The following is a 66,153-nucleotide window of genomic DNA, read 5'->3' as shown; positions in this document are numbered from 1 at the left end:
TATCATATGTGATTCCAATACATATATGTTGACTATTGGCCTGGTTAGCTTTTTGTCGGAATTTCTCATTAAAAGTACGAATAAAATAACGGGAACACGTTAAATTATTATTTCAAAATACAAATACAACACGATAAATCAATGTCCAATTCATATTCATTGAATAGTAAAGTATTTGTATTTCAACAGGTTTTTATCTCTTCATTTCACCGTTTTTTATTCAATATTATATTACTTACGTATTCATATGCTGACAAAATATACAAAAATACGTATGTTTGTATATAATATTTGTCATGTGATCTTTGTCGTTTAGAAACAGGCGGTTTTCTTCTTCACCTAATCCACGAAGCTCGAAACAATCACTGCATATTACATACTCACAAAAGCAAATCCTCCCAATCTATATCAGAGACAGTTTAGATAATCCAGACAAAAACTTACGTATGCGTGCAACATTTATTCGATATTGTTTTATTAAAAATTTAAGTTTAAATACCTATTGCCAAATTTGAAGAAAAGTATATCTCCGAAATAAAATGTCTATGATTATTGTAAATTATTGTTTAACTAAATATTATAGTTATAATAATAATATACGTTGTATACTTGTATACTAATAGTATAAATAACAAACCAAAAAACGCTGTAACTACTTAATTCTTCGTTAAATAGTATATATTTAATAAAAGGACATAACGTTAACTGTAAAACCTTTTAATTTTTAAATTTTAGGTTTTAAACTTTAGTATTTACTTAAATACCACAAATTAAATTTTGCGGTATAAAATTTGGCCATATTACTCGTTAGATAGCCGAAGACTAAATTTGTGGATATAAGCATTGATTTTAAAATATACATATATATTTTAAAATAAATAGTGAGAGTATAAAGTATCTTTTTTTATTTTTTTAAATTATACAATATGATAAGATAGGTACATAATATACTGCATGTCGTATGTGCTAGTTAAATTCTGATTCGGATATTTTTAGTGCTGCGGTAACGTTACCATATTTACTAGTGCTAACGTAAACAGGCTTCATATATAGTATTATCAAAACAATTTGACTATAAATCTCATACATGTAGATGTAGAGTATATATAGACAAGCTCAACATCTATACGTATACGGCAGTATATTGAACGGTTTTGATAATATAATAATTAATAAGCAATAACTGTGATTTAGTGCACCAAATTATATGCAAGCGCCGAACTAGATATTCTGTTACAAAATAAATTATACAAATTAATAACACATTTACTTGATCCACACGCGACTTATGGTCCCCGGGGTCTCGGATTACCGCAGCAGAACAATGTATATATTATATACATAGTGTTGGTGTTACACACAATAATATTGTCATAATAACAAACCACCGGGTTAATTTAAAAAAAAATATTCAACAATTATCTCGTGAATTAAGAAAATGTTATGCAGGAATTCGTATTACACACGCAAAGTGATTTTTTATCATATAATATATTGTATAAAAAATGTTTATATACTTAGTAAATAAAATCGTTCACATCGCAATTTATACCGTATATGACACAGTTGTATTATAAATAAAGACAAGTAGTTACGATAGCAGAAAACAATGTATATACTTAAGTTCAGACGATGTGTAGGATAAATGTGTTGGTATGGCCCCGCATCGTCTCAACATTGTTATGATGTATCATTGTGTGTCAGATACTCAAACTTTGGCGTGAACTTCCGTAAAAAGGTCATCGTCGTAAGAAAATAACAACGCTCATAAAATAAAATAATAATTGAAGAAAACTTATTAAATATTAAACACGCGTTCTTAAAAGGTCACATAATACAAACCATATATACAACATTAGTGACGGGAGTCAACGATCTGTGACTCCTAAACGCTTTTTTTCAAAAAATATGTATTTTTAATAACTAAAAGATGCTCGATCGTCATATTATTTCAAACCGCGATAAGACTAACGAAATAGCTACGGAATTTGAAGTTTTTGTAATGTATGTACTTCTATAATCAAATCAATTTTAAAGAGCCATACTTATTTTGCCATTAAAACTACAGTAGTGATAAAATTATATATTAGTATTATCAAGACAAAAATAAATACTGTTGTATAAAAAAAATACTAAAGAGCAACTTATTATTATAAAATATATTATGGTGTATATTATACTCCAACACGAATTTTTTGTTTTTCATTTGAAAAACGATGACGTTAAGCGTTAATAGTTTACACAAACAAATCCCCAAACCGAGATTTATGTGTAGTCATTTAAAACTAATGATTATTTTCCAATATGCGTGGCATTGTCATTGAAACAGAACTTAATTAAAAACGACACGACCTGCACTGCTGCAGAATTTAAAACACGTATTTTAAATTAATTTCGTTTTCCTCTCCTTGTCTTAAATAAATTAGGACGTCCCTATATAATAGTATATTTAATAATGATCTCAATCGTTCGGTGTAAGCAACGCGATTATATTATATGAGTTTGACTGGCAAGTGCCTACACGTAGAATCTACGTCGTGAATAGAAAACACTGTATTTTTTTATATAATACGATTTATACAACATTATTTAAAATATTTCCGATTGTGTTTTTTACAGAATGTTAATTCTGCAAGATTAGATTAGGAATGGTATAATACACGAATAACATTTGAATACTTCTTTAATTATTGACATTTACTGGAATTTTACAAAGTAAGATGACACAAAACAATAAAATTCTGATTTCAGATCTGATAAAAATATTATTACTCGAGTCTCTAAGCCAATATTAAATAGGAATATTTATTCGCGGGATTGGTATTGATCAGGACAATGTTATCAAGGACTGTATTTTTCGGAAATCAATTATAAATAGGAATTTTATTTTACCAAAAAATACAGTCCTACGTAATATTGTCTCGATCAATACCCATCGTGTAATTATTTTTCTGATTTATATGTAGCCCATACGAGTTAGGTCTTGCAAATAATATGATTTGTGTAGAAATGCACAAACACGAATATACTGCGTGAGGTCTAATGCCGCGCGATCAATTTAACGTAGAAAATTGAACCCATCGGATCCCTGTTAGAATTAATGGTATTCCCCACGTTCGTATAATTCTGCAGAGCAAATCAAAGTCTCGATATCGTTCCTGCTACACAGTACACACGCACATACACACATGAATATATATATATATAATATATTATTAGAGATTATTCGACTACAGATTGCATTTCACACGATGGCCCGGACGAATAATCTATCGAGCGTATATTTCTGGAAGATGATCCAAAAATTCCGCATATGACGCTGAATAAGGTACACCAATAATGATATTGTATATAATATATTATGTATCATTTATGTGATAAATCTGTGATAAATAATTGATTTATAGTTTCTATTCATAAATGGTTTATTTTGTTTATCACAGTCATCATTCATCATAATAACTTAGTAACACATTTATAAGTATAATAATTTCAGACCATAGATTATGATATTAATTAATAATTTACAAATGATTGTAACATTCGAAGATAATGTCTCAAAATTTCGTTTGGTGTTAAAATGTTTAATACAGACAATTTTTATTGTAGACGAAGGTTATATCAAACATCAAACTCAGCTCTTGACGTCCTACATTATTTACTAACAATCTGTTTTCGCTAAGTTCTCAGCATGGATAACATAATTATCTACGTTTGCCAGCCATCTCAATTTCCCAGAAAATGTTTTTTTTTTCAAATGTTCACTATTGTTTGAAAAAAAAAATGCATGAGTGCTTATGAACAAGAGAGTCATAAAAAAATAGATAATGATGAGTAGATATAGTTGCAAAACTAAAAAAAAATCCTATGTCCACTTTTCCAGTATAAAAAAAATACAAAAAATACGACACTGATTGTTTGACATAACATATTATTTTATCATTGCTACGACCTACGTATGTAATATATCAGTCATGTAGGTATATTCCTATATGTTATCAAACATAAATAATATAATAAGCTATTATTTTATAATAGCAGCTATTGGTATTGTGCGTTTCTAAAACATTATATTTCAACAGTATAATTGCAGTATAATATAAATAATAATTAATTAAATATGGTCAAAATTCTATAATATACTGGCTATATCATATGTGATATAATATAACAGTAGCAATTTCTTAATTACAAAACAACTATATTTAAATAAGTACGTTATAATATATGTACATTATGTACAATACATACTTATACGTACTCGTATGTAAGTGAAATTGGCCAACCCTATTTGGCATAGCGGCTCAAAATGTCATCAGTATTTTGAGATTTAATTGCGAGAATTTACAAATGAACTTTTTAGAATTTTAAAGTCACTATTTTTCTCGCCAAAGCCATTTCCATAATTATTTATCATATAAATTGTGCTTTTATATTTGTCGATTATTTTTTACGTACAAAAAACTTTATTTTGAGGTATTACCTAGTCTTTGATATTTTTAATTTCTTTTGCAAAAATTTAAGCTTTTACACTTGGTCGATTAGACAAATATACTGTGTACAAAACTTAATGAAAAAGCAGCAACAAATGTTTACTCCAAAAGTTGTTCACATCATTCACATCATCATTTGCAGCAGTAAATCATCACACATTCGTCATTCTGTAAACTAAAAAACCAAAAATAAAGTTTTATTTTTCATGTTCGACATAATATTTTAAATTAGGTAAGGTTTGATTACTACAAATCCTGCTAAATCACTAATAGCAGCTCATTCAGACAAGATACTCTAATTACCGTTACTTATTAGATTTTATTTTTATTATTATTATCTTTTTTTAAAACCAATTCGTGCCATGATTGTCTTTGCTGGATTTTTCACGTAGTTCATACAAATTTATTTAGTTTATATTATATACATTATACACATCACTGATTTTCTTTTTGCTAGATTATTTGAAAGCCAAACTTAAATTGTTAGATACTTATCAATTTAATCTTCAGCAATGTCGGTAAATGATCGGTACACCCGTACACCCAACGACGTATGAAAATATAAATCATATTTTTCTAACATATTTTAAGATCAAGACTTTTAATATAATGTGTATAATGTGAAAGCTAATTTGAGTAAAAAAATCACCTACCTAGAATCAAAAAAAAATATAAAACAGCAAAAATATGAAATACTAAACCGAAACTTTTAGTATATGAGATTTAGATTATAAATTTATAATGTAACGAATAGCTAGTAAGATACTTAAAATAAAGTCAACTGAACTAGAGAAAGTATATGGACATAGCGGACTACAGACCGATAAAAGACATAAACGCCAAAATTAGACAAGAAAAAAATCATATAGTATAAAAGTACCAAAATCCTAGGTACCCGTTTGCCATGCTAAATTTTACATTTTATCGATTATTAACAATTTCAAATATTTTGAAATAGTTATACAATATATTAATATTGGTGCAAATAATATTTCTTTATTATATACTTGGTATATAATATTAGACTATTGGGCTTATATCCTATACATTTTGATGCAAATGATGTCATTTTTGCACTTTTGGCGCTTATATCATGTATAACCAAACAGACGAGGTTCTATATGATCGTATTGTAAATGTATATTATGGCGACGTGCCATTATTAATGTATTTTATACTTTTATCCCGTTGTCATGAAACAGTACCGTTTTTGTATAAAACGTGTCCTAACTCATAGTTATAATTAATCTCTTTATTAAATGAAAAAAAAATTTAATTAATATAAGAATACCTACTGTTCTAAAATTAATTGTTTTCAGTTTACACAAAACATAATCTTTATTCATTAGTAAGTAACAAACATACGCGTAAGAAATAAAACATTTATAGTTATAGGTAAGTATAGGTACTATTGAAAATTATCATAAATATATTATGATAATACGAAAAATTAATTATAAATTCTTTCAGAAAACCGACAAGTTTTTTTTTATTCATCATATGCATAGAGGGATGAAAAATTACAAAATCTCTTCTTAAAATATTCAAAAATAAATTAAAAAATTAAAATAAATCCTTATTCAAGCATCAACCTATATAGCATTTATTTTCTTCACATTATTTCTACAGTTTTCTTTACTAATATACGCCTAAATATATTACATATAATATTGATAATTTATATGTGTATGACAGAGATTTAAATGCTTTATATTATTTTCGATACGAATTTTCCTTCTAGAAACTGTTATTCATAATATTCATAATACTCAGCTTATATTCAAAATAATAGTGTTTACCAATGACGACGTCAGATTTTTTTTTACTGGAGGATTAATGTTTTATTACACTAGTTATTGGCGGAGGTATGTAGCTACGATATATCAATAACAGATTATTCCTCCACTTAATTTTTATAAACATATTTTGTCATAAAAAAAAACGTAAAAAATATAAATTACTGTAGATTAATAAAATATAATTACCTTATAAATATCTTGATTATGTACCTCGATTTAAGGAAATAAAAAACAATAGGTATCCTAAGTCATGCGTTGTATACAAATATAAAGTATATTATTATAATATACGATTATACTTCAAAATTTTAAACATTTTAATTTAATTTATATTCGACAATAATATACAGATGTAGAATTTTAGAAGAAAAACAAAATATAAGTAAAATATATAAATGATCAATATATCAATTACCACTTTGAAATCAAAAGAATATTCTTCTTTTGGCTGCTTTCTTTAGTCGTGGATTATTTAAACATATCTAGTTCTAACGTCGTGGAAGTCCTCATGTACATAGTATAATTATTATTATCATATCATGGCTATTAAAAGCGGCCCGTTTTTAAGGGGTTGAATATAGGCAATAGTCTAATAAATTTATAAAGTAAAACAACGGCATTTGCATGTTAAACGTTAAACTTATGGAAGAATCTAGGTAAACCACAGCTGTGTAAAAATTGAACAGTCCCCCTCCTCAAAGAAAAATTCTAGCTACACCATTCTTTGTAATACAGGGTGTAACAGATAGACTTGACCATAAAAAAAAAATTATGCAACTAACCACTAACGCATAACAAAAATTGATGAGTAAATAATTTAAGAAATATACTCATGTCAGAAAAATTTTCAAAAATCATATTTTTTTAAAACTTATTACGTTCCAAATTAATTTCATCAAAAAATATTGATATTTTAAAAAAATTCTAAAAAAATAAACTACTTGTCTTAGATAAATCTTTTTACCATCACAATTGTTCTTATAATCAGATTTGCAAATTGGCTATTTTAAATTTATCCAAAAAAATTTAAATCAAATTTAAATTTTTTAATTTTCAGCACTTACAAAAAAATAACCATAAAATAAATTTAATTATACATGTAGCGCTAGGGTCTCTTAATGATGAATAAAAAAAATATTAAAAACATCAATTAGGTATAACAAAAATTATTCCTGAAAGCTAAGCCTTAATTCAACGAAAAGTGCAGCAAAAATATTTTCCTAAAAACGATCCCCAATCTATTCACATTGATAACCAACCAATACAATGGAATAACAAAGACGACTCAGTCAAGTACCTAGGAGTGTTTCTAGACGAATAACTGACTTGGAAAATTCATATTGATAAAAAACTTGCACAAGGCTATGCAAGAATGAACACTCTCTACCCATTAATTAACTACAAATCAACCCTCCAAATGAAATCAACCATCTTACTGTACACATCCATAATTCGGCCATTGATTACCTACTCCTACCCAATCTGGGCATCAGCTTCTTCAACTAAAATCAACAAAATACAAATACTCCAAAGAATTAGTAAGCCCCGTGGTTTATGAGGAATAGACAAATTCACGATACTGGAATCCCTCTACTCCGAGACTGGATAAATCCAGTTCAAAAACTTAATTTATCCGAAGGCACACGATTCTACAACCTGGGAAACAAAACAAAAAATCGACGACTAAAACCTCGTTTACCGCCAGATCTCCTTCTTTCAGACTCAGATTCAAGCGAAAACGAAGATCAATAACTAACTAAATAAATAATACCGTTATGTAACTTGTATGTAAACAAACTTGCAATAGCATGTAATTATGCTGAAAATTTTTAATTATAATAAATAAAAAAAAAAAGTTATTCCAAAAGTCAGTTCTATCTGTTACACTCTGTATTGTACTAGACTATAGTTAATAATTGTATTACACAAACATAATTTATTATAACATCAATTTATTATATTATAAACAATTATTGTGTAAATTGTTAATTATGATTAATTAGTAGATAAAAATTAACAAAATATCAATGCAAAATCGATGTTACATTTATAAACAAATTATGTCCATGCATTTTGAATGTTTTTTACACATGTATAAGAACAGCTAATGTGGGATTTCGAATGAAATCTTTAAACATTTTTACTCGGCGAATAATTTTTTTATCAACATTTATAAAATAAAACTGAAAAACAAATGAATAATTTCAAATATTTAGAAATATCTCAGAAATATAATTTAAGGCACTAACAACAATAAATAATAATAATTTATATTTTATGAATTGACATTTGACGTAGGCCACACATACCGGCCAGCGCATATCATACAGGTAGGTATTGAAATTCTTATTTTTTACAGATGAAATGTCTATATGAACAATAGAACGGGAAAGCCGCAGTAGTAACCTTGTAGGTATTCCCTATTCAAATCCGATTATGTTTTTTACCACCGTGGCCCCGTCTATCACAATTTTTATGATAATATCTCAGAATAAAATATTCAATAAATTATGATTATAAATGAATATATTTTTTATAATATCGGTTACCTACATTGGCACAAGCTAAAATCGTAATAACAATTATTTAGTATTCATAGATAAAGGAAATTTTTCCTAAAAAAATATTAATAAAATAAAATTTTTACCCATATTATTGTTCTGTGCACGGACGACGAATTAAAATCTTAAATCGTGGCACGGACTAATATCTCAGTTCGCGGTTCGGTACTATCCATATACCGTGATCATACCGCGGTATTTAGTTACCATACACCACGACTATGGCTCGTACGCGTGCAGATAACAATCGATGTTATCACGACACCGTTATCAATATCAATACGTAATACAAACACTTTTGAATTCACTACAATATTTTTTTTAATGTAAAATACAAAATGAGCGATATAATGTATTCTACGTATTGCACCGTTTTACATAAATCATTTCGCCTGTAATTCATTTTGTGGTTGGTTTGATTTGTTAATCAAACAACAAGCTTATTATTTTTACCGCGTAACGTTCTAACGTGTAATATCGCGCGCCCCACACACATGACGACGACACGTCAATACTGTTTTCGTTGTTATTGCATTTGTTGCTTTTGCTGTTGACGTTATCTGTGCGATTGAATAAGAGAACCGATCGTCACTGACATCATGTTATCACCTGACGCGGTCAATGAGACGAGATCTGATGTCCAAGTCCCGGATCATGATGTAAGTCAACTTGTAAGCAACAGAGTTATACTCGATCTGTATGAATTCGCCTCCATCGGTCTACCATTTGCATCGTAGGCGTATTGCATAATATATATTACCAATACCTGAACAGCTACTAATAAAAAATTAGTATGCGTCAGACATTGATTTTTAGGTATACACTATGCGTCTTCAGATGCCACCGAATTTATTTTACAAAACTGTAAAGTTATAGTTATTTCCTACATTTTAATTAAACCAAGATTCAGATTTAATTTTAAAAATAATTACACACTATAATTTCTCTTCACTGGTCTATGTTCAAGTTTATTTTTATATTTTGTTTTTAAATTAAAGGTTGAACATTCTCCTTTTATGGAATTACATGATCAGTTCATGCAGACTTTGGATAATCTAGACAATAACCAATCAAATACCCAGCTGACGTCTCATGCCCTACCTTTGGGTTCCAAGACGTTTTGTGATATTCTGGCATCGTTACAAGTATGTTTTTAAGAATATATTAATTTTCTATTGAATGAGTTATTATTTAACAATTGTTTATCATTGTGGTAGACTCTGGTGTTAACTCAAAACAAAAAGGAAAATGGAGAAGGCTATGAAGAAAGTGCTCTTCCTGTTCTTCAAGACCTGGACAAATTCAGTTTGACATCATATTCTCTAAGCTATTACATAAGTCACTGTCTTCCAAATGAACAGACTGTGCCTGTTTTGTCTTTGGTCAATAAGTCTACAACTATATGGATATCAAGATTATTTCAGTCAGTATAATAAACACTTATTACATTTTTTTAATCGTTTATAGATTTTTATAAACATTTTTCATTTTAAATTTAGATTTTCAAACTGTGGAGCATTTTATACAGAAAATATGATATTAAGCTATGAAAGAGTGGTACTGCTTGCTTTGCACCGCATGTTTGGTCCAGAATACCTTAATCTATCCGAATTTCCAATAGTTTATTGTACCCCAGATCCAGTATTGGTTGGTACAATAAAAAGAACTGCCTTGCAAGTAATTCAAATTAGTTAAAAGCTAGATTCATTTCAATTGCAATAGTTAATAATACATTTATAATAGATCGGAATGAATGAAAAATGTGTTCAAATCATACCATGCCTATCAAATGTGCTAAGCCCATACAAAGCAGACTTAGGAGCATTAGAAACTAACATCAAAACTGATATTGAAAACCATAGAAAACCTCTTATTGTTTTTGCAAGAGCGGGTAATAAATTAGATTTTATATTTGTCTTACATTAATGCTTATATTCTTATATCAGGTGCGCACGTTACTGGTCAGATGGATGATATTGTAAACCTTAAAGAATTATGCAATAAATACAATATTTGGTTACACTTATCTGGTGATAATTTATCAGGACTGGCCTTGGCAACATTTAAAACAAAAGTATTTTAAATAATTATAGTCATATGATGTTATTAAGAGTTATTATTAACTGATTATTTTTTCATTTTTAGAGTTCTAATCTATCTGATAGTATGACATTAACGCCAAGCATTTGGTTGAATATTTCTGCGCTGCCTGTTATTGTATCCTTTTTAAGATGGAAATAATCATATTTAATAAAGTTATTATCAATATCCTTGCAACTTTAAATAACAATTAATATAATTAAAATATTTCTTAAAGAAAAATAAGAAAAGTTCTCCATTTTTCATGAGTGTATTGAGTTAAAAAATGCAGTACAATTACTTTTTCTAATGCATAGACATATTTAATCAGATTTTCCTTAAACATAGTAATTAGACTTTATTTGATAAACAATATACAAGTACAGAAATATTGAATATTTACAAAAGTAAATGTTTACCTATTTGGACATGTTTTCAAGTTAGTATCAATAACTTAGTACTTGTTTATAAAATACTAAGACAAATATATTTTTTAGGCTTTAGGACATGATGCGCTAGTGCTAAGAATACAACAAAAATTTGAAATTTGTCACCGTATTCATAGTTTGGTTAAACGTTATGATTGTTTGAGGATTTTGGTAATAGAAGCAATTTTTATTTATTGACAATGAATAAACTGTTTTATTTTTTTTTTTTTTTTTTTTTTTTTTATCATTATTCAGTGTGAAACTAATGATCATAACAGTGAATCTAATGATGAAACAGTTGCTGACATTATTGCTAATCAAGAGAATATTCCAGTTTAGTTGATATTACTATTTTTTGTGCTTATTCAAACAAAATGTATTAATAATTAATATCAGTTATTTTTTCCAATCAGGATCTATTACACAACTTATCGAGTTGTCTTGTCATCCAATTTGCACCAAAAGACTGTAACCAAAGAGTTTCTCCTTATTATGATAAACTAAATTCTTGGGTAAGAAATATTTCTACATACTCAGATTTTGTATTGATATATTAATTTGTTCCTTCAGTTAGGTCAAGTGTTGGAGCGAGAAATTCCTGAAGCACCTTTAGAATTGTGTGAAATTGAAACCCTTGGTGTTGTAGTAGCGTTTTCTCCTTTTACTGTTTTGAATTCACTAGTAACTGAAGATGATTGGGAAACGTTTAGCATTTGTTTGGATCAACATATTGTTAGTATAATATGTTAATATTTATCTATAAACAACTTACAAATCAAAATATTAGTTACTTGTTTCATATGTTTTTAATAGGAAATTTTACTAGCTACAGTTGATTATAAAGAAAAACTGACAGGACTTATAGCCAATCTGCCATCACTTGAATACGTTGAAATCGATGACTGGGCAGGACTTGGTGCTGTAAGGTATGTGCCACAACTGTGGAAATCATCTGACCAACAATTGGCCACTGATCAGGATAAACAAGATTTAAATCGACTAAATGTAAGAATTGTGCAGCAGCTCCGTTCAATTGATGCTGCATTTTCATTAGGTAAGCCAACTAGTAAATAAATGGTCTGCAACTGCGGTGATACTTTGAACCAATTTGTCTTGTTTATTCAGGCGAAGGAAGTGACGGATTAGCCTGTGTTCGTTTTGGTATGGTCACAGCTGATACAGATGTAGCTGAATTATTGTCTCTGGTCCAAAGTACTGGGCGTAAAGAAGAAGAATCAACCAAATACATTGATTCAATGGCCAAACTTGTAAAAAAAGGTATGAAAAAAAACAAGTAGTTATTAATTACTTGTCTAATCATTTGTATCATATTTTTTAGGCATAGAAACTGCAACTGTAGACTTAAAAAAAGAAACTGAAGAAAAAATATGGCAAGAAGGTATTTTAAGACATGTACCAGTTTTTGGGAACTTAGTTAACTGGTGGTCTCCACCGGCCAAAAATGCAGTGAAAGGTCGATGGTTAGATTTGGAGGCAGGCGTGGTTCGTTCTACTGAAGTAATATATGAAAAGAAGGCACAAATAGAAGAGTCAGATGGCAATGAGAATGTAACTGTTGCGGCTGATGATGTGCCAATGGAGTAAAATCAGATTACACATGTATTATTAAGTTTTCTTTTCTTTTATTTTAATTTTTGAGTATTTATTATCTTTAATCGAGTTTTTGCTCGTAAGAATTTATTAGTTACTAAAATATATTTATTTCATCTTAAACTTTAAAAAAATATTTATTCATATTTTGGTAGCATTTTTAGTTTGTTAGACATTTTAAACTGTTCTTTTTTAATATGTTTATTATTATATATTTATTTTACTAAAAATGTTCAATCATAATAAAGTACAGTTGTATTTATTATGGTATTTTATACTTGACTGATGGTTTAAATTAAATAATTGGCATCACGTTCTATGAAAAGATTATTAATGGTTCCATACGAGTACTTCCACTTAAGTAATGCAACCAAGTGGTATCATAATGCGTTTTATCAACTGTTAGCCACAAAATTAACATCAATTTAATAGTCCACATTATTATTTAACTAAATTAAATTAAATTTTCATACACATACACGTGTGTGTAAATTGTATCACAAAATTGTGATAGTTAAAAATTTTCAGACTCAAAATTTAATATTTCCATATATTGACTAAGACTCAACCTACCATAATTGCTGTTATTATTATCTACAAATGTAAAAAATGAGTGGTGTTTTCATATTATTGACCACTTGGTAGTTGGCATCCTGTGCATTGTATTATTTCACAAACTTTTGCTCTTTTTTTACTTAAATAATTATTCACATCACCGCCATTTTTGTGATAATTTTATAATTATAGTATAGTAACAAATCATTAATTTTTATATAATTGATCGTTGGTATTTTATTTGAAAAAAAAATGAATAAAATTCTCTGAATGTTTAAAAAAAAATTACAATATTTGATAGATAAAGCTAATGCTGCTTAACAATGTGATTCATTACAATACATTTAGAACCAACAAAATACACACCCGATGTTGGTGAATTTTTTTAAAACCTTGATGATTCCCAGAAAAAAATATTTATAGGAACATAAACATTTTATTGGCATGTGAAATTTTTTTAAATCTGATTACAAAATATTGTGGCAAAAGAGGTTAGCTATTGATGTATATCATATCAAATGTGTATTAGTTTTAAAATCTATTCATACAAATTTATGTAGTCATCGACACTATGACATACATGTTTAATATTAAAAATTATTAATAGCAACAAATTCATTTTTAACACAACAATACAACACAAATAACTGATTTATTTCAGACTGATGTTAATAATTTGAACATCATCGTGTGGCTTATCGGTTTTAGGATGAGTTTTTGCATTGCAAATTGTTTGTACTACTTCCATTCCTTTAGTAACCCGTCCAAATACAGTGTGTTTATTATCCAGCCAAGGCTAAAAACAAAATAATTTAAATACAGCATATAACAAGTATAATTGAAGGTAAAAAATAGTAACTTACAGTGGGTATAAGTGTGATGAAAAATTGACTACCATTAGTATTTGGACCCGCATTAGCCATGCTTAATGTATAAGGTCGGTCATGTTTCAAATGCGAACGAATTTCATCTTCGAACTCACCACCCCATATGCTTTCACCACCTAATCCAGTACCTAAAATGGTTTTATAAATGTTAGTAGTGACATACTAAAATATTTAAATTATCAACTGAATACCTGTAGGATCTCCAGTTTGAATCATAAATCCTTTGATAACTCTATGAAATATGTTGCCATTATAATATCCGTTTTTACTATGGACACAGAAATTCTCAACTGTTTTTTGGCATTCTTTAAACAATGCAACTTGAATATCACCAAAAACAGTATGCAAAGTAGCTGTATCGTATAATCGTTGAATACCTAAACAAAATGTATGTAATTAAAATATTTTAGTCTTACAATTAAAAATTTTAAGTTAAATGACCATTCATAAAATGTGAGACATACTGGATGTTATATTAATGATAATGAATTTCTCTTCTTATTTTGTTTTATTTTACAAAGAAAAAATGTTTTCATATAATTTTAGTAAGTAGGTCAATAAATTTATTGAATTTTTTAGTAAAACTTGAATTTCTTAACAATAAATATGTAACAACAAATAAATTTTAAATTTTTATTCCGCATTCTTTAAATTACTTTTTTTAGTTTAATATTAAATTTTTAAGATCTATAAAAGCTTTTATTAAGATTTTATAGTGCATTAAATTCATATCCATAGTCATTAGTCACATTATATTAATAATAAATGTTTCATTGGACACTTCATAAAATAAAAAGTACATAAATATAATTTTAAGTTAAACGTACAAGCAGCTTCAGTAGAAGATATAATATCTTCTTTCGAAGGTCTTTCATTAAATACGTCACGATCGGCATCAATACTTTTAATATCTTCAGGTTCTCGTCTATAAAAAAAAAGTAGTTAATACTAGCTTAAATAATAATAAGATATTATAAGTACTAAAACTATGTGCATCTATTTTTTTAAATATTCTTTTCTAATACTTATATATTTTTTATTATATTAAAAAATAAAAACTAACTTGGTAAACATATAAAATCTATTCTTTTTATATGCTGTGCAAAACAGTGTAGGATCACTTATAGAAGCTTCCAATGCAGGATTTGTTGCTGCTTCCATTTCTAATGTAACTGCTGCTTTTAGTTTTTTAGCCTTACCCTACATATATGTATGGAATTAACATTTAAAAAATCATACTCTTTGAATAAAACAGACATTTTACGTTGTGTACTGACTTGAAATAAGGCGACTCTCAATGCTCTTAAGTTTTCAGGTTTTCCAATAATTTTGACCAATGTGTTATTAAATATGTTAACAACTTTCACACCTAACATAGTTGGATAAAACAAATAATGTCCACTTTCATCAAAACATAAATTAGCTGTATGAGAAATTTCTGTTTTTTCCAATTCTCGTTCAATTGCCATTCTGAAATATAGAAATACAAAATATTGATTACTAAAATAAAAAATAATAAATAAATTTTCAAATAGTTTACCTTCGAATGAATTCAATGTTTGGTATTTGTTGCTTTTTTTGCTGAAGTTCAGTAAAACGTAATAAAGATTCGTCATATACCCTACTTAGTTTACCAGTCAAAAAGTTAAAAACTCTGACCTGAAAAATAAGAATAATTATTAAATTATTTCGTATTGTACATTCTATATAAAAGTGTATAATAGCAATCAATAACATAATATATTTGTATATTATTAATATAATTATAATTATATATTTATTTTGTCTTTTACCTTTCTATCTGGTGACATGGTAGCAAATTTCAAACCATCATTTGAAAAACATAAGCTGGTTGCATGTGTTTTATGTCTAACAAATTCAAAGAGATCAGTGTCCAGTTTAGAATCAAACTGTACACACTTTGGAAATGTATAATCTGTTTTAGCTCCAGACCAATATTCAATTATGCCACTCTTATCTGCTGATATGGCCACATCAAACATTGAATTAAACTGAAACCATTTAAATTTTAAATTATATTCAAATGTTTAAAAGTATAATAATTAGTTAAATCACAAGTTATCAAATTTTTGTATTATATTTGCCTTAATAAATACAATTGGTTTTGTATGCATTTTGTCAATAACATGAAGTGGTATATTTATTCCTTTTCCGTCATAAATAAATATTTTAGGTTCAGCTACACTGCTACTGTATTATAAACATTTTTATTATTAATTAATATAACATTTAACATCAAAACTTTAGTTTAAGCATTTTATTCAAATTGCATTTTACACAAATTTAAATTAAAAAAAAAAAAATACAAAAATTACTTAACACTTACATAGCAACTGTATGAATTGGATCTCCTTTAGAATGCACCCAACACGCACTAAGTGGTATGTAATCTAATTTTATCATGTTGATCATATCTGTAAAAAGAAAATCAATTACAATACTTACATAAACAAGTACTTGGAGTAAACAAATCTACAAAAGATCATAATAGTATAATTGTTCTTTTTAAAACTGAACAGTCACACAACAGTTACAAATATGTATTAGGTAGGTAAAGCAAATAACTTTAAAATACCAAAATTAATAACATCAAAAACTTTGACTGTCTGATCTGATGATATTGTACACATTAGAGTTCCATTATAATTATCTGTTATATCAGTAATTGGAGTAAGATGACTACGAAAATGTTTTACAAATTCAATTAACTCTTCAGTTTTTTTCCAGAATTTCACATGCCCGTCACAGCTTGCTGTAATTAAAAAATCAGTTCTGAAATAAAAATAATAAATTTAATTTGATATTCCAATTTTAAATAACAATATTGAAGTAAATACTTGGTAATTATTATATGCGTAATAACATCCCGATGCATGTAGCTTTTTTCATAAGTATCACATGTTGGTAAGTTCTCCAAGTACAAATGTTCATATTTTAAAACTAAATTAAAAAAAGAAATAATAATTAAAATATCAATACCTATGACTTGTTTTAAATTATATTGAGGCATTGATTATAAACATGATAACTTAGATATGCTTATAGAATATTAAATGATCATAATATAATCATTTTCAGAAGATATGGTAGTATTAAATTATTCAATAAAAAATTAATTTTTCATTTATACACAGAATTTTAAAGAATATTGAAATTAAATAAATTACATTATGTACCTAACTAAAATATACTTTATATAATATATTTTACTGCAACTAAAATGTTAAAAACTAATCATATTTAATTCAAAATATTGGATTGAATATTCCACATCAGCGAAGAATTTAAATAATTATTAATTTTTACACTACCGTCTACCTATGTATAAACATTTTGTAAAAGATTTAGTTTTTGTTGAACAATAAGATATTAACAACATAGTATAAATACTGTATATCAATTTAGTCGTTATTTGTATGAAAATAATTATTTACTTTTTCTTTTCTTTTTCTCAACTGTGTTCGTCAATTCGGACAAACTGGGACCTACGCATTCATCATCGTCTTCGTCGGACACATTGCTATTCTCCTCGTCTTCGCGTTCTCTTTTTTCCGACATACTTTCGGTCCGATATTTGTAAAAGATAAATAAAATATTATAAAAACGATTTCAAACAATACACAAACGACAAGTGTGAAAAGAAAACACTATTTAGACGTTATTTCAATTATCGGCGCCAATAGCATGTTGCGTGCATTAATCAAAAGCAAACTGCTCCTGGCGAATGGTCACTAGGCACTCACGATTCGCGTCTAAAAATGATACGATTGCGATAATATGATAATCCAAGTACGAATTGTACACAACCATGAACTTTTCTTGTTTACAAATTTTACTAATTAAGTATTATCAGAACGTATCACGAATAATATGTTTATATCTATTCTGTGATAATATCTTAATTCGTGATTCGTGGTATAAGATCTATGGTGATAACAAGTAAAAACGAAGGGACCGCATTGGCGCATTATAATATGATCTATAATGTACGGTTACAATATAAATAATAATTATATTTCAAATTTCAACTTCAGTAATCATAGGCGTAACTACGGAACCTTTAAGTTGGGGAAGCTTCAGCCCTAGAATTTTTATAATAAGTAAATTAAGTGAAGGCTAACCTAACCCACACCCCCAAACACGTTACATTCATTGATTTTAATTATAAATGTAATATAAATGCAAATTGATACTTTATTTTATTATTATAGCATTATTAATTATTATATTATTATAAAACAAATAATAAACAAAGTAGTAGTGGTATTGAGGTTAAACATTAAAATATTAACATATAATATAACTCATATAAGTGAAACTATGATAGTTAAAGTATTTTTATACATAACTATTACAATTCACATGCTTAAGTCTCCGCTCAGTATTGGCAAATTTATTTAAAATGCCTTCTCTGTTAAGAACATTTGACAAATCTTTAACAATTGCTATGATAGATAACTTTGAAAATCGATTTGGTAACATGGTAAGTGTTTATTCGATGCATTGCTGAGAATGTTCTTTCACAAGATGCGGAACACATTGGAACTGAAAGCGCTAAGTGTAGCATTTCGTATAAATTTGGGAAAACAGATTTTTCCACAATACTCTTTATCCGCTTGCCCGCTTTAAATGTTCCCGAGGATTGTTAATCTTTTCCAAGTGATCGTCATAACAATTTTATTAATAATCGTACGAATTTTATGACTGTTTTTATGTTTGGTTTATTGACAACTTCTAAGTAGGTAGTATTTATGTAGTAAAAATTACACAACATTATATGACTTACACAGTAACACACGGTCATTACATACAATTATATAGTTTAATAACTCTAATAACTGAACTATAGAGTTCAGTAGTAGTCTAGATTTTATATAAATCATTTATAGTATTGAGATTTTAAAACTAATTAAAAAATGTATTTGTATACCTGTTTATGAATATGCATCCAATGATTAATAAACGAATAAGTCAGGTCGAGTGCCTTTTAATTTTTATAACGCTGTGTAAATTATTATTACAGTAAGGTGAAAACATTTTAAACAAAACCAGAATATCGTATATTATAAAATTTATTTTGGTACCTAGATATTATTTATAATTGTTCACAAACGTATCTTATAGATATAGATACCTATACAGTATAAACTATTAGGTATGTATTTGAATTTATTAGTTTACACGAAAAAATTAAAAATTAAACGAATAGATTATGAGATGGCAAAAAAATATGATTTGCTCATAAGTCATAATCATTAAAGTTTAGATTAATTAGTAGTTACTGAAGTTGAAACATAATTTTCTATTATATATTGTATCATACTAAAGTGAGTTATAGCCATGTGCCTATGTAAAATATTACAACTTTAAAATATTCATAACTCACTTTAAAATGACAATATTAATAAAAGCATATGACATTTTTTGGATAATATTTTTACCTTTAAATTTGATAATAGGTAAATTGTGTTCTGCTAAACAAAAATTTGCTATGATCTACATTAGTAAGACAGAGACAACACAATACACATGCGGGTATAACATCGTCTTAAGTGAGATATGAGCATTTTTATTTTGTTAGGCGGGAACAGCCGGGACAGAGCTGGGCAAGATACCTCAAAAAAAGTATCTAAATACAAGATACAAAATGCTATAATATTTTTTAAAGATACTAGATACAAGATAAGTAGTATTAAATAGCCGATTCAGAAACCTCAACCCTCAACCCCCCTCGACCTCAACCCTCAACCCGCCAACATGGAATGTACACATTAATGCTAAAGTCTAGCATTTATACCACCGAAAATGTAAAGAATGTATTAGATTTAATGTATTGATACTTAATAGCATGAATATTATATATAATGCCCCAATTTAAGAGCCTGACCGAAAGAGCCGACAGCTCTTCAGTGTTTCTCCAGTCTTATAGCTCCGCACACCACAACGTTTTTAAATATAAGCATTAGTTCTTCATAGCGTACCTCTGATTATATATCACCGAGTGTAGCTGAATCGGTTTAGTCTGCCCCGAGACATTTATCGTTGATGATTTATGCGTAGAAGTTTTAAAAAATGTTGAAGATGCCGGACTAAGCGAACCATTGAATCAAATTCATACTACAAATATTACCCCCAACGAACATTTTCACGAAGATAGGTATGATGAAATGTGTATGGAAGTGTTGAAACATGCTGAAAATACTGGATTATGCGATGTGACCGGTAAGATTTTTTCTATATACGTGTATATGTGGGATTGATTAATTTTTTTTATATACGTTAGGAGGTAAACGTGTACATGTAAAAAACGTCAGGTCACATATAAAATCGAAAAAGGCTCGTATGGATATGATTAACTCATCGGGTTTTATTGAGGTTAAATCGGCACATAATCGAAAAATCGTATGGTATTATACTAAAAATCTGAATAATATTGAAAATCATATTTTTTTTCTAGGATCTTTAAAACCAGAACTTATTAATTTGTTAAGAACAATAGTTAAAATGCATCCAATTAAATTTAATTTGAAACTAGAAGCTACTTACAACCAACCACATGTAGATAACTCATCGCAAAATAGGTCTTTTAAGACCAAGCAATTTTCATGGATTCCGATATAAATGTATTAATAGAGCAGGCTTTTACGACATTACTTAGTGAGGAAGAAGATTATGCAGCGAAGGGCAGTAGGTATTCATTAGAAAGTATTGATGGACTGCTATTATCAGTATATAAATACGCCCCCAAAGGCAATACTCCAAATATATAACTACCCACAATAAATTTTGATTCGCATAACGACAAAGAGGACGATAACAATAACAATCTTAATCAGCAAAATAATATTAATAATCCCCAAAATTTTAACGAACAAAATGATTATTGTACAGATGGGTTTAACGCCGTAGCTGGCTCATCTTACATTTAGCTCCCACCTCATAGAAATAATTAGCGGGCAACGATCAATCCTCAAAATAATGATAATTATTGTTTTAAATGGGCTGTTCTGGCAAAGCATGTAACCGGATCAAATAAACACCGCGTAGGAGAAAATTATTACCGACATGAAAATAAATATAATTTTTCTGGGCTAGCATTCCCAACACCATGGAGTGAGGTTAAAATTTTCGAAAAAAATAACCCGTCAGTTTTTGTTAATATCTACGGAGTTAAAAACACCGTATTCGTTTGTATGAAACATTATATTTTTTATATTCTAGGAAAAAATAAAGTTAATACATAATACAAATATGTTTATATGCACATACATTTATAAAAAAATTCTGAGGGGGGGCTGTAGCCCGATGCGTAGTATCTACCTACAGTTTTGTATTAATTATCGACTTATTAAATCAAATATTATGTACATTATGATATATATTTATTCTACTTGGATAATTTAAGAATTTGTATTGCAATCACGATGTAGAGAATATATATATTCTCTGACTGATTTTACGATCCATTAAAATCACTAATGAAGTAATGAATAATGACTATCACATCTATATGCGTCGCCAGCTGGAGCGTGGTGGATCAGACTACCGTTTGCGGCGGTGTTGACCAGGGTTCGAACACGACAACTTAGGTTGATTTTCTTATATAACAACAAGTTGCCATCACTAGACTAAATAGTAAATTATAGTGATATGAATTATTAATATTTAGATATTCATTTAATTGGTTATTAATAATTGTTTCAGTTGTTCGACTAAAATTTTTTATTTATATGGAAAATGATAATAGAAATCTAGAAAAAAATTCACATAAGGACATGCAAGTGCTGTGTAACCATCGGCTGTAACTTAGTGTGTCATCCGAACAACAGATGTCGTTATCCTCGGGACAAATACCGGAAAACGACAGCTATTGTCCTATCCAATTGTATAAGAACAGTGTTTTTCCGTAAAATTCGTGAAAGTGTATGCCAATCTTTGTTTACGGGGGGGGGGGGAATACCATGTGCATTCGTAATTTATTGGCTACCAAACACAGACATCCTAAAATTTGCCTGTGTGACAGTCTACGGGGGCCATGGCCCATTGCCCCCCCCCCCTTGGATCCGCGCCTGAAAGTGGGCACCAGAATGTTCTGGTCCCAATACAAATAATTAATATAACTAGTTTTGGTTTTAATGAGCAACCGCTTGATGTGGGCAAACAAGGCTGGTCCCGACGTGCCCACATTACGGAATCCACTGTATTTTATATTTTTACGCCACCGCCGAAGTCGTCCCAAACGGTCGCCGTCCTGTGTCCTATCCCGTCGCGCCAGTGTTCATAACAATACCGGTATTATTATACATGTGTCTAAGCCAGAGGACGTGAAAAACAAGTGCAAGCGAATGACGACGATGGCCTATAAAAGTACTAACCAACAAGTGCAGTAAGCACTGCAGCAGTATGCTGCCGTAGTGGCCGTCCGTCGGAAATGCATCGTTATATACTTATATAACACAACTGTCGGCGTACGCGATGTCGGACTCGATGGCCTGCGACGAGAACGGCAGCGGCGATGAATCCGCCGTCGAACGCCGAACGGCGGGTGGTGATAATAGCATTAAAAATTACGATAGTGATCACCCACCATTGCCACTATCATCCAGCGTTTTTCGTGTCGTATTCATCGTGTGGTGTACGGTGTACCCTTCGGTGTTGCTGTCGGCCGTCGTTTGAGTGATGTGTGGAGCTACAATAAATGCTAATATCTCATTCGGCAGATTGATAACCAACGCCGCCGCACTTCACCTGTTGTAGTTCGGGTGGGGTGACCTTTTACTTGTCGAGTTCATGCACACGCGGGCACGGCGGAGCCTCGACTGTGGACATAGAAAATAATAGAACCGACAGTCAAATAGCTGATTGATTTATCATTTTAATTTTGCTGGAGACTCGGCAGCATCATAGAACATGTTTTGATACAGATTTAAAATGACATTACGATTACATCATACCGAGCATACAGCAAAATTTCAAGGTCGACTAAAATATTTATCAGTGAATAATATGGATATTTATGACTATCACTTTTATTATGTTCTATGCTGTGGACACGGTGATTAGCTATTTTGGGTACTCGCGGTCGCCGTCAGGACAGTCGGGAAGAGACGTATACGTTTGCATAGAACCATTGATTATAGAATAATCTATAATCAATGATAGAGCGTACCATTTTCACCTGTTGCGCAATACAATGGGCCAATGCGTAGGCGTGATGACAAAAGGTCCGCACGAGCTGTGCCTGTACAGTGATTGTTTTTTCGTCACTCGTTCGACCTCCCGTGATTGGCGGGTGGGTGTGTACCGGCATTTAAGTATGACATCACTACATCAGACTGAAACATTTCTTTTGTCGCTGTTTTTTTTCCGTCCACGTTCTTCCAACAGTTTCAACCGTGGTCCGTGGTGTAAGTGCTACGATTTCACAGATATAGTATAAGGATAGTGTCCACTGGTCCGGAACCTATGGAGAGGATGAGGAAGATAAAATACGTTCTTAGTTTTATCGTGTTTAGTATAATATTATTACATCGTGTAAGTGTACGGTTTTAATCATGTTAAATTAATAAAAATGGGGGGTCCACGGTGTCTGGACACCACTAAACCAAAAAAAAAATTCAATATTTAATTTTAATAAATTTTGAATTTGGCAAACCACCAAGCCTCCCCCTAGTTACGCCTATACTTACACATTTAATGATAATCAAAATTAAGATGGTTACACAATGTATCCATTTTTTTATATCATTAGTTTGAAAAAATCTTGTATACATCATGCATCGAACACAAACTCCCAATGTGTCATCAGCCCTGACAGCCCTTATTCGTATGCATAAAATGTATTTTTGTTAACATTTATTATTTAATACACAATTTGTAATTATTATTTTACAATAAGTGTACCTATGTCATGGAGGCAAGATGAAAACAGATTGATCAGCTGTTTAACTGTCGCTTCTATTATATGTTCATAGGCGCAATGTACATGGGTGCCCACTGCCCGGGGGCTCAGGTACCCATTGAAAATATTGTGGGGTATTGGGCATCCATTAGAATTTTGGATCTTACGGGGACATTATATTGACCAAGGCTAAGCCTCGTCCCTCAAATTTTACATTTATGCCTATGATACCAAGGTACCCATTAAGTTTTTTAAAATGTATGTTAAATCTTATAAGAATAAGAATATAAGCACTAATGGGTATAATGTGTTTAGGGTGAGGCAGTGAGACGGCGTTTCACCCTAAATTTTGTAGTAAATAATACTCAAAATCTGAACTACTTGATTCACTAATAGCACATATTTCGCTAAAAATTTTTAACGTGTTTAATAATTATGATTTTATTTGAGAAAAAATTCTTCTTTAATTCACTTTGATATTAATTAATATTTATAATAATATTATTGTATAATGTATATTATTCCGTGTTTATTACCAAAAATATCGATAAACCAATAAGAAATTCACTAAATAATTACGAACGCCGGTATTTCAGCAGGTGGCGATGTTTCAATAACGTCTGAGAGAGGCACTGTTGAACGTCGCTTCCGAGTTTTTATTTGTATACAAAAATTACACACACGCGCGTATGTACGCGAATGCATAAGTAGAATTACGCATGCGCAATGATCATCGTAAGGTTAGTTTTTCTTTATCACATCTGTGTTCTAAAAATAGATAAAATAGCGGCACGTTCAACAAAACAAATAATCAATTGTTATTGTCATGTATGATATACATTGTATATGTTATATTATATTTATATGTAATTATAATTATTTTTATGTTTTTAAATTCCATTCGTACTGTTTAATTTTTGTTAACTTAATTCGCTTTATTAAAAAAATACAACCAAAACCGCCACGAATGAGTACACCAAACTATTAATATTAAAAAATTAAATAACTGAGGAAATAACAGAATAATAATAATAATTATTATTATTATTACTTACTAGTTACTATTAAGTATTATAATAACAGTAACAAAAATTGATAACAAATTGCCATTCGGGAATTCGGGATTAAAGAAAATTAATAAAACAAAATATAACAATAATTTTTATTTATTCTTCCAAGTAACAGCCTGTTATTGTTACTTCAGTAGTAATTTACTGTTACTGTTAATTTAATTTAGTCTACGATTATAATATGGCCGTATCCGCTACTTTGCAGGTAATTAATAATATTATATAATATGCGATTATCAAAATCGAGATGGATATGAAATTTAAATCCAACAACCTACAAGTTTTATTCTCAAGTAGATATTGTAGTTGTAAATTTTTAATTTTGATAGGGTAGGTGGTTCTAATAATTTTATTATTTAAAAACTAAGAAAGAATATAATTTACAAGGTAATTTACCATGAAATCTTTTCATTTTAATAACAATACTTTATTTTCATTTCGATTTTCTATTAAATTTAAATTTAATATTTATTTTAAATTTATTTTGTTCTAGAAAGCAATTGATTTAGTAACCAAAGCAACTGAAGAAGACCGTAATAAAAATTATGAAGAAGCTTTAAAATTATATGAAAGTGGGATTGAATATTTTTTACACACTCTAAAATGTAAGTTTAATATACATATACACAAAAATATAAATATATCTTTTTTGAAGCATTTTTACTATAAATATACAGATGAAACCCAAGGAGAAAAAGCTAAGGATAGCATACGAAGTCGCTGTACACAATATTTAGAAAGAGCTGAAAAACTTAAAGATTACTTGAAAAATGGAAAAAATAAAAAGAAACCAGTTAAGACTGGAGAGTCAAACTCTAAGTAAGTTTTTCTATAGAAAATATGAATATGAAAAAAAAAATTATGTACTATGGTTATTTAAAGAAATAACAAGAAAAATGATAGCGATGATGATGGAGACGACCCTGAAGCAAAAAAACTACAAAATAAATTGGAAGGAGCTATTGTTGTTGAAAAACCTTGTGTAAAATGGTCAGACATTGCTGGCTTAGAAGGAGCAAAAGAAGCGCTTAAAGAAGCTGTCATACTTCCTATAAAATTCCCTCACTTATTCACTGGAAAAAGAATCCCTTGGAAAGGAATATTATTGTTTGGCGTAAATATACTCAATATTTTTAAAAATTATTACATTCATGAAGTATGAAAATTTATTGCTATAGCCACCAGGAACTGGTAAATCATATCTAGCGAAAGCAGTTGCAACAGAAGCCAATAATTCTACATTCTTTTCTGTCTCATCTTCTGATCTTGTATCTAAATGGTTAGGTGAATCTGAAAAACTTGTCAAGAATCTTTTTGAATTAGCTAGACAACATAAACCCAGCATTATATTCATTGATGAGGTAGATTCACTTTGTTCATCACGTTCAGATAATGAATCCGAATCAGCTCGTCGGATAAAGACTGAGTTTTTAGTTCAAATGCAAGGTAATAATGACATATTTATTTGTTTGTTTGATTTTCATATTATTGAATATTTATTTTTGAGGTGTTGGTACTGATAATGAAGGTATTCTTGTATTGGGAGCCACAAACATACCTTGGGTACTTGATGCAGCTATACGTAGACGTTTTGAAAAACGCATTTACATACCTTTACCAGAAGATCATGCTCGGTTAATAATGTTAAAACAAAATTTAGGCAACACCTATCATTTACTAACTGAAGCTGACCTAAAGACATTGGCAACTAAAACTGAAGGGTATTCATACTAAAATGTTCTTATAAAATTAAATTTATAAAATAAAAAATGCATTATTTTAATTAGCTATTCAGGAGCAGATATCAGTATTGTTGTAAGAGATGCATTAATGCAACCAGTACGTAAAGTACAAACAGCTACACATTTTAAACGAATAGCTGGTCCTAGTCGAGCAGATCCAATTGTAATTGTGAATGATTTGTTAACACCGTGTTCTCCAGGTAGCCCTGGTGCCATTGAAATGTCATTTATGGATGTCCCCAGTGATAAACTTCTTGAACCTGCTGTTTCTATGGTAAATAACTGATATTTTTTAACTTTTTTAAATATATACTATATCATACACTGTTATTTATAGAGTGATATGTTACGTTCATTGGCTACATCTAAACCTACAGTGAATGATGATGATATGAAGAAATTGGATAAGTTTACTATGGATTTTGGTCAAGAAGGATGAATCAGCTCTAAATGTTTAAATGAATTGTTTTTTAACCAGTTCTGTTTCTCCAGTGGATCAAGACATGTTTTTTTTTTAGAAATAAAATTATTTTTCCCAACTTTGTATCTAATTATTATGTTATCCTAGTCAACTATACATATTATTTATAATCTTTTTATTTTTCATATTTTGTCTAGATATTATATAATAATAAATAATTTAATTTTTAATCAATTTTCATAAATATTTTATTGCTCTTCTACAAAATTTGGTTACTTAATAATTTATTAATCTTTTTCTATAACAGACAATTTAAGATGACCTTATGACATGTTATAATATTTATTCAATATTTCTTTATAACATGTTCAATAAGCATATACTATGCTTTAACTGTACATCTCGTTTTATAGAATTTTTAAATTTTGTCAACATACAACATAATTTATCTGGTAGCGTCATGGTAATACATCACTGGTGTTTAATATAATTGTAATCATCATAGATAATATCAATGATAAAACTAAATTTTAACATCAATGTACAATAACTACAATATATTGCATGGATAATACTGTATCATAATATATTATATATTTTATAGTATTCTAATATTAAACATTTTATAAATATTTCAAAACTTAAAACGACACTACACCTGCACGTGTTGTCTTGTCTCCATCTTACAAAAAATTTAAAAGGTAGCAAAATCTGTTTTGCGTGTGATAGAACCACTCAAGCTGTAGTTCAGACACCAAATTGATATGCAATATAGTTGAGAACATTATCTGTGAATATCATTTTTATTTTTATGATATGACTTAAAACATTTTTTTTGTTTCTAAATCCATTATTTTTGAACTTAATTAATTTTTTTGTTAATATCAAAGAAATAACTATAATTCACAGTCAAAGTTCTCCACTCCTTTTTATGTTGTGAAAATTTTGTTTTTTAGTTATAAGTTATGACTGTACCCTCCTCGGTTCTTTTCTGCGCAAAATAGTTTTTGTTATGTTTTACATTTGAAAGATGGAGAAAACATATGCGGGTGTACCGTCCTCTTAATGCCATCCACCCAAAATATAATCCAGAACCACTTGACCTATGGTTTGAGAACTTCTAGTACATTATATACTGGAATTCTTATAAATAGATTTCCTTAGTAATATTGTGTACTCATACCACTTATATCTATACACCATTGAGTATAGAATATATTTCCTTTAAAAATATTGTCAGTTACTATATTAATTATTAAGTAACTTTTATTATTAACTAACTTACATGTTACAAATAATTTACTTTTTAGAAGATTCAAATGGTATTTGTGACATTTTACACATAAATGTATTCTTTGTTCTATTATTATTTTTCTGACCAATTTTCACAAGTCTAATTTTCATAACTCTCCATGTATGTTTTTATCACATTGATTACTTGCAAGAAATTACTGTTAAAAAAAAAACATTTTTATGATTCATGGATTTTATCTGCTGGTGAAAAATTTAAAGAAGCATTATAGCTACATTTTTTTGTCAAATTCTCTACAATTTCTACTGTGCAACGAAAAAATTCATGTTCTAAATTTAAATACTTTAAAAACACTGAACTGAATATTTAGTTAAATACTAAAAAATATTATTTTTATTTTCCCTGATGCAAGCTATGAAATTGCATGCATTATTATTGCACCGATAAATTCAATAGTAGTACAATGATGACTAATAAAGTTTGCAAATTTTAAATAGGAGGGTGGCTTGTTTACGAGTTTTTTTCTCTGTCACGGCAACTTGTCTTGCAATGTGCATAAAGTTTCAGAGTCGAAAAATAAATCCTTCACCTTGAAAACTTGTGTACGAGTTTTTTTCAAAATAGTGGTCTTAGCGTACTTAGGGGCTTGATATTTTGATTTTCGACATTTTTTTGGTATAGAAAAATAGTATAAGGGTCCCTTATTCACGGTACAACGTTTTCAGGGGCATCGGGAGTACGCTTCCATCTTAAAAATACGTATAATTATAGTTTTAGGTGAAAAAAGACAAAAAACGACAGGGGACCGTGCCCGGGCGTAAGTTAAATACCCACGTTATTCGGCCACTCAAAGTCTCTGCCGGCATGGTGGTTAGCTGTAAAAGTGCGGTTAATGACGCCGCTCGACATTGCCATACCATACTACCGCAGGTGTTAGTGGCATGTTACGACGGCGGCGGTAATTTTCCACAGGTCAGCGTTGCGGTGGTTAACGGCAATCTCAATTAAATTGCCGTACGGCGAGCCAAGCGCCTGGCGGTTGACGTGTATAATGTGTATACAGCATTCCCAGCGCATGCTGATGCCGATGCAAATTAACGTGCCCCGTTTAGTTCGTGACACGATGTCAGTGATGTAATTTTATGTCACTACAATATTTTGATTTATAATAAATAAATAAATATCGTCATCACTGCCACAGTTATGAATTTATGATATATCATAATACATACAATATACACGGATCTCGTCTAGTACAGTATCGTCACTGCAACACTCAAAAACGTGCTTACCATTGATTTGGTTGTGAGTACCCGGAATCCCATACAACACGATATTTGATTTTTTTTTGATTTTTTTACTTGTGCACCAATGTGCGATTCCGATCGTCTTCTTTATCGGCCGCCGTATTATCTGCGTCCACGGTGGCGTTCGGACATTCGTCAGCGTTATACGTCCGTACACCGGCCCGTTTTTATTTATTATTTTGACGTGCGTCCGAGTGTGCCACCACTTCATGGCACCTACTCGGTGTTGAACGCTCCAGTACACTTATCATTGTTGTCCGGCTTCTTCGCCGGTTGTTCCATCACGTTTCGTGAGCCATCGTAAGCAGTCGGTCATATTGTTCCGTTACGGATTAATTGTCGAATTCTCGTAAATCAGTATAGTGTCGGTAGTGTCGTCTCCGGTACCGCTCGCCACAGGGCCACGCGATTGTAAACGGCGGGCGTCGTTCGGCTGGCCCTCGTGCAAGGGAGGGAGGCGTGAGGCGTTCACAATCGAGCGTGCGACACCCGTGTGAACTCGTTACAGGACGGGGTGCCGGAGAACGCGCGTTGGTGATTTACCGCCAAACTCCGTAGCGCCTCATTTTTTTCGTACTCATCCCGCATCGCTGCAGTCGTACCATGCGACGGCTTCACGTGCAAGAACCACAATTGTACGTACGTCGTTTGTTCGTCAACTACTGTATCGCCGACAGCGACATATTGCGTCTTTGTAAAAAAGAAAAATACCATAATTTACACTTCGGATGATGTATACTATACTCGTCTAGACGTCTTCATCTTTGTATACATTCGACGTGTCAACGGTCTCGTATTCATTAGACCATCATCCAGAGCCGTTGCGATGTTTTTTGTAATACCGATTACCATTTGATTGAGATTGCTGTTGGCCGCCGTCCCCGTTAGTACACGGACCATCGCCAATAAACGTTCGGAAACGACTCGTAAACGTATTCCGTTCCTGCTGTTTCTCATATGTACCGCGGTGTCTCGTAAACTAATCATTTTTAAAGTTATCACGCGACAAAGTTTGTTGTAAATTCATCACGATGTCAACTATTTATCATGGTTGAGCTTACCACCACCGACCTTGTTCATATACCTAGTCAATTTATTAAATCAGGTTGATTTAACATTTTAACCCCAATAACTAGCATCAAACTCATAGGTACGAATATTATTATCTAGAATATTTTGTATTCATTAGACTTTGATTTTTATTAAAATTTTTACACGAATCATGACCATTATAATTATATTCCCTTTTGGCTAAATTAGTAGCTCATTCTATCCGTTTAAAAAAGGTATTTTAATTAAGGTAAGCAAAATTGGTTCCTATTTAAGTTGGCGATGTATTTCACTACTGGCCAAGACGGTTCCTGCTTTTTGGAATAAGATCTACGAGCAAGTATACTTACGCACGTTACGTATATTAATTAATAATAACAATACTTTTATAGTAATAAATTATTTAAAGTAATATGATAGCATAACTCTCTTTTTCGTCGCTAGGCGAACTGAAGCCGGCCGGGTCGCTTTCATCTGGTGGCCCGTAACACATAGCATTTTGGCACCGAATCGCCATCTCGTATCCTCTCCCTCGTCTAGTTTCTTGTCGTTCTGCTGATGTATTTTTTCCTTTTTTGTTATTCTTGTTCAAATTTTAATTTCTCTTCATTTATAAAATGTATTGTTATACCAAATTGTTAGCCCAGGTGCAAATTTTTTCCGCAAATAATTTTTTAATTCATTCATTTCACTTTGCAACTTATCAAAATTGTTAATACCATTTTATACACTGTTTTATTTATTAAAATGTATTATGTTTACTGTTAGCCTATATGGAAAAATTTTTTTCTCAAAATAATTTTTTATTTCATACATTTACACCGTTTTTTCTTATTAAAATGTGTTACATTATTGATAGCTCTTACGGCAAATTTGATTTTTTTTATTTATATCAATTACATATACCTTGATTTTTTATTGAAATATTTGTAAATTTAAAATCATATTTACACAATGAATTACTGTTTTATTTTTTATTAATGAGTATATAAATCAATTATTAAAAATTTACGACTTATAAAATCATTAAAAATCTTTCAAAGCTTATTGCTAGAGATATTTAAAAGAATATGCAGCAAACTAGGTTCAACAATTAGTAGTTAGAACCATCTAGAAGATTACTACTTGTAAGAATACACCGGAAAGACTGAGAAAAATAAGCAAAATAATAGTATGTAGGTACCAAAGAGTGATACCAGAAACTTAAAAATGTTATCAAGGCTAAACCTAGTGAATATAGATTGGATGCTATTCACCTGATTGTAAGTTGGAATAAGTTAACATTATCCGGGCATTATATACGCTGCCCAATTAAATTTGAGCACTGTAGGTTAAATATTGGTTATATTAAAAATTAAATAAAAAATCTTACAGGGTAATTAAATAATCGTAAAAAAATTTAAAATAGACGCTTCAAATATTAGTTTTTAAATCTATTAGATATCCAGTTAGGTTCATACAACTGACGAGTTGATATAATTATCTAAAAATAGATGGACATGATTAAAATGATTATTTTTTAGTATCAAAATATAATCATTATAGTTAATTATTACAAAGAAATAATGTTAAGCACATAGAGATAGCATTATTTTACTTAATTTATTATTATACATACATCACTATTGAGGTATTTTGAGTTGCAAAGTCGACCGGATTTTTTACATTTACACCACCAGTTGGTGGTATATGTATTGAAGGTACACCTAGCAGACTCTTGAGTCGTGACTACCCAATTTAGAACTTTTCTAGTCACTTCATCTTTAAAGAAATTTATTCTGATGGTACCTCATTAGCCTGGATAAACACCTCTTTGCATATCGTGAATAGCATTAGTGTTCGCGCAATATAGTATTATGTGTTCATATTATTGTTAAGATTACGGATCGGTTTATATTATTATCGGTTACGAGTGTCTCATACGAATAAAATATCCAAGTATAGTTTTCTAATATTATCGTTATGTATAAATGGTATTCGATATAAATGTGTGCAGCGCTCTGTATTTAATTTATTTTGCCCACTTGAACGCGGGAAAGGTACACTTTTCCCGGGCAATCTTGTACAATTCCAATATTAATATTCTAAAATTATTTGTATCATACAATATTTTATATAGTTGTTGTAGTGACTTCTATTTTTCTTTTTTTAGCTGTAATAACTGATTCAAAATATTAATCACTGTTAAGTTTGAATAAAAAATATTTAGGTGGACATACCTACAAAATGATATCCCCCATGCGCAATTATTTACGTATATATGTTTCGGGCAGAGTAAGAAATGGACAATGTCCGATTTTCAAGGTCAAAGTTGGAATAAGTTAACATTGTCCGGGTATTGTATACAATGCCCAAAATTCGATTTGAGCACTGTAGATTAAAAATGAATATATTAAAAAATCTTACAGGGTACTTAAATAATCATAAAAAAATCTAAAATAGACGCTATATAAAATATTTTCATGAAAGTTTAATTAAAATTATTACGAGTATTATATTCTACAATAATTATGTACTATAAAATACGAAATTGACGCTGTCTAGTCTAGGCACACGCTCCCCGTATTGGACAGGGACGACGGGTGGTGATAGCTCGAACGTTTACTGCCGCATCGTCTACTGACGAGTGACGACTATGTCGATCGAGGACAGACGGCGGTGATCACGTGGTTGGATGACATATATACAATGTGAGCTTCAACGGAAACTGTCGCAAATATTCACGAACAAACTCATCTCGAGCTCAACGAGTTCGAGTACTGCGACAACTACAGCCACGGCCACCGCCGAGGAACCATCTTCACTGTTCTCATAGTAACGGCTGCGTCTCGCTCCGTCGTCGTCACGCTCAACGGGTAAAGATCTTTGCGCTTCTCCGTAGCTGACCAACCGGCTTCAGAGCGGAAACCAAATACATTCACGCCGGAAATACCAGACCATCCGGAATACAACCAGCGATTGGAACTGCGGCGTCTACGATTGCGCTGTTCTACGCGCCGCTGTCCAGTTCAGACATATATTATTGACTATTAGCTGGATGACCTGTCTCGTCGATGTACACCGATTACCGTTTTAATCCTGTTCCTCCCGCGACAGCGTATGTTTACATCCACCGTATACAACTGAATTATAGGTCACATCGTGGTTGAAATCAGTAACGGTTCGGACAGTGCTTCTACACCGAGTTTGGTACCAGGTTCTTATAAGACATGTGATAAATGTTGTGTGTTCATGCCTAACATTTTTAAATTTATTATTGGTACACATTATAATTAATTAAAAATAAAATACAAATAATAATAATAATAACATTATATTTAATTTATTTTAATTGTATCTATAAATATCGATGAAACAGATTTGTATGGGGGGCAACCCGGTGTGACGAGCTGTGGGAGGTCGATGGCGTAATAGTTTATGTCTCCATGTAATATTGTCCGCTCGTGGCCGATCGATTGTGGCTATAGTGGTTACTGCTCGTCTTGAATCAGTTTTGACACTAGCAGTGCGGTGATAGTAGACTGTAATTCATACAGTTTTTATGAGAGACAGAACGGAAGGAGAATACGGAGTACAGAAAATATTATAAATAGTATACCGAAATAAGAATTGTATCGAGAATACTAACAATTCCGACAGTAAAATCAAAATAATAATAAGTAGTCATGATACGATGTATTTATAATGAATAATGAAAATTATTCAAAACTAAATGATAATAACAATTTACAATGTTATGTTAATATACTTAAAAGGTTAGGTTAGTGATTATCTTATATCAATATTATATTATTATTTGTAAGGTCGATTTGCACTCATTTTAGTTTGATTGCGCTCAAGCAAGACTCAAAGGGTAGGCCCACGCATAGGGCGGCATTTAAAATTTTATGAAGTATTTACATGTAAGGTGCGGCAAAACTAAAGTTTGATAGGTGTGTTTAAGCACTTGAGCTGGGCCTGATTAAAATTAGGTTAATAAAAGTAATGGTTGAATTGCACCCTTTAAAAAAAAAAAGATAAAGATCGAACTACACTCGGGTTTAAAAAGCCGTGCAGTTCTATATAATATTATGTCATAATACAGTTTTTTATAATTTTATTAAATAATATATACTAGTAACATACATTATATTATAGAAAATTATAAAGTATAAAAAATAATAATTATTATGCCAATGATTTTATTTTAAGCGGAAGGGAAAATAATTAAAATAATCTTAATTTGAAAATTAAAAAATCAAATGACTGCGCAAACTTCTTCTTCTTTTGTGCAACTAAAATATTGGTATTCCATATTTATATTTACGCCGCTGACGAAACGCTAAATTAAAATAGTCATGACACTTATAGAATATGTTGTTTGTTACATATATTAGAAATTTTAGAAATTTTCATCCGATATTTTCGATTGCTAACGTTAGATAAACCTTTGTACTTTATTAATAGGACAGCCTAATACGTATATGTATAAAAATATTTTTTTCTTAGATTTGATTAAAAGATTTTTACACCAATAGCGTTGTAAGTGCCTTGGAGGATTACCAGATATAACTTTTGTTGAAAGAGCTTTAATTAGGGAGTTAGAGTGAGATGATAGACAATTGTGGAATCTTTTAAAATATGATATTGCTTCTTCATTAACTATATGTAAAACGTATAAAAAAATATTATTTAAAAATTTTACATTAAATATAACAAAATAACCTGTATATAGTTTAACTAATTATAAAATAAATACTAAAAATGTTTGAAAAATATTTTTTGAATGAAATAAAAAAAAATAATAAAGTAGTTAATTAGTTTCTTATATATATTAAAAGAATATTAATAACAAACATAATTTAGCCAGAAAAATATTCTATTTATTATATAGTATAATAAAAGACATGAATAAATATATTTTAAGTTTTAAATTATGTCTATAGCCAATATACAATAATAATAAATAATACTAACCACTAAAGCACTATAAGTATTAAATAGGTATATAGCTAGAGGCGTAGTAATGGTATTGCGAAATTAGCCTACAAAAGTAGTATTTTAATTCTATTGTCAAGATGACAATTTTGTTAGTATACATGCATTTTTAAATATTTTTTTATTTATACACATTAGTACACATATGTGGATTTAATAATGTAATTACTAAAATGCCTAACTGGGACATCAGTGTTTCATTAATTATTATTATTAACGCATACATTACGTTAATTTGTCAATTTTTTTAATTGGTAAAAAGCGCTTTTTCCAAGATTCCCAGTGGCACTAAAGAATTTATTTCCGCTATTAAAAAAACTCTCTTAAAAATACATAAAATTAGTTTTTTTTTTAAACCGTCAACAGGTGTCCATGGTAATGAATTCATTACTAATGAATGATTAACAAATAATTTGTATTGTTCAGTAACTATCTATAGCTAAAATGATCAAATAAATATAAATATAATAGTAATACATTATGTGGATCACATTACTCGTCTTGTCCGGGCGTAATGTACAGACAATTTGACTACATTTATGCGCAAAGCAACATATAATTGAGAATACTATAATACCTATTATAATGTCTAATCGACATTATATTGTATCTTCAAAAAGACATTGTTTTTTCATTAAACATTTTGAAATGTGTATGAATTTGTTTATTGATACACACTACGTATTAACTTACAACCGAATAATAAATCTAGGAATACGGTTGTCAGCAGCTCTGGATTCACGAAAACGCTCAACGACACAGGACACATAGATTTAAACAACCTGGTGCCATATAGAGTATTTGAACCACAGTAGGAACCATTGTCAGCAGCAATCACAATCAAATTGTTAGTGTGTAATTGGCCGGTGACGGCATCCAGTTGATTTGTATACAGGCATTATATCAGAACAATAAAAAGTTACGAAAAAAAAATTGTAACCCACGCGACGTAACATTGTAGGATGGCGGTATCAAAACCACACGTATATTCACTTCAATCAGTAGTTCATAACCGGTTTTCCGTGGACTTGGTATAAATGTTCCGCCAAAATTTTAAAATCAGTCAGAAAAAACACTAGTATTTATAATCAATGGTATTACTCATTCACCTTTTTTTTGCAAATAAAAAATTACCTATGTTAGTAAGTTATAAATAAGTAATAATATAAACAACATAATATATAATGAGATTCATATAGTTCATTTTTTACTTTTAAATTTAAGTATAGATTATGATCAACATAGGTACACGACATATTTATTTTAACAATTAATATTATTATTATTATAAAATTTAATTATCATTATATATTTTTTAATTTTTATACAATAACTATTTTGTATAATATAATCAGTTATACGTATCAGTATACGTATATATGGTGACTGATAAAGCAACGACCAGCATCCTAAGCGTAAAACATTACTATCTTGGCGGCGTTAACGTAAACAGCGTGGAATCACAAACAGATACAATGTCGCTGTTGACGAACCGACAACGTACGTAAAGTTGTGGTACTCAGGTGAAACCTTCGCATATGGTGACTGCAGCGATGCAGGATCAGGAGTACGAAAAAGAGGAGGCACTACGGAGTTTGGCGACAAATCACCAACGTACGTTCTCCGGCACCCCGTCGTGTGACGAGTTCACGGGTGTCGCACGCTCGGGTATAGACGCGTTGACCCCCTCTGCGTGGCGAACAGCCGAACGACACCCGCCTTTTACAATCGCGTGGTCCAGCGGCGACAACGACACGGTGGCCAGCGGTACCGGAGTGGATAGCGATGCTGCTTCGATGACACCAATACAGCAGTTATGGCAATCGTTACCGATTTACGACAACTCGACAATTAATCGTTACGTTACAATGCGACCGACTGCTTGATGAAGACGAAACGTCGCATTGCGCGTAAAAAGGTAACGACAAGCGGTAGAGAAATTGACGTGCGGCGATGGAACAACCGGCGAAAATACCGGAAAACAATGATAAAAATATTAAAAACGTACGCAATCGAGGACGTATTAAAATTCAATTCAGTATAATAGAAGGTGTCTCACCAAGATATATTGTAAAAGTAAAAAAAATAAAAATAAATCAATAATATGGGATTACGGAAACACGACTAATCGTAAGCAGGTTTTTGTGTGTAATTTGATGATTGTGAGTGCCGTTGACCACCGCAACGCTGACCTGTAAAAAATGAACTCTGCCGTCGTAACATGCCACTATCACTGTAATATTTGGTACTTTAGTCGGGCGGCATCAAAACCGCGCTTTCACAGCTATAACCACCATGCTGCCAAAGTCTTTGGGTGGCCGAATAAAGTGCGTAGTTAACTTATAACGACATAATAAACTTACTTATTGCAGTGGAGTCATTTGTACCGCGCAGGGTATACAACTGCTTATTTGAAATCCAATGTTGTAGTAATAAGTGTAGACCCACTTTATAAATTGATAATAATTTGCACTTAAAGAAGCCTACTTTATACGCCATGCGTAGTTTCACGACTACGCTTCCATCAAAACATACGTATATTTATAATTTTAGGTGTAAAACGGCAAAAAACGTCAGAGGCAGTGGCCATCTGTACCATACTTATATAAAATAAAAATTTTTATTATTTCGTATTTTTTTGAGCAATAACTATTAGTGCAACCATTTTTGGAATGTGTGTAAAGTTGCAGAATCGAAAAATAAATTCTTCATCACGAAAACTTGCGTACGAGTTTTTTTCAAAAAAGTGGTTTTAGCTTATTTAGGTGTTTGATATATTGATTTGTGATAAATTTCTGTTATAGATAGATAGTGTAAGAGCCCCTTATTCACGGTATATTGTTTCCAAAGGCTTCACGGGTACGTTTCCATCTTAAATAAATATATATTTATAATTTTAGGTGAAAAACGACAGGGGCCGTGGCCAGCCGTACTATACTTACATAAAATAGTATTCTTGATTATATCATGTTTTTTTGTGCGATAACTATTAGGGCAACCTGTCTTGAAATGTGTGTAATCTTTCAAAATCGAAAATTATAAAAGTATGATGTAACGGTCGCACACTCTATTGTAATATGGAGTTTTTGATATGAACTTGCTCTGGATATACATTTATACATTTCGTTTAGTGGTGCTCTCGTGGGTAATGAGTGTTATACGTCGTATACCAGCCTATTTTTATATATTATTATGACGTTCGCCCGACTATGTCACTACTTCAAGGCACCTATTTCGCTTCAGTATTTTTATCATAGTTGTCCGGTTTCTTCGCTGGTTCCACCGCATTCCATTTTCCCTACTGTTTGTCGTTATCTATGTACGCGCAATGCAGTCTTGCATGTACTATAGCTTTGTATATGAACCATCATAAGGTATACCGTGACCATCATAATCAGTCGGTCGAAGCGTTCCGTAACGGATTATTTGTCGAATTCTCGTAATTCAGTAAAAATTGCCATAACTGGTATTGGTGTCGTTGCTGCAAGCATTGTCGTCCACTCCGGTGCTGCTCAGCGCCGGGACACACGATTATAAATTGAGTGTGTCGCAGGGTGGGGAGGTGTATGGCGACCATAATCCAGCGTGCGACACCCGTGATCTCGTTACAGGACGGGGTGCCGGAGAACGCGCGTTGGTGATTTATCGCCAAACTCCGTAGTGCCTCCTTTTTCACGTACTCCCGATGCCGCATCGCTGCAGTCGTACTACGCGACGGCTTCACGTTTAAGAACCACAATATTACGTACGTCGTTCGTTTGTCAACTACTGTCTCAGCGACAGCCACATATTGCGTCTTTGTAAAAAAAAAAAAAAATACCATAATTTACACTTCGGATGATGCTTGCCGGTATATATATTATACCTGTATAGATGTCTTCAGCTTTGTATGCGTGTGTCTATGGTCTCGTATTCATTAGACTATCATCCGGAGCCGTTGTGATAATTTTTGTATTAGCGATTACCATTTGATTGAGATTATTGTTGGCCGCCGTCCCTTTTAGTACACGAACCATCGCCAATAAATGTGTGTAAGTGACTTGTAATCATAATCCGTTCCTGCTGTTTCTCATATATAGTGTGGTGTCTCCTAAACTAATCATTTCAAAGTAATCGTGCGACAAAGTTCATTGTAAATTCATCACGATGTTAACTTTACTATTTATCAAGGCTAAGTTTACCACCACCGACCTTGTTCATATTTTGTGACACACAATAAAAAAGAATAATACCTATTAGTTTTTTTAAATATAGAGGAACAAGGTTCGTATATTTTGTGCAACCCGACTGATGTCCGGTTTTTAAACTCTTCTTTCATATTATAATATTGTTTTCCATAGTTCGGCATTCTAATATTTACATATTTTTGACATATTAATTTAAAGAGGTTGTATTTGTGGCTAGTGATCCAAAATCCACGTTAGTACTTAGTAGAACGAAAATTAGGGAAAGAAAATTTTAAATATTTAAAATACTTTTTCTAGCGCTTTCAATAATAAGTAATTTTGATTTATTATGGAGTTTTTGTTCTTTTAAAATTATAACTTGAAATGACTTTTCTAGTTACTGTATAATATTGATGAAACAGCATTAGAGATGTTTATTAATTTCCCCCTACTTACAGATTTTTTAAAATAAATACGTCACTAATTCACTCTCATTTACAGTGTTGGCTGGTTCAATTATTAAGCTAAGCTTTTCTAAACGAAATTCTATAATATCTCCTTCTGGGAGATCCAAGTTAGAACAATTACTACTTTCTACAGTAATATTATTTGTGAACAATAACTGCTTCAGATAGTATTCTTAAACTGAACTGAGTTAAGATTGTTGTTAGAGCCACTTCTAGCTCGTATACAACCAAAAAAAAGCTCCAAGTGGCCCTGCGACATTTTGTTGGTATGAACAAATTTCAGTGGACTTTGTGACTTATTAAGTAACTGGTACGATACACACGAGGTATTTTTCATAGTTATTATTATTACTTATTATAAAGCCAATAGCTAGGTAATATAGGTATTTCATGGATTTTTAATTTTTTAAATAGTTAATTGTCTATAATCGTAGTTTATTAAGTGTTAAAATGTATAAATGTTTGACATTTGTAGGTATTTACAAAATCTATAAATTACTAACCAATGAAATTTTATAGTATTTCCTTTAAATTGCCTACTAGTACAACCAAATGCAGCACATGAAATAACCATATTATTATCAATAAAAATATAATATTATAAATATTTAGTGACCTACACAAGGTGAAAATTAAATAAATTAAAAGTAAAAATATAAAAAAAAATTACAGCCACAGTCACATAGGTCTAAATAAAAACGAAAATAGGTATAAAGGTATACTGTGTATAAACGTATGATGTATTACGTATGCCTTGTTATTTTTTTTTGCCGTACGGTAGTGGGGGCAACATCTTAACCAACTGACCGTTTTTTGGTGTCTAGTACGCACCACGATTTAAGATACTATCTTAAATCCCCGCAACATTCCTTGTCTACTGACGTCACCCGAAGTATAAAATTTACGGCGACGTATTAAAAATACATGTGAACGCATGTATTTTTATTTTTTATGCTATTATTTTTTATTTTACTTAACTAATTTACTGCTTATTATTAAATATCGATGAATTATTATTGAATAATGTATTTTATTACTTAATGATACACTATATGTGTAATTCATTACCTGAAGGAGGATCCGCAGGGTTCGGACTCTCCCCCTCCCCCGAAATTTTTAAAAGTAGAAATATTTTAATGGTGAGTATAGTTTATTGACTAAACATTTTCAGCAATTAAAATTTAAAAAAATGTTGGCCATCAATAAAAAAGACATGTATAAAAAGACAGATTTATTTCTGTATTAAAAAAATTTACTAAAATATATTATTATTTATTTTTAAATTTAATACAATTAATAAAATTTAAAAAAGATTATACCTAAAAATTATTTTGGAAATTAAATTATGTGAAGAAAATACCAAAATACGTCTTTTTAATTTTTAATAAAATTTTGTTTTGTTTTAATTAAATTTTAAATCTCCCTAATAGTATTAGTAGATTATTATACTAAATAAACTATATCGCCTGATAATTTTTTACTAATAAATAGACTAATTTATACATAAAAAAAAACCTACGAAAACATTCAAGACAAATTATATAAAGTTATAGTGGTGACTTAACTCAACGGACACTAGATGAATATTTGACAGCTATTGCTCACACAATAAAACTATTTTAATTATTTCTTTTTAACTTTTTTAAATTGTATTACCTGCATTACATTTGTAATGAATTTTTTTTAACATTGAAAACGTTATTCAATATACAAAAATAAATCCATGTCTTTTTAATGTTTTTGATTATTACGCTTTTGATCAAGGTTTTCAAAAACATTATTTTTCTATATTGTTTTCAAATATTCAATTTTAATTTTTTTTTCTAACAAAAGTCTTATTACAAACTAGTCCAAACATTATTTAAAAATATTCATAATCTGATTTTTTAAGAACGAATTTATTTTTTAGTGTTAAAACAAGAGCGACTTGAAACATACAAAAACATGTATAATTTTTTTTATGATTATAATGTTTAAATGTTGTTAAAGAAGATGTTCTATAATTTTTTTTATGTTTATATATTGTTAAAGCGATTGCTACAAATTTTTGTTCTATGTTTAACTACTTAACTTTATAAGAGAAAGTAAAAGAATTATGTTACAATAACGAGAATGTAAGTATTTTATTATTTAATATTTAGGTTACCTATTAACTTCTTTAGGTTATCATATATACTAAGACGTTTTTAAAAACCTTATTTGAGTTCTAAATAAAACGTATGGTAGGTTAAATGCTCGAAAACATTAAAAAAAACTTACTGTTCTATGTCACCCGAAACTCAATGTGATCAACTTGGATCATCCACTTTTTATATTTTTTTTAACCAAGTTATGGTTAAATTTCTTTTTTTTTTATGCAAATATATTCATTTATACTAGATTTTTTTCAAATTAAAAAAAATTATATTGAAGCTGTAGGAACCTGGGAAAGTGTTCATTTTACCCGTGTTACATGACAATAACGAAACAGTTTATACTTCAGGTGACGTCACAGTGTGGCTTCTCCCACTCCCAAAATTTCGATAATGTGAAATAAGGCAACCTGTATAATCTATAAGCCTTGGGTACACTCCAGTATTGTTATCTATCTCGACGGTATCAGGATTATTTATTATTCTTATCTCAGATTCTTAACCACATAAATGAAGTTAGCCACGTCTTCGTTTGTTTTGAACGTTTCTGAAACGAAAAAACCGCTCAATCATTTTATCTTTATACAACAGCAATAGTACATAATATCATACGTTTTAGACCTAAACCTTCTAGTAATAAAGTATATTAAATTCAAATACTGTGTTGTAAAGCAGATTAAAGTTATTAATTATTACCCGACTGCTACAAAATGGAAACCGTTATTGGGATAAAGTTCAATGATTTTGTACTCATCGCCACAGACATGACTGCTGCGCACAGTATTATGGTCATGAAAGACGGTAAGACATTTATAAAACTAGTGTTTTACCTGCCTGACAGTGCCTATACCTTTGTACTAAGATGAAACTATTTTTTTATGTAGATGAAGACAAAACGTACAACATCACCAACCATGTAGTGATGGGTGTTACTGGTGAAGCGGGTGACGTACCCAGATTTGCAGAATACATCACTCAAAATGTCAAACTTTACCGCATGCGTAATGGATACGATTTGTCCATTCCTGCTATTGCGACTTTCACTCGTAAAACTGTTGCCGAACACCTTAGAAGCCAAGTAATTGTTTGATTGAGTTACTATAATTAAATTTTTATTTGTTTAGTTATTATTGAGGAAAATTACAAGCTTTCAAATTTAATTATACCTCATATTCTACAAGTTCTTAACTTAATAATTATTTGCATATTATTACTTTAATAATTCATTGTATTAAAAATATATTTTTTTTTGTGCACAGAGTCCTTATCAAGTTAACTTCATGCTCGGAGGATATAATCCAACTGAGAAAAAATCACATTTATACTTCATTGATTATTTGGGAGCTCAAGTTGAGGTTCCTTACGGTGCTCATGGATATGGTGGTATGATGACAATTACAGTTATGGACCGTTATTACAAACCAGGTAATTCTAATAAATTTAAAACAATCTTTATTTTTGGACTAATTTTAAGTAACTATTAAACATTTAATTTAGTTTTTAAATTATATTTTTATAATTGGATTGTAAATATTAACCTTTACTATAAAACAGATGACAGATTATTTAAATATGGCAAATATAGTTTTATTAATTTTAAAACTGATCTGGTGTCACAGTAAGGAATACATTAAGAAAATGCTACAACACTGTTGAGTATGATATTATAAATATTCGAAAAGACGTGTGTTATATGTACAATATTTTTTTCTTTGAGTTAAACAATAAACAATTTTTAAATAATACATTTAGATGAGTCCATTATGTTTATCTTGGTGTCTAGAGAGGAAAAACAGCCCACTTTAAACTTCTGATGTGTAAACTAAGAATCCTGTCAAATAGACAAAAGATTGAGACCTTTTGCTTTTTAATCTTTTAGGAGGTTTACCTGGCATTAATCCAGTTATATATTTTAGTAAAATTATATTAATTAGCTAATTGGAAATTTCTTTTCTGTAATTCATATCACACATATAATATATGTCATGTATGAGTATTACTGTTTCTTATTCTGATTATATTTTATTAATAAGTTGAGTTCATATTATGTGTCTGAAAAACAAAATATTATAATTAATTTTTGACGAGTCAAATCTATAAATCAATATTTAAACAGTATAAATTATTAAAGATTTTTAAATAAAAAAACATAATATTATGTAATAGTATCTACTTTGTAATAGGTATATCAGTATGCTTAACAGTTGGTATTTACTAATATAAGCAGTACTTATAGTACAATGAATGATTTCTTAAATTGAAATAATAACTATTGATTTTATTTTTAGATGCAAATTATCAAGAAGCATATGATCTCCTAAAAAAATGCATATTAGAAGTACAAAAACGTTGTATTATCAACATGCCCAAGTTTAAAGTTAAAATGTCTTATGCTGGAGGTCTACAGGAATTGCCGACAATTACCAAGGATAATATTGAACAAAATATCATTGTTAATGTAAAAGAGTAAAGTTTATATTTCTAATGTATATTTATTTTTACACTTTTTTTTTTTGAAAAAACATCATTATAAATTTAATTAATGGAAATATAAACAATATGAAATGCTACTAATGTTCAGTTGATTCTTTTATAAATATTTAGTTAAAGCTATTATTAAATAAACTGTTCACATCTTCACAATGATATCATTATAAAAAAAACAAGTGAAATAAATAATTTTTAATATCAGATAATTTGAATTTGAATATATTTTATAGAAAATCTAACTTGTTAACTTTTTAAGATATGATATCCTTGCAGCATCCACTGTCAAGAAACAACTATTAGTCTGAACATTTTTGATATCTAGACACTAGATATAGAATGTAAATGGATGTGGTGTTTGCCATGTCTTTATGCTGCAGGGAATACATTTCCCTTTTACTTTTTTACCTTTTATTAATTTTTTTTTTTTCATGTAAGTTCCTAAGATTTTTATTGTTTTACGTTTTTATCACATAGGTACCAAAAAAAAAAAAAATAAAAAAAAATATTTTCAACAATTCTATTTATAAATATTTATATATATTTAAATAGATTCAACCAATTTAATCTGATTATATCCCAATCAGAAAATGTGTCAATAAATATTACTAAATATTTTTAATTCTTATAGATACTTCAATATTATTCCAAAATACTCATATTTTATTTTATACCACTTCAGTAATAACTAATAATATCGTATAAAGTATAATATTTTTTATCGAGTGTAAACAATAAAAATTAGTAAAAGTGGTTATTAGAGGATGTTTAATATTATACTCGTAATAAATAACATTAATTTTTAAATTCTTATTCCATAAAAACAATTAACTTTGTGTAATTTGATTTTCTTGTATAGTAAACAACAAAACAATTTTTTTTCACAATTTTGTTTTTTTCTTTTATTTGGTTTACTTAAAATCATTAATAAAAAAAATATATTTACTCTATAATCAGCTAAAAAATGTCAATATTCGTTTTTTATACAAAAAGAATGTTTAAAAACTATGCTTATTTGTTGTTATGCTAAATAAGGCTATTGCTTCTTTTTATGTGTATAATGTTAGCACATAGTTTTTTAAAGTTTTATTTGGTGAAAAAAAATTAGTACCCAATTTCTGTGCATATATCATGATTCATGTTACTATTGTTCACAATGTAATATTTTATTGTTGTTAATTCAAAAAAAAAAAAAAAATGTAAATCATTTTTTGTGTACTGTATGTAGGTATTTAGTGATTGTGTCGATATAATATTACATAGGACAAAAAACATAATAATATTATTTAAAATGCATAGTGCATAGATATATTATAGGTAACTAGCTTATATAGTTATGTATGCATTATATGAACGGTTGTCAAATTTTTAGGCATCTTGCAATAAGGAACCATTTAGGAATCAACCTATCCTAAATGAGTTAAACATAACCCTATATATCTTTATTTTTATAGAAAACAAAATTATTTTAGTGAGTTGCCTATCACATTTATTTCACATTTTAGGACTTATCATAATTATAATTGATTTTCGAAAAAATTTAAAATGAGTTTTTGATGTTTTATATTGATAGCCTGATTCAAATAGATATACCGTTAAAAAGGGTAAGATAAAGGAAGGTATGTCCAGGAACAATAGACTGTATATCTGCAGTCTGTATCTGTATAAGCAAACGATAGTAGAGTTAACGCTCTGCTCTATACATATTTATCAACGTATGCCATACGCCAATGAGTATATCATCTGATTTATTACAACTTACAAGTAAGTAATCATACACTCATACATAATATGGGAACCTATAATTATAATAAATAAGTTCTGAAGTTTCTTTAAAATAATTGAACCATTTTTCCTGTTTTCAACCGACGGCGCCGCGGGACAGCTTTTGCATTACTCCCGCGTAAAAAAAAATTAACCTTTATAATATTATATATTTGACATGGAAAACAAAAAAAGGCCAAGAATCAGGGGAAATATTATATTTTTTCAAATAATGTGTAAGTAGAAAATTCAAAAAGTATTTATAAAATCATTTCAATTTTTTATGTAACGAAAAGAAACAGGGGGGTTTATATTCTCCCTTCACTCGTTTGTATGTTACTGTATACTATACTCATAGCCGATACTACAATAATATGATTATATATATACTAAATGTTAAAATGTACTTTAAACAAATTAAAAAAATAAAAATATTTTAACATTATTAGGCATATAAATTACAATAATAAAAATATAATATACCTATTAAATTATATGTTTATATGTCACAAACTAACAACTAATAACCACCATTTATATTTTTTACCCAATAGCCCATTATTGTAGCCCACGATATAATTTGAAAATTGAATGCCTTTTAAATTATTATACTAAAATTATTTTATTTTATATATTTCAAATCGTATCTACATTTTAATTGTAAATACAAAACGTCATACCTAGTATATTATAGTAGGTATGTATTATAAACAAGGCTGTACAAGTTAACTTATTATTTTAACTTGTTAAGTTCAGTTAATACAGAAAAATGTTAGTTAAGTTTAAAGTTAAAAGTTCCTTTTTTTAACTTTATTTAACTCGTATATTATTATTTTAATCTGAAAAAATACAAATTATATTATATGTACCAATTAATAATTATATGAGTAAAAAAAATGAATTATTTTCTAATATTTTATATTTTTATCTATATTTTTTGCATTTTCTAGTCTCTTAAAGTTTTCGAAATTTTGTATATTTAAATTGGTTGAAAGCTGCATAGCCTGCATACCAACTTTATAATAATGGTTAGTTTTTTGTGTCTCTTTAAGATATGTGGAAAAATATCTAAATGCATCTTATTACTGTTAACATCATTCTCATATCAATTTCGTTAACATTGTTGTCACCTATCGACTGTTAAAGGTTAATAAAACAGTATATTTATTGACAAGCTGCAGACGTCGGCAAAATGAGATTATTTTCAAAACATTAAGACCTTAAACCAGTATATTTGTCGGCGAACTAGAATATTGGGCAATTGAGATTCGGCATGGGTATTAACTTGTTCCAGAAGTCCCGTATTACCCTTTTTTAGTTTATCTCCGTGATAAAACAATATATTTAAGTGTTATACCTATTAGTTACTACAAAAATTAGTAAGAAAATCCCAATTGAATTATAGTATACATTTTAAAAATAAAATTATGACTTAAGTTTTTTAAATTTTCACGAAAGTAATTATTTTTTGTCATATGTTTTAAAACAGTTTAAATAAAAAAAAATGTTAATTGAATGAAAGGTAAGGCAAGATTTAATTAATCTAGATTGGAATGCAGTTTTATTTTTAAAGTAGATTCGTCAGTAAAAATTAATTTATCTCCAAATATTATATTCTGATTTAACCTATGTAATGCCTAATCACAAAATTGTAAATGCCTTTTTTTATCAACTGCATGAAACTGTTGAACAAATTTCTTTTTCTATATTGTTTTATTTTCTTTTTTTGTAACATCCCGTAAACGAACGATTTGCTTATATACTCCAACAGTCCAACCTCTAAACAGTATGCACAAATAACGTACGGATAATTTTGAAGATACAATTATACACTTCTAACTTCTAAGAATGTTAAAGGTGTGGTCGACATTTGTTGCGCTCTTATATGATCTACCTGGCCTATTTCTCTCATTAATATATACATAAGAGTTAAAATTAAGTTTTTAATAAAATTAGAAAATCAATAAAATAACTCAATGATTAAGAATACGATGATGTCAAAAATCATACGCTACCTAATTTTAACATGATCGGTCGATTTTCATTAAATTTAAATGTGTATATTATATATATTTTAAACTTTCAATAAATTTAAAGCTAATATATTATGTCATTCAATTAAAATCTTCAATCTTCTTATTTATTGCTGTAAAAAACACATTTATATATAATTTTTACCACGAAGATACTAAAGGGTAGGTAAAACAAGACTTCTGGGACACAATCTATTATAGTTGTATAAATATTTACAAATACATATTGGTAATTGTTTCGTTTTCTGCATTATTATTTTTTACAGTTGTCAAAAAATAATCAATGTGAATTATTCTTAATTATTTTTAATGCATGTTTGATATTTTCCATAGGTTCCTATAAATAGAGAACATAAATCTAACCCTAAAAGTAGGTTACTATGGTCATTGTATATAGTAATATAGACTACATATTGTCCCGCATAACCATAAATACTTATTAGCTATAATATAGCTATATAGCTATTATATTAACTAGTTTTTACCTAAGTATTAACCATTTTACAATAACTGATTTGGGATCGACAAAAAAGGTATATGTATTTATGTATGCATACGCGTTATTATCACTCATTCGATCCTTTTCAACTATATCAGCCCCTATACTTCATATAGTTATTAATAAAGGTCAATTGTTAAAAAATATTAAATATTTTTTTAATAGATGATAAAAAATTTACAATCCAACTCTTTAATACATATACATACTTATATAGATAAATGGGATACTAATTGTCAGCAATCACTCATAAACTCCATAGGTTACTGCTCTATTTACGTCTATCTTACATAATACAAATATCTACCTATTCTATGTTTTTATAAAACTACCACCATTAGGTATGCTACATATAATAAATATTCAAAAATTATTCGTTCAAATTTTGAAGTCAATAAATCATAAAATCGTCTATTAGAGAATAGTCAATACACAGTAGAACAAAGTTAGTTAAAGGTCAAACTTGAAAAATGTTTATTATTTCATTATTTGTATCACCACAAGACACTCTTTATAAATGGTATAAAAATCCAACAAATGTATAAGAATATGGGTAGGTAATTTAAAATTACTAAAAATTGAATTGAATTTATTATTGAAGTGAAACTAATTATGGTACAAACGATTATAGGTCAATAGTTCAAATAATATAGTATATTTCTTAAAAATTGAGAAATCAAAAAAAAAAAAAATCACAACATTTTTACGTAAAACCAGTTTTTGGAAATTTTTTTTTTTATTTTGATTCAAAAATTATCACCGTGAATCATCCTTAACGTTTTCACAAATTATAAGCAATTTCTACAAATGGTATAATTTTTAAAATAATTTTGATATCTTTAGACATTGTCATTCAATCGCTTACAATTTATTCCATACATATCGATAAAAAAAGTAAAAAAGATTGAAAATGTAATATACTTATACAATAAGTTTTTCATAAATTTGTATTAGCTATTTAAGAATATTCAAAATACATAAACTATTTTTTTATCTATTACGTTTATTAGTTTATTACTTATTTTTACAGTGATAATTTCATACATTTAAATTTATTTTATCTTATTTAAATCATGAATATAAAGTGAACAGGTCATTGCACTGTCTGCACTGTTCTACGTTAAGTCGGTACTCGGTAGTTATTGACTCAAAAGTTGATATCAATAACAACGTATTATATAAATTATAAATATTATAAATACAAAATACACACTAATTTATTATCGAAAGAAAATTCTAACACGTAGAAATGTATAGTTTGAAACATTCCGATTACAAAGAAGTTATGACCTGATTTATTTTTGCTTTTCCGCCAAAGCTGTTTTCCATCAACAAATCATTTTTTGCTAATTTTTCACTAAAATTTCTCCCATTTCTATAATTTTATTATATTACATTTTTATATTAAAGCCAAAAATAACTAATCGGTACCCAAGTTAAATCGTCGAAATATAATATAAATGATTGATAAAATAATTATCGGAAAACAAAATTTTATAGTTTTATCAAAAGTGGTACCTATAAATTATAGTAAATATCGATAACATTTATTTTGGCACTGCAGTAGAGCATTAAATACATATCTAAACTATGGATAATCTTTACTAGTATACAGTGGATTGAGAAAAAAATCAAAAATTATGCATGGGAAAAAATAATTTTATGTACTTATTTATTGATGATTAGGCCTAGGATTTCAATGCCCTAGAACGAGTAGAACGACTAAAACTATCAAAAATATTCTAAAAATAACCAGTTGCCCTAAATTGTACGTATTTTTTTGTTAGGTAATAGGTATGCAGCAACCGAAAAAAAAACGATGGTTTAACATTTGTTTTTCGGAATTGTTAACACTTCTTTATCGTAACTAAGCTAACAACAGGCAATACAAAAATCAATTACTTAACTAAGGCACGCTACCTAATATTAAATAATTTTAATGTTTCCGTCGTATTGCTTTATTTTAGATACAATGTCTTAATAAGGTTTCTAATATATAATTCATTATATTTTTTTATTAGTACTTTTATACTTAATTTATGTGATATTATTATAATATAATTTATTATATTAGACAATATTAATATTATTCTTATAAATTATTCGTATTTAAGTGCTAAGTGTCTAAGTTGATATATAGCAACAAATCCGTTTTTAATTTTAATATAATAATTGCATTTTTTTGTTCCAACCTATCTTATAGAACTTTTTAAGCTTAAATTGGATAAATATTTTTTTTGGTTAACATGGTAATGGCACTTAATTACCTAAACCCTTTTTTTAATCATTTATTTTGTTACATAATGTTTAATGTATAAGTATTGAAGTTCAATAAGTACGTAAATATGATTAAAGCGAAGAGTTCAAGAGTACGGAAGAATATGGACCATGCATTTGAAATTATTGTGAATAATATTATGATTTTCAGATTTCATCACGATCAAAGTATCCGAAATCCGTTTTGGTTGTCGACGAATTCACTCGACACGAACGCGTTATCGGCTGGCGGGTATCGCGTAACCGCTAAGGCGCTAAACCGCCGACGCTCTATGCCCATTATCCGTCTCGATCCGTGTTGGCGGCGGCGGCGGCGGGATAAGTGCTTCGACGATTCCGCGTCCACTATGTGTCGACACTGTCGACCGTCTAGCCAATGGGAACACCGGGAAATGACGTACTTTACTACTTTCCGAAAATAACGCGATGACTCATTGCCGACCACATCGGGGGGGCCCGAACGGTCTGCCGTCCGACGTTCATTCATTCGCGTACCGTGTGCCATTCCGTCGTGTCGTTCGTGCTCAGTTTGCCGCCGCGATTAATCACTTGATCGTTTGTTTTTTATACGCACCGTGTTATCACACCGCACATATTTATTATAATATTGTTGTTACGTTTTATTATTTTTTTTATATACTTTAATATACACCCTTTGGGTGGATTTTTATATCTAGTTTATAAAAATATTAATAATAATACATCACACGGTTCTCCATAAACCGTGTGCGGAATAGGTGAAAAGGTCTGTAAGCACGGGTGCTTGTGTCATAGTAACAAAAATGGTAAATAACTCGTCCAGCTGCATGATGTTGGACGAAGCCTTCTACGATGATCCTCTCATTCCCAAAGTTGAAACCCACACCAACGAAGTTAACTTCCTGAAGAGACCGATGACATTGGATTTGAACTCTTGCAATAACAAGAACTCAGCTAAGAAACTAAAAGTCCTGTCACCTTTGTTGACGTCTCCAGACCTACGCATGCTCAAGTTCAGCTCACCGGAGTTGGAACGGTTCTACATATCCCAACAAACCGCCCTTGGCCATATCAGCACACCCACACCGTCTCTATTTCCGAAATCTGTAACTGAGGAGCAAGAAATGTATGCACAACCATTTGTCGAAGCGCTCAAATGCCTACACCACAACAATGATTCTAACAGTGCCACTCAAGTAGAAATACCAATGACCAGCAGTGGTAGTAATTCTTCGGAATACCAATCTGAACCTCAGTACTCTGTGTTAATGACTTCAAATGACTTTTCCAATATTATTCCTCACCATGTTATCAAAGAAGAACCTCAAACTGTACCCAGTGTCACATCATCATCACCACCTATGTCACCAATCAACATGGAATCTCAAGAAAAAATCAAACTTGAAAGGAAAAGACAAAGGAATCGAGTGGCTGCATCCAAATGTCGCCGAAGAAAATTAGAGCGTATTGCCAAGCTTGAAGATAAAGTTAAAGTACTGAAAAATGAAAATTCTGAACTTACCACTGTATTGAACAGACTCTTGGAACAGATTTGTCAATTAAAACAAACAGTTGTTGAACATATGCATAATGGATGTGAATTTGCAGTCAACTGCCTGTGACCTGTAAGTTCTTAATTTATCATTAATTATTTTAACTTTTTATTCAGATATTTAAATTATTTGTTTTTAACATTTAAATTATAAACATTTTTTCGAGTTCACTATTTTTGCTTTAAATAAATAAATATTTTAATCACTTTTTAGTTACATTAATACCTCCTTGATATTTTTTAAATCATTTATTGTTTACATATATTGTAGATTGTATAGTTACGTCTGTCATGTGAATCTTTATTAAGTGTCAATAATTATTATAGAAATTGAATACTTTCATTATAAAACTAGTTTATTGACTATGGTTAATGAAGTGGGTATTTCACTGACTTAATATACTAGGTACCTAAAATTATTTTTTACATACCTATTATCATATAAAATTAAAAGTAATTTTGAAGTACTTAGATTAATAAATAATTTAAAAGTAAAAATCAAAATTGCTTAACCTAACTTATATTTTTATTGATTTGTCTAATGCAGAAGAAACATAGATTTAAAATATATTAAATATGTATTTGAAATAAAGTTCTTTCCTATTAATAGTTAAACATTATTGAACATATTTTGTCATTTAGGCACAGGTTATAATAAAAAATTAATAATAACATATATTTTTTTTTTAATTTACAGTTAATAATGAACACTGATGAATTTATCAAAAACATCCTGAATTTGGGTGTTACTTCCTGCCTGTCTGTGAGTTTTTCATATTTTTTCTACAAAATTTTTAATGAACCGATATTATTGCTTCAAAAGTTGCTCAATTTCTTTGTAGCCTATTTTAATATATTTCTTTTTATATGTTTAATATATATAATAGTGTATACTATTGTAGAACATTATGATTTATTCATTGAATTGTAATTAAAAAAAAACAAAATCAAATCAATTACCTATTTATTTATTTATGTATTATAAACGTGCAATTACTAGGTTATCATACTTTTTTATTGTACATGTCTATTATTTTATATTTACTTTGTACCGTGGTGTTATTCACTTTGAATAAAAAGGTTTAACATACTGCTGCAGTAGACTGGCATAGTAACAATAACATTGATACCTTTATCATCTACTGCAACAGTATGTAATATGTATGGACCTTAATATTATTAATTAACTATTAACTTAAAAAAATAAATTAGTAGCAATGAAATAATTTTGCACTTGATGCCTTTTAATTGTACGTAAGCCATAAATTACTGTACATGTTATGCTCAAAATGTTTTTGAGTACTAAAGATATTCCAAGAATGTTTTAATAAAATTATTAAACTGCACAAAATATTTTTATATTATATATATTTTTTAATGTTCTTGACAAAATTCTATGATGAAATTGTTACGAGTAAAAACCAGTGTTGCCTTTTTATATGTATATTTCAAGTTTATCTCCTTCACCAATATAGATTATACTATTTAATGTACCAAATAAATGGTACATGTTTACAATGCAATAACTTAACTGATATTTTAAGCTTTTTACCAGACAATAAATAGGCCAAAGTTAATATTTAGATGTAATTTTTTTTGTAAAGTTGTATTTATAAAATAATATTTTAATATTTTATTGTATATCTTTTAATATTCATTTGTATTGACTGGACTTAACTTTTGTCTTGTGATTGTCAATCCCTCCGCTCTTTTTGCAGACAACTTGAAGTGTATCAGTCATGTTCCTAGGTGCTCTTGAGTGTAACAAAGCAATTTTTTTTATTCTTATGTTTATAAAATATCGAAAAATCAACGATAATATATATTTTTGATTATATAAATTTATATAACGATATCTAATGTTAGCTATTTTAATTTATTATTGTAAGTGTAATTTATGAGAAATTTTATTGTGTGCAAATGATTATTGTGATTTTAAGATTATTTTTATCGTTAAGGCTTTTGTGTGATTTTTTTTTTGACTAAGTGATGTTTTATTTATGAAAAAATTTTATTAAAATTATTTTCTAGAAAAATCAAAATTCAACGTGTTTTTTTTTTCGTTTTCTTTGCCATCTTCACACCCCGTGATCGTCATCATGACTTGGGAATTGTCGTTACATCGTATTTACACAATGGGGTGGCACGAAGGACAATAATATAACTCGTGACAACCGAATTCACCGAAAAGAGTACTAAATAGTAATGGTAGTTATGTAAACGATTTGTTGTCGTTGAACGAAAAAAAAATGGGAAAAATAAAAAACGAGCTCGCGATAAACGGCATGATTATGGCATTATACGGTTTTTGTCGGGTATATAAATGTATTATCTCGTGTTATAACGGCGGCAGCGTCGGCAGCTCTCTACATCGATGACGTCAAGGTGAACCGGTTATAATGTCGTCGTGTTTGCGCGCGGTGCTGGCGTATGTGTTGGTGTACGCTCGTACTTGGAATAGGTGTGCGTTTATATTATTATTATTAGTATATCGGATGCACGTTTTTCGAGTGTGTGCGCTTTGGCGAAAAACGTCGACGACTGCGGCGAGATCTTTTAATTATTACTATGGTAATAATATCGTGTGCGACGCTAAGTCGCGCGGATTTATTCGTCCGTCTCAGTCTCTCTCGGCGCCGCCGCTCCTCTCCACCGTGTTCGACTACTCTTCGTCGCTCACCGCGCCACACGAGTACACGACCATCAAGGTCGATTTCGTTTTGGCAAACCGTCAACGCAAACCGTTCTCTGCGCTCGCGGATCTTATACGCGCTCGTTACTTGCTCTTTGTGTGTGTAAAGTTCGGATTTATAAATGCCCTAAAATCTACCTTTCCAATGTAATAATGCCCTTAGCAAAAAGACCAAAATATATTTTATATACGCGTAATATATATTAGCGATCGGAAAACAACAATTTGACTTTCGAAATTTTTAATACTTCTTTATCTCGACTAAATCAACAATAATACAAAAACTTAAAACTAAACTTATAGGCACTCACATTAAATAAACTATGTATATTATACTGAAAATAAATGTGATGTATCTTAAACTGACCAAGTGATCAATATTACATGGCTGTCATTCGATCGTGTTTCGCGGTAATGGATACTATATACTTACATATAGTATATACAACCAAAAATCGCCACCGAAAGATTAAGACGTTATCACCTATTTAAAATGATTGACATTTGGTACGGTTGAAGAATATAAATACATATAAACTATTATAAAAAAAAGCAAGTATTATGAAAACAATATTTTGATATATAATATATTATATGCATTAAAAATTAGTAAAATACTAAAATCACTTGAAAATGAAAAATAAAAGTTTGACCATTGAAGTATCTGTTGTATAAAACAAATTATATCTTTGGAATTCTTTGTCCTATAAAGCACTAAAAAAAAAAAAAAAAAATGTATTTTGCAATTAAAATCCTGGCCCTACATTTATGCATACACATATAATACGCGTATAAGGTTAGGTAAGCACGAAAAACTAGACGTCGAGCGTCGCACGTTGTAAAAGTGACGTGTAATTCCGAATTTATTCGCGATCATTTCCGGAAAAGATCTACGTAGTCGTCTGGGAAGGGGATACAGCAGTTTACTGCGACGCATACTCACTACGTATTATATTATGCATTATCATCGCACATAATGTGTATACGGAGTGATGAAGATATTATTAATTAATATTATTTACGCTAGTCGAAATCGGTTGCGCTGTAACACCCACGATGATACACTGTATATATAGGCACCTATTATGATAAAATATACAATAAAATAATATCCCGATCATCATCATCAGAGCAGTATGTGTATACGGTGTATACTCTCACTCCCTGTCTGTATCGCGTTGACCCCATTTATATTTTTGCAGTCGTCTACGCGTAGTAGGGCGAGGGTGACCATCGCCGGCGATCGAACGGGATTCTGTTTTTTTCTTTTTCCGTTTCAAGGTCAACGCGATGCCGTGAATTTTTATCCCATCATTCGATTTTTTTATGTCACACACGCGTACTTATAGTATTTATAATGCATATTTCGAGTGCCCCAACGCCGGTTTCGAGCTTTTATTGCGTTACACTTGCAACAGACCCACGCTGCTGCTATACGAAACGATACGACCGCGACTTATGACAGCAAAACATGCAGAGATCTACCATTAAAAATATCCTTTTGTACGATCGATTGTATTGCTGTGTGTAATGATTAATATTAATCGGATTCCTATTCGGCATATATAATTCTATAGTTGAGCGTGAATTGGTCAGAGGTCGCGATATAGGGGCGCATACATTTCCGGCAGAGAGTAATGTTATATTATTATAATTATTATACTTAACAACTCTTTATCCAATTTTACAAGGCAGATGGACATCTGAAGTGGCTAGTTTTTCGTGTATTATGCCTGCGTCGATAAATTAAGTTTAGACTCTCCTATCCTGGTACGACGAAGATAATGTATAATGTATATGCATGTATTATTACGCTCCAAAGACATATACGTGACTACGCGAGATCAAAGCTATCTTGCGAGGATATACAGTAATATTTTCAGAAAACCCTTTAGAGCTTCTTCTTTATGCACTTGCTCATAGCTTTAATTAACTTCTTCATCGCTGCTTTTTGCAAAACCTTGTGATCCCACCCATCAACCCACCAGTCAAAAGAATTATCGCAGGACAACGCGTACACATTTTAAAATTTAAAAAAGTTTAGAAGAGACTTGCGAGCCGTCCAATATATTAATAAATATGAAAGAGCCAAAATGAAAAAAGTCCATATTAATATATGTATAATATTATTATCTTAAATAAGATAAGATATCAAATGTAATAAAATGTGTGTAGATTGCGAAACGGTATAATTAAAATGATTAAATCCATAAACATCGCCCAATTTTAATAGATAATTATTTAACGCGAGGGATGTTAAGAACAGCTCTAAAAACGTATAATTCTGACTACAAAAATTTTCAAAAACAAATGAAATATTAATTAATATTAAAAAATAAAAAATACAAAGGTATATGAATTAAATATTATATCAAAAATACCATATTTTTTTAAAAATTTTTTCTAAAAATTGTAATTTAATAAAATATTATACTTCCTCAAAGTTCAAATACATAAATTCATATTAAAAATATTTTTTTTTTTTGTAAAAATGTTTTGTATCTTACGATAAGATGCGAGCTGCAGTTTAGCCATTACTGTAATATAGTATAGGTCAGAAGCATCTTCGAGTTTTGAATTTTTATTGAGTCCGACATTTTTCTATTCCCAAAATACGTACACACAAAAATTACAAAATTATAATTCATAAAAATAATAGTTATTAAGAAATAATAGTGTGTACGCGTGATATTATGATACAAGACATTATTCAAATATCAACGTGTGCATATACGTGAATAGGAGTGTACAAAATTCAGTTAGAGATGCAAGATAGATATCGTTATAACCTTATAGGTACGTACTGTAGGTACCTAATTGTGTGATGTTTTTTTTTCTGTTACGTTTCTTTCACTCGATTACCTGTACAAACGTGTTGGGACTTGCTCGTCTCTTGTGTTTAATGACACGCCATCGAATAAACGCTACACAATCGCATTACCATTAACCAATTTCACCATAATAGTAATTCGAGACGAAAAACCGTCTGTTCGAGTAAAACGAGCACCGGAAAATAAATTAAGTCTTCCTCTGTACACAAAACATAACATTATATTATTATATACTATACCATCACTGTCCACCGACCCACCGGTACCACGTGCACACCTACAACATTATGTTACAAGTAAAATAATGCGTATACATTACCACACATCGCACGTGTCCTTCCTATAATTATTATTTCTAGTAATATTGTATTATAATACATATTGTAATGAAGACAACAAACGGATTTGGTGATTTTTAAACAAAGATGGATCGCCTGCATTTAAATAAAAAATTTTGTAAAAAAAATTAAAAATATATACAATAAGTGAATATAATCGATAATTTTAAATAGGTAGGTTTAAGACGATTCTTCAAACATGATTAACTTTATTTTTCCTTATTAACCTTATTTGACTAAATTTTAAAATTTTTAAGTTTTTTCGTATTACTTAAGAAATGCCTGGTGAAGATGTAAATTTCTATTTTTCAAATGATAACCATCGTTATCCACTTTAAATTATTAACCAGATAATTTCTTTTTTAAATATTGACGTCTATACATTTTGAACGAATAGTATTTTTTGTTCTTCAACTTAGTGTACAGGCAGTGATCCAAGTGGGTTAGCCTTCCCTCGTAGACTCTGTCACACAGGTGAATTCTAGGATGTCAATTTTCGGTAGCCGACAAAATACGATACGCACATGGTATTCGCCTTTCCCCCCATAAATATATTCTGGATCCACGCCTGTTTGTGTATCAGTTATAATAAGTAGGTACATGGTAATAGGTTTGGAAGATATGAAGGCTATTTGAAAATGTTTACTAAAATTAATTTCAATCTATCAATTTTTAAATTTTTAAAAAAATTTCCATGCATTTTTTTTTGAAAATTTTGATTGACCTAATTAAAAAAATCAAACAGAATATTTTAATTATTAAAATATTCATACTTAAGATAATAATCCTTAAAAATAGTTTTACAAAAATATTTAATAGATTTAATATAACATATACTGTTGATTATACTTGGAAAATTTTTCAACTACATTAATATTTACAGCAAAATTAGGGGGAGTTTTCATTTGAAGAATAGAAGTGTATATCGTCATAAGAGCTATAAATACTATAATACTCTTTTAGTATATAACAAATAAATCTCAAAAATTTAAAAGTATATTTGAAAAATTCAAAAATCAGAATTTAAATAAATTCATTATTAAATGAAACAATGGAAGCTTGATGAATCGCCTTGTATATTGTAAAAAACCTTTAGTCAAGTAAAAGATAATTTTAAAATTTTATGAAATGGTATTTAAATATTAATACCTATATTTGTATTCGCATAAATATATGTAGGTAAATACTTTAGTAGGTATCTAAGTATATTAGTACTTATATTCAAATAATTTTACAAAAAAATATTATATTTTATTAATAGTACTATTAATCAAATAATAAAAAAATTTTTCAATTCAAATTCAAATTCAATAGTACAAATTCTAATATATTTATTTTAGTATAATTGTACATAAATTTGTCACAAAAACGATTTACGAACAAACTCGACAGCGGCGGATGGATCATTAAAATGACAAATTTTCAGACGCATTCAAAACGTGTTGATCGAGAGAAAATAATTTTTTGTCTCGTATAAATATATCGGGCAAGGTTGACGACTCGAGACAATTATTGTTATACACGTATCCATTATAAGCACGCGCGCATACCACAGATATCTGAGGTTTCGTCGATTTGTGTTAAGTGCAATCGGAATGTTGATATTCCGAACGTTTGTTTATATATATATATATTGTATAAATAATAACATAATAGTGTAATACAATGTAGTTGTATATTATTATTATTCTCTGTTAAAAATCTAATAAATTTTTAGGGTCACTAAAAGTATATCACACACACACACACACACACACACACATATAAATATATACTGAGTGCGGATAACGAGACCAAAAATACTCGGCGACAACGATTACGTTATTGCTGTAGGAGACGCGTGTTTATCATTTGACATTAATGGAATCTTAAAAAAACATATTAACCAAAAAGTAAAATATATTATATAATTTATAACCTAAGAAAAGTATTTCGGAAACGCATTGTCGCAATAGTATAACAGTATTTTATTATCATATATATATATATATATATATATATATATATAGGTACTAATATACCTACTATTTAGGTATTAGGTATTATAAATATCTCAACGCATTTAAATATCGGATCATCACCCGATTAACGTATACATAACATTACTCTAAGAGATATTTTTTAGTGACACTGACGTAGATGATTCTGTTTCACCTTTGTACACAAGATTTGGCCATGGATTTTAATTACCACCTGTTCTGTGACGTGTATTATTTTCTATTTAGCACTACGTACGAACAAAGTTTTTAACTTAATTATTATTATTTTTTTAAAATTTTTAACTTCTTTTATTATGCCCATTTAACTTAACGTTATTTTCCAGTTGTTTGCCATTTGTTTGGAAATCAGGTTTTGTAGCCCCTATTTTTAAAAAAGTGACTAATTAGCAATTTATCGGTCTATTTTATTAATTTCAATAATATACCTAAAATGTTTGATTCAATTAACAAGACAACTATTAACACCATTAAGAAGGAATGATCAGCATGGTTTTATTAAAATTTTATCAACTGCTGTCAGCCAATAATCAATATTAGTTTTTCAGAAATATATATTAGACGTTTTTTTCAGCCGGTCGATGTAATATTTACAAATTTCTCAAAAGTTTTTGATAAAATACCTAAATCATTCTATAATTAATTCTAAATGTCATGGCACTGGAATTAGAGTCAATTTTGATTATTGAATTTCGTTCATGCATTTCAAATAGTAAAAAAATTGTCAAGTATACAATTTTTGAATCTATTTTATTCACATAATACCACAAGATTTTTATTTGGCTTCAATTTTATTTATTTAAATGATTTAAATTTTTTAAATTCAAGAAAATTGCTATTTGTTGACGATATGAAATTGTTCCGTTTTATTAAAAACTGTAATGATACATTTATATTATAAGAAGATTTAAATATTTTAGCAAATTTATGTGAAATTAATAGATTGCATTTCAATTTTAAAGTACCTATACAAAACTATGACATTCTCAAGGTCTTACACAATACACCACAACTACAATATTGACAATCACGTGTTATTAATTCGCGTATACGATTTCTAGATATGTATGATATAAGTGCAATCTTCGAATTTAATTTTTCTTTTAATAAAAATTTCTTACATATTATAATAAATCTTCATTAATCTTTGGATGATAGGATTATCCCAATTATCATATAGATATTGAAAGAAATTTACAAATCGTAATGCATTCAAAAATCTATTTGTGTCATTAGTACCTATCTAACTTAATGTAATTAAGATTGAATACTCAGTTTCAGTTGTTTGGTGTCCATATTTAAACTCACATATTCTATGCCTAAGGAATGTTCAAAATTGTTTTCTTCGTTTCGTAGCTTATAAATCTACGGATCATGTACATCCATCTTTATCAACAATTGTTAGATACATTAAATATACAGAGATAATCTAATAGAAGGAATAAAATAAATGATCTAAAATTTTTGTTTAAATTTCAAAATGGATTTGTAATCTGTCCTGAACTGTAAGTTATTTTTAATTTCTTTATTCTTCAGTTTAGAACTAGGTCATCTCATACATTCTATATAAACATAAATAAATCTAATTATGCATTATAGCTGTTCCTTACAAAATAATGCACATTGTTAATAATATACCAATTCATTTTTTTATTATTTAAAATTGAATTCCATTGAATTTTTAAATATCTATGAAATGAAAATTTTTTAAACCGTCTATTCGATTTTGTATTTATCATTGTATGTACACTAGTTAGGAATATCAAACATAAAATTGTTCTGTAATCATATTTTCTATGTGCAGTGTATGTATCCAATATCAAAAAATAAGGGCCATCCTAGTATACCTATAATATATGTATATATATATACACTAGTATAGTATTATATTGTACACAATTAATAATTTCCAATGATTTCCATTCAGAGTTCCATCTGAATTTGCTGTAAAAATTCACTTTTATTTTAGAAGCTGACTCAATCATTTAATATAACTGTTATTTTTATTAAACAATATTTATTTTTATTTTTTATATATTGTACAATATTATTACGTTATAATTGTAGAGCTGTCACAGTATTCTAGAATTTAAAAAAAAAAAACCGTAAATAAATATATATAGGCGCCAACTTCTAAATAGTGTATACATCTTGGAGATTTTATTAGCAGCGAAATGTGACTTATACATTTATTATATTATATGCTATAAGTTAGCCGTTAACCTACATTTTTAAAATACAATATGATGTACAATTTCGTAAAGATCATTTAATATATTCGAAATAAACCTAGCTATAGCTACACTAGTAAACCGTGTTATATTATATTAAATTAATTTAATTAAAACCGTATCTAAAATATGTATTTTAATGTACACGCGTAATCACGTGTACTCGTAAATATTACTAAATGTTTTTATTGAGTCTATATTGATTCTAAAAATCAGTGGTCCTACACTCTTACACATGTTTAAGTGATCAATTTGTTTGTAAAAAAAAAAAAAAAAAATATATGTATATTTAACGTCATTAATATAAAAGAAAAATTGATAGTTTCACGAGGGAGTGGGTGAACATGTGTTCGCACAATTATTAGAAACCCCGCCCGAAAATGTATTGTACATGCTATACGCCACTGTCTGTACTCAGTATACCCACATTATGGTAGGTACCTAATATATTTGTAGTATGGCTATAGGTTTATAGGTACCTATTATATTCACGTGTATATCTTTATACAATGCAATTTCTTCTCGGCTTGACAGATTATTAAGTAGGTACCTATAATATCATAGCAGGTGGTACGCTCGAAAAGCTTATGGTTACGAAGTTTTCCCTCCATACCCCTCTCCAGAAAAAAAAATCACGGACATCAATCCGTGCTATATCAGGTGTATACGATGATTGACGAGGCGCACAATAATAAGAAACAAAAATCGGTCGCATAATTTACTATATAATACATATATTAAGCTACTATGGTGCAGCGTTAGTGAGACGCGGCATGCAAATTACACGTTACAACAATAAATAAATATAATATATACCTGATGCAAATGTAAAAAAATATAGTTACCGCATTTAAATAATAACATTAATCAATAATATATAATATGCTTTTATGAGTTTTCCTCTCCGCGCACGCTGTCGTATACCTATATGCATACAATTCTAAATATTTCACAATAGTTTAACACGCATGCACAATATAGTTGTAGGTACCTATAATATTATGCGCCTGTCTTGCAATAATGTTTACCTATAGATTTAGCCGTTTAGATTTACATATGTATACGAGGTTATCATACAGGGAGGTTCACTAAGCATGCTCATCCCTGTTATTCTTTTCACGGTAAATAATGGATTCAAATTCTGATTCTTGGAATTTTCAAGTATACACTCGAGGATAATATTTTCAATTATTTAGATTTTTAGGATATAAAATCCTGTGGTGATATTACTGATATTTCATTATTTCAAATGAAAACCGACCTTGGCCTCCAGGTCTTCCAAATGTATTATCATGGACCTACAAAATATCCTTAGCACACAAATTTGAATACTATAAAAAAACTACTAATTTGAATTTCGATTTATAGATGTAAAAGAATTTCAATAAATCATCTGTTTAATAATTTACAGGGAATAAATGGTTCTTATTTGAAAAAAAAAAGAAATTAGTATAGCTACTAGCTACCTTAAAAATGGTAATCTAATTATTTGAAAATTTAATCAAAATTGAAAAAAATACTTGATAAGTAATAAAAATATAAATTGAATATAGCATAAAAAATGATTCAATAAATAGTACTTAAATTATGTGATAAATTAAATAGAAAATATGTTTTTACACATTTTAACAATTTTTAAAAATGTTTGCCATTGACTACTGAGAAGTGTTGATATTGTTAACGAAACGACCCTAATAATACACGGGTCTAAAGCCCTGAATTTATACCAATATATTACAACATTGATTACATAACTTAATGATTATATTTATATAGATATAAAACAAAACATATACTTATAACTACCGATTATAGTATCATATCAACATTTACCTTGAAATTATTAAACATCTTTTAAATAATTATAGTGGACGAATGTTGTAAACAAATTAATGTTTTGTATTTTTTTTTTTGCTTTAGTGTTGGATTCATGTATAGGTATGCGATGGTTTCTAAATATTAATATTTCAGATAAATCATTGAATAATAAAATTATGATTATATATCATAGTATAGGCACAACATTTTATCTATTCTGTGGTATAGGTATGTATAACTATTATTATAACATTTCTATACAAATGTGCCTTTATCTTTGTACAAATATATCGCATAAAGTTCAAGCTAAGTGTGTTATCTTTAAAGATATGAGTATCGTGTTTTGTCATTCAACTAAAAAATGTTTATAAAGTAAATTATGATTTTTAGTGATTTTATGAGTATTATAATGATTCAAACTTCTTTTTTCAAATGATAGTGAAAACCACCCATTTTTAATTTAAGATGTAGAGGATTCGTGATAATCAGATACTCTGTCTTATAATATAGCAAATTTACGTTTAGCACAATCCATTTTGTGTTGTTAATTTTAATATTATAGTAAATTGGCCTATAATTTAACAAATTAATAAATTTGTTATTACATTTAAAGGCCAAAATCGTATTTATGTTTTCTCGATGGTTTTTTTATATTTAAGTTCTTTAATGAGCTATAACTTATAAGTATAAAAAATATTAAATTTTAAAAATGTTCATTATTTGTTTTAAAATTAAA

General features: G+C 29.3%; 5 protein-coding genes across 5 annotated transcripts; 4 read left to right on the top strand and 1 right to left on the bottom strand.

Moving 5' to 3' along the window:
- Nucleotides 1–9,150: 9,150 nt before the first annotated feature.
- Nucleotides 9,151–13,167, top strand: LOC113561135 (pyridoxal-dependent decarboxylase domain-containing protein 1). Its single transcript, XM_026967372.1, has 15 exons — nt 9,151–9,512; nt 9,852–9,998; nt 10,071–10,276; nt 10,353–10,530; nt 10,597–10,744; nt 10,800–10,927; nt 10,999–11,070; nt 11,288–11,371; nt 11,430–11,531; nt 11,616–11,693; nt 11,774–11,872; nt 11,931–12,092; nt 12,174–12,414; nt 12,486–12,638; nt 12,700–13,167. The coding sequence occupies exons 1-15, from the start codon at nt 9,453–9,455 to the stop codon at nt 12,963–12,965; spliced, it is 2,124 nt and encodes a 707-aa protein (XP_026823173.1). The 5' UTR covers nt 9,151–9,452; the 3' UTR covers nt 12,966–13,167.
- An 864-nt stretch (nt 13,168–14,031) lies between these two features.
- Nucleotides 14,032–18,272, bottom strand: LOC113559366 (peptidylprolyl isomerase domain and WD repeat-containing protein 1). Its single transcript, XM_026965097.2, has 13 exons — nt 17,869–18,272; nt 17,272–17,374; nt 17,010–17,206; nt 16,761–16,848; nt 16,519–16,624; nt 16,207–16,425; nt 15,954–16,072; nt 15,691–15,883; nt 15,477–15,613; nt 15,241–15,338; nt 14,605–14,790; nt 14,390–14,541; nt 14,032–14,322 (listed from the first exon to the last, which is right to left on the bottom strand). The coding sequence occupies exons 1-13, from the start codon at nt 17,990–17,992 to the stop codon at nt 14,179–14,181; spliced, it is 1,866 nt and encodes a 621-aa protein (XP_026820898.1). The 5' UTR covers nt 17,993–18,272; the 3' UTR covers nt 14,032–14,178.
- A 7,228-nt stretch (nt 18,273–25,500) lies between these two features.
- Nucleotides 25,501–27,705, top strand: LOC113559371 (vacuolar protein sorting-associated protein 4B-like). Its single transcript, XM_026965112.1, has 8 exons — nt 25,501–25,610; nt 25,899–26,010; nt 26,083–26,224; nt 26,288–26,519; nt 26,584–26,851; nt 26,913–27,126; nt 27,193–27,421; nt 27,485–27,705. The coding sequence occupies exons 1-8, from the start codon at nt 25,587–25,589 to the stop codon at nt 27,584–27,586; spliced, it is 1,323 nt and encodes a 440-aa protein (XP_026820913.1). The 5' UTR covers nt 25,501–25,586; the 3' UTR covers nt 27,587–27,705.
- A 15,802-nt stretch (nt 27,706–43,507) lies between these two features.
- LOC113548296 (proteasome subunit beta type-2-like) lies at nt 43,508–45,468 on the top strand. The gene is made up of 4 exons (XM_026949099.2): nt 43,508–43,720; nt 43,804–43,997; nt 44,179–44,344; nt 45,208–45,468. The coding sequence occupies exons 1-4, from the start codon at nt 43,630–43,632 to the stop codon at nt 45,387–45,389; spliced, it is 633 nt and encodes a 210-aa protein (XP_026804900.1). The 5' UTR covers nt 43,508–43,629; the 3' UTR covers nt 45,390–45,468.
- A 7,012-nt stretch (nt 45,469–52,480) lies between these two features.
- On the top strand, nt 52,481–55,496 carry LOC113557503 (transcription factor AP-1). The gene is made up of 2 exons (XM_026963071.1): nt 52,481–53,583; nt 54,208–55,496. Exon 1 carries the CDS (start codon nt 52,762–52,764, stop codon nt 53,578–53,580), a length of 819 nt encoding a protein of 272 aa, XP_026818872.1. The 5' UTR covers nt 52,481–52,761; the 3' UTR covers nt 53,581–53,583; nt 54,208–55,496.
- Nucleotides 55,497–66,153: the final 10,657 nt, after the last annotated feature.

Source organism: Rhopalosiphum maidis, chromosome 1 (assembly GCF_003676215.2).
Source record: "Rhopalosiphum maidis isolate BTI-1 chromosome 1, ASM367621v3, whole genome shotgun sequence".
NCBI classification, from domain to species: Eukaryota; Metazoa; Arthropoda; class Insecta; order Hemiptera; family Aphididae; genus Rhopalosiphum; species Rhopalosiphum maidis.
This window is presented reverse-complemented; position numbering and strand designations above follow the sequence as displayed.

What these genes read in the sequence shown, in the direction of transcription:
- LOC113561135 (XM_026967372.1), top strand. Translation starts at nt 9,453, where the DNA reads ATGTTATCACCTGACGCGGTCAATGAGACGAGATCTGATGTCCAAGTC. An exon ending in TGGCAACATTTAAAACAAAA is followed by an intron (nt 10,928 to 10,998) that starts GTATTTTAAATA and finishes TTTCATTTTTAG; the next exon opens with AGTTCTAATCTATCTGATAG. An exon ending in GGCCAAACTTGTAAAAAAAG is followed by an intron (nt 12,639 to 12,699) that starts GTATGAAAAAAA and finishes CATATTTTTTAG; the next exon opens with GCATAGAAACTGCAACTGTA.
- LOC113559366 (XM_026965097.2), bottom strand. Translation starts at nt 17,992, where the DNA reads ATGTCGGAAAAAAGAGAACGCGAAGACGAGGAGAATAGCAATGTGTCC. An exon ending in CCAATTCATACAGTTGCTAT is followed by an intron (nt 16,625 to 16,760) that starts GTAAGTGTTAAG and finishes TTTATAATACAG; the next exon opens with TAGCAGTGTAGCTGAACCTA. An exon ending in CCATGTCACCAGATAGAAAG is followed by an intron (nt 16,073 to 16,206) that starts GTAAAAGACAAA and finishes CTTATTTTTCAG; the next exon opens with GTCAGAGTTTTTAACTTTTT.
- LOC113559371 (XM_026965112.1), top strand. Translation starts at nt 25,587, where the DNA reads ATGGCCGTATCCGCTACTTTGCAG. An exon ending in TTTTTTACACACTCTAAAAT is followed by an intron (nt 26,011 to 26,082) that starts GTAAGTTTAATA and finishes ATAAATATACAG; the next exon opens with ATGAAACCCAAGGAGAAAAA. An exon ending in TTGGCAACTAAAACTGAAGG is followed by an intron (nt 27,127 to 27,192) that starts GTATTCATACTA and finishes TATTTTAATTAG; the next exon opens with CTATTCAGGAGCAGATATCA.
- LOC113548296 (XM_026949099.2), top strand. Translation starts at nt 43,630, where the DNA reads ATGGAAACCGTTATTGGGATAAAGTTCAATGATTTTGTACTCATCGCC. An exon ending in CCGAACACCTTAGAAGCCAA is followed by an intron (nt 43,998 to 44,178) that starts GTAATTGTTTGA and finishes TTTTGTGCACAG; the next exon opens with AGTCCTTATCAAGTTAACTT. An exon ending in GGACCGTTATTACAAACCAG is followed by an intron (nt 44,345 to 45,207) that starts GTAATTCTAATA and finishes TTTTATTTTTAG; the next exon opens with ATGCAAATTATCAAGAAGCA.
- LOC113557503 (XM_026963071.1), top strand. Translation starts at nt 52,762, where the DNA reads ATGGTAAATAACTCGTCCAGCTGCATGATGTTGGACGAAGCCTTCTAC.